The 72,089-nt window shown below is 33.9% G+C and overlaps 5 protein-coding genes across 5 annotated transcripts; 1 reads left to right on the top strand and 4 right to left on the bottom strand.

The window, feature by feature from the left end:
* The first annotated feature begins 18,182 nt into the window (after positions 1-18,182).
* On the top strand, positions 18,183-20,828 carry LOC107644038 (GDSL-like Lipase/Acylhydrolase superfamily protein). Its single transcript, XM_016347813.3, has 5 exons — positions 18,183-18,580; positions 19,159-19,359; positions 19,571-19,743; positions 19,922-20,192; positions 20,498-20,828. The coding sequence occupies exons 1-5, from the start codon at positions 18,313-18,315 to the stop codon at positions 20,731-20,733; spliced, it is 1,149 nt and encodes a 382-aa protein (XP_016203299.1). The 5' UTR covers positions 18,183-18,312; the 3' UTR covers positions 20,734-20,828.
* Positions 20,829-26,029: 5,201 nt separating this feature from the next.
* Positions 26,030-26,566, bottom strand: LOC148565870 (uncharacterized). The gene has a single exon (XM_088487279.1). The coding sequence runs from the start codon at positions 26,564-26,566 to the stop codon at positions 26,030-26,032; it is 537 nt and encodes a 178-aa protein (XP_088343405.1).
* Positions 26,567-32,036: 5,470 nt separating this feature from the next.
* On the bottom strand, positions 32,037-35,870 carry KLCR2 (Tetratricopeptide repeat (TPR)-like superfamily protein). Its single transcript, XM_016347812.3, has 3 exons — positions 35,469-35,870; positions 32,803-34,760; positions 32,037-32,676 (listed from the first exon to the last, which is right to left on the bottom strand). The coding sequence occupies exons 2-3, from the start codon at positions 34,725-34,727 to the stop codon at positions 32,463-32,465; spliced, it is 2,139 nt and encodes a 712-aa protein (XP_016203298.1). The 5' UTR covers positions 34,728-34,760; positions 35,469-35,870; the 3' UTR covers positions 32,037-32,462.
* Positions 35,871-44,891: 9,021 nt separating this feature from the next.
* LOC107641040 (uncharacterized) lies at positions 44,892-46,112 on the bottom strand. Its single transcript, XM_016344549.1, has 2 exons — positions 45,822-46,112; positions 44,892-45,401 (listed from the first exon to the last, which is right to left on the bottom strand). Exons 1-2 carry the CDS (start codon positions 46,110-46,112, stop codon positions 44,892-44,894), a joined length of 801 nt encoding a protein of 266 aa, XP_016200035.1.
* Positions 46,113-48,986: 2,874 nt separating this feature from the next.
* On the bottom strand, positions 48,987-49,424 carry LOC107641038 (uncharacterized). The gene has a single exon (XM_016344547.1). It carries the CDS (start codon positions 49,422-49,424, stop codon positions 48,987-48,989), a length of 438 nt encoding a protein of 145 aa, XP_016200033.1.
* Positions 49,425-72,089: the final 22,665 nt, after the last annotated feature.

Raw genomic sequence — 72,089 nt, 5'->3', positions numbered from 1 at the left:
TGATGAACATCAAGAACATATTTTTGAAAAAAAAAATTTTTTTTATGCAAAGAAAACATGCAAGACACCAAACTTGGAATTCTTTAATGCTTAGACACTAAGAATTCAAGAATGCATATGATAAACATGAAAAGACACAAAACAAAAAATCATCAAGATCAAACAAGAAGACTTACCAAGAACAACTTGAAGATCATGAAGAACACTATGAATGCATGATATTTTCGAAAAATGCTAGATGCATATGCAAGTGACACCAAACTTATAACATGACACAAGACTCAAACAAGAAACAGAAAAATATTTTTGATTTTTATGATTTTCTAATTTTTTTGGATTTTTTCGAAAATTATATGAAAAGGAAAATAAGGATTCCAAAATTTTTAATATGAATTCCAGGAATCTTGCCATATTAGTCTAAAGCTTCAGTCCAGGAATTAGACATGGCTCACTAGCTAGCCAAGCTTTCAAAGAAAGCTCCAGTCCAAAACACTAGACATGGCCAATGGCCAGCCAAGCTTCAGCAGATACCTCTCATGCATACAACAGCAAATTTTATTGGCAACAACTAGCTTGCTCTTGTGATGATGATTAGGAAGCCTCAGTCCAAAAGAATTTAGACATGGCTTTACAGCCAGCCAGGCTTCAATGTGCTTCATGAAACACTAGAATTCATTCTTAAAAATTCTGAAAAGAAAATATATTTTTGAAAGCATTTTTTTTTTCGAAAACAGATGAGAAATTTTTGAAAGATTTTTGAAAAATTTTTTGAAAATAAAATAAAAAGAAAATTACCTAATCTGAGCAACAAGATGAACCATCAGTTGTCCAAACTCAAACAATCCCCGGCAACGGCGCCAAAAACTTGGTGCACGAAATTGTGATCTCCAGGCTCGAACAAATCCTCGTAATGGCTCCAAAGCTTGGTGCTCTGATCTTAATTCATAATTGTCACAACTTCGATACAACTAACCAGCAAGTGCACTGGGTCGTCCAAGTAATACCTTACGTGAGTAAGGGTCGAATCCCACGGAGATTGTTGGTATGAAGCAAGCTATGGTCACCTTGTAAATCTCAGTCAAGCAGATATAAAGTGATAATGGTGTTTTCGAATTTAATATAATAAAATAGGGATAGAGATACTTATGTAAATCATTGGTAGGAATTTCAGATAAGCGAATGGAGATGCTTTTCATTCCTCTGAACCTCTGCTTTCCTACTATCTTCATCCAATCAGTCTTACTCCTTTCCATGGCTGGCTTTATGTGATACGTCACCACTGTCAATGGCTACTTTCGGTCATCTCTCGGGAAAATGATCCAATGCCCTGTCACGGCACAGCTAATCGTCTGGAGGCATCACCCTTGCCAATGGCTTCATCTTATCCTCTCAGTGAATAATATGCTCACGCACCCTGTCACGGCACGGCTATTCATCTGTCGGTTCTCGATCATGCTGGAATAGGATTTGCTATCCTTTTGCGTCTGTCACTAACGCCCTGCAATCGCGAGTTAGGAGCTCGTCACAGTCATTCAATCATTGAATCCTACTCGGAATACCACAGACAAGGTTTAGACTTTCCGGATTCTCTTGAATGCCGCCATCATTCTAGCTTATGCCACGAAGATTCTGGTTAGGAGATCTAAGAGATATTCATTCTAGCTTAATTCATGTAGAACAGAAGTGTTTGTCAGGCACGCGTTCATAAGGGAGAAGGATGATGAGCGTCACACATAATCATCACCTTCATCACATTCTTGGGTGCGAATGGATATCTTAGAAGCGAAATAAGAAGAATTGAATAGAAAACAGTAGTACTTTGCATTAATCTTTGAGGAACAGCAGAGCTCCACACCTTAATCTATGGAGTGTAGAAACTCTACCGTTGAAAATACATAAGTGAAGGTCCAGGCATGGCCAAGATGGCCAGCCCCCTTGATCTAAGAACAATGCGTTCAAAGATGATCCTAAGATCCTAAGATGATCAAAAGATGCCTAATACAATAGTAAAAGGTCCTATTTATAATAAACTAGCTACTAGGGTTTACATGAGTAAGTAATTGATGCATAAATCCACTTCCGGGGCCCACTTGGTGTGTGTTTGGGCTGAGCCTGAGTGTTGCACGTGCAGAGGCCATTTGTGGAGTTGAACGCCAGTTTCTGTGCCAGTTTGGGCGTTCAACTCTGGTTTTGGATCCTTTTCTGGCGCTGGACGCCAGATTTGGGCAGAAGGCTGGCGTTGAACGCCAGTTTACGTCGTCAATTCTTGGCCAAAGTATGGACTATTATATATTGCTGGAAAGCCCTGGATGTCTACTTTCCAACGCAATTGGAAGCGCGCCATTTCAAGTTCTGTAGCTCCAGAAAATCTACTTTGAGTGTAGGGAGGTCAGAATCCAACAGCATCAGCAGTCCTTCTTCAACCTCTGAATCTGATTTCTGCTCAAGTCCCTCAATTTCAGCCAGAAAATACCTGAAATCACAGAAAAACACACAAACTCATAGTAAAGTCCAGAAATGTGAATTTATCATAAAAACTAATGAAAACATCCCTAAAAGTAGCTAGATTCTACTAAAAACATACTAAAAGTAATGCCAAAAAGCGTATAAATTATCCGCTCATCATCAGTGAAGTGTGCAGGCGAGTAAAGATTGAGTGGTATGTGACGTACCTTGGGGGAAGGGTAGGCCCTTCCCCATTTATACCGTGTCAAAGGTGGGCCCTGCAAGGGCAGGCCCACCTTCTTCGAGACCTCCCTTGCATAGCTGTAGCGAAGCTGTCAGGGACGCGTGTCCGAGTTGGCAATCGGGCGCCCTACTCCTGACCGTCCGGGTCGGATGGGGCCCAGGTCGGGCCGGCCCACATTCAATTTGGGCCAGGCCGTAACAATTTATTATTCTTCTTACAATTTAAATTAAATATTTTCTATAAAACTAAGAAGAATGATAAATAAATGTATTGATGCATCTATGGTTGATTTTGTGTCTTTGGAGCTTGTACTTGTTCTCCAGATTATCGACTTTGTTCTTGTACTGCTGTCATATAAGACATTCCATTAATTATTTAACTTTGACTTCATGGTGTAGGACTAAATTAAAACTAAATGAAACTTTTTTAGATTTAAATAAGACACTTTAAATTTTAAAGACCAAAATTAAATTACGTCCAAATATAAAAAACTAATTTAATACTTTACCGTATATTTTTTACTTTTGGCGAAGAGAATTAGGAAAGAAGGTTTGTTGATTAGCTTAGAAAACAATAATGGTGCGGTAATTCATGGATTGTTATAGGAAAGTAGACACCAAAAAATGAAGCTGGTGCTATGGGTCTTTGCTTGGACAAAAAAAATAATCGAATAAGACAATATTAACAAGACAAAAAAAAAATCACTTATTTTTATTTTTTACCCAAAGATACAAATTAAGGAATAATAAAATACCCTGAACAAAAAAAAATAATAAAAAAATAATTTGTCACTGTAGAATAAAAAGGAATAATAGAGCAAAAACTATAAACAAAATGTGATTGAAAAACGAAATTTGGATTTAAAAATTATAAGCATATATATTACTTAATTCAAACTCACAGGACTCTTCAATTCTTTTATATTATATATATGCGCAGGTTTTGAAGCATTCTGTAGGCATTATTATTGATCTATTGATGACCTGTTTCCATAGCCAGAGCCAATCATGAAACTTATCCTTTAATCCTAAGTTGTCAAATTGCTCGTCTTACTATCGAAGAAATTACAAAGGAACGGTCTTAATCATATTAAGTGCGAATGATTGATCACATGTTTTTTTTTTTTTTTGGTTCTCTCGGGCGATCGAAAACTAAAAAAAAAGTTAATATTTAAAATAATTACGTATTTATAAAATATTATCTCAATTCATTCTATTTTATCATATTCGGAATGAAATATGGTTATTACTGTTTGTGAAGTATAAAAGACGATCAAATTTGAATTTCCAACTATGAATATTTTATAGTTCAAGATATATTTTACATTTTTATCTAAAAATTTTTTATTTTTATAAGATTTTGGTGACTGGTCTTAAACTTTAAGACCACATCAAAATAGTATTTTACTCCTAGATGTCCAGTCAACTGCTGCTGAGACCCGCTATGTCAAAAAACGAGAAAAATCTCATCCTTTTCTTTTTTTTTTGTCTTATATTTTTATTCTTTGTAATTTTTTAAGTCAAGTTTGTGCAGAATAGCAGAATAAGTAAAGTATTTGTAGCATAACAAAAAAAAATGCCTTCTTTATATTTATGGTATATAATTTGGTGGAATGTGAATAGTAGTTATGATCGATTCGATAAAAAAGCGAAAATAGTGTGTATTTTTTGTTAGAGATTTTACATGAGAAAATGATAATATTAAAAAGATAAAAAAAATTAAAACTTGTCTTATTTAATATTATTAATTATTATAATAATTAATAAATATTAAATAAAATAAATTTTAGTTAAATTTTTTTTGTTATTAAATATTTTTGACAAAAAAATTTATGCATGCTATTATAAAAGATATAATTAATTTATTAATGTGATGAAATTATTTATTTTAAAAAGTGAAATTGTTAAATTTATTTTAAACTTTCTAATTATAAAATTGTTTTAAAGATATAAATAATAATTTTATCCAAATTTAATATTGAATATTGTTACCTTTGACTAACTGATGAAGATGATAACATTAAAAATCACAATATTAGAAAGAGCAAATGTTAGGGTTTAAGGTTATTAAGATTGTAGAAAAAGGTTGCACGTGAAAAACCTCAAATGTGAAAAATATTTGAAATATAAATGAAATCTCAATTCTGTATTTTCATAGTTGATTGAAGTTTGTGACTTTTGAGGGACACTTTTTTTCCTACCATGTCAATAGGATGTGCATGCGTTCAATTGAGATAATTAAATTATCATTAATTACTTATTTACTTTTACAATTTAAACAACCCTAAACTTTACTTTTATATTAAGACGTATACTTTTCGATTTGGACAATTATTTTTAAATAAAGGGATCAAATTATGGGGAAGTGAGAACATCGTTTTCGAAAGGGTTCATACTATAGGGTTATAAAATTGCTATAATAAGATACAAAAATAAAACCGTTTTTAAAGTACAGTAATTAATAACCGTCTAATGCTTCTTTTCAAAACCAAAGATTTAATATTTAAAATCCGAAATCCTTTTTAAAAGGGAAAGCTGTTAATTTCTCAGAAATCCAAAAGTCTTTTTAAAAGTTTTTTCCTAGACAGCATGAATGACCAAACTGTTCCAAGCAAGTCTATGCTAAACCAGTTTAGTTTTTCATACTTTTCTAAACAAAAAACGCAAACTATTCACGGCCTTCGACCCATGCATCAAGTAATCAATCACGGCCATAAGCTCAAACAACTCAATCAACAATCAATCCACCACAAACCAACCAATTTTCAGTCACAAACACAAATAGGAATGTTCAGGCACAATCAAGCAGTTACATCAAGTAGAGCAATTAACAATTAAACATAATTATTCACATAGGCAAATCAAGTACAATATGAACATCCAAACAATGTCACATAGATGCATATGATGAATGCCTGTCCTATGGCTGATGAGTCTCATCTATCGGTTATCAAAACCAACCCGACAAGTTCGGTTTGCTAAACCCTTGGACTGTCCCTCGATGCGCATCCCCATGAGTCTATGCATATATATATATATATATATATATATATATATATATATATATATATATATATATATATATATATATATATATCAATTGCTCAATAGGGGTACCATTCCCGGAAATTTATACGTACCCGGTCACCCTTGCGACGTAGGGTCAACAGAGTATCGAGTCTCAACCTGGAACACATGGTGGCAAGTCACGGTACTTTACCCAGGGATACTTCGTATCTCAGATAAAAGAAGTGTAAAAGCCACATATTCATTTATTCATCATCATTTCCGCACTTCATTAACAATTCATATCAAATCAATCATCCTTCAAGCCATAAGTCACTTTTTTCTTTAAAACCAGAAAACAAACTCATCTTTGTTTCAAAATTCAGAATCCTCATATCTCAATTGTTCCAAGTTCATAATCCACTTTTCTTTAAAATCGATCCTCTAGGGAAGAATAGCCTATATCATTTCTTAAATTCTTTAGAAATCCCCAAAAATTATAGTTACTTAGTTTGAAGTCAATAGAGATAGAGACTTAAAACAAAAACCAAAGTATGTTTAAAATACTGAGTTCCAAATCAATTCCATTTCATTCTTAAATCAGTAACCTTCTCAAAGGCTCGGAATCGTTTAATCTTGCTAAATCAAAATTTAAAAAGTATTTTAAAAGTAAAATGAACTTAATTAATCAAAGTTCAATTTCTTTTAAAATCCACTAAAAACTCTTCCAAAAGTACTTCTTTAATCAAACTTCAAAACATAGGTTCTTTCATATTTAAATCAATCTTAACATAAACTTCCTGTAAACAGATTAAACTCGAAACATAGGTTCTTTCATATTTAAATCAAAGTTCAATTTCTTTTAAAATTCACTAAAAACTCTTCCAAAAGTACTTCTTTAATCAAACTTCAAAACATAGGTTCTTTCATATTTAAATCAATCCTGACATAAACTTCCCGTAAACAGATTAAACTCGAAATATCTATTTCTTAATAAATAAAAAACCAAGCAGTGAAATCTCTCAAATTCATTCTTTTTCTAAATCACATTTTAAAACAGAATCTAAATTTTCATGAAAATTCGGCAGCATCTGTAAACCCCGTTAAATTAGTGGATAATTAGTCAATAAATTAGTTTTTAATAAGGAAGATTACAAATGCGAATATTATATCAAATTAGGATAGAGCTCATCAAAATGAGAATTTTGACACTAATTTTGAAGAAAACGGTCCAAGAATGGATCGAACGGGCCGAACCGGTTAAACCGGGGCCAAACCAGGCCCGTGGGTCCAACCGGCCCAGCAATTAAAGAGAGCCCCAGGCTCTTCTTTCTCCCCACATTCACAATGAAGCAAGAAGCTTTCCAGGGGAGGAAAGGAGAGAAACCCCAATGTTGATGATAAATCCAATTTCCCGTAACTTCTCCGTTCGAGCTCCGATCGCCGCACCGTTTGCGGCCACGCGTCCATCGCGTCGAGCTCTACATTTCTACCAGAACAATTTCATTAGTAACTTATTTAATCACTCTCAGCCTCCTCTTCCCCCAAATTTTCGAGAATTGAGTAGGAATGTTGAATTTTTTTTATATCTGATGTTTTAGGATCCAATTAGCTTGAGAAAAACGTTCACTCTTGCTTATGTGAAGCTTGGGTAAGGTGAAAAAACCATAATTCTATTTTAATTTCATTGAATTTGAGATTTGAGTATTAAATTGGGTATATATGTGTTATAAATGTGTATTAGGTTGTGAATAAATAATTGGAGCTTGAAATTGTGAATACTGGAACTTGGAGGAAGCTGAGCCTAGTGTTTATTGAATTTTGAGTGGCTGTGTCTGTGTTGGGTAAATTTCTTTGGTTGCTACGTGGGAATCAGCCAAGGTATGGTTTAGGTTTCTTGCATTTAATATATAATGTTCTGTGAAAACTTAGGCTAGATGATCATAGGATAAGCTGGAATGCAGGTGTATATTTAATATTTAGTAATTTGATTGATGGATATGTTTGGTTTGATTTGGTTTGGTAATTTGATTATGTGGTGGAGATTGTTACTATATGGATGTTAGAAGGATACATGGTTGAATTATTGATTATATGATTACAGGTATATTGAAAGAAAGCTTGATGGATTTGTTGAAATATGAAATTGTGTAATATTATTGAATGGTGGTTGATGAAATGATGTAGAGTTTATTGAGTATTTTTGTTGGCATTTTGAGTTGATATTAATAGGTTGGAAATGTATGGAATGGAAATATTGAATGAAAAGAAGGTGTTGAGGAATTTGCAAAAACTTTGCTTTTGGACTGAACTTCGGCGGGCTATAACTCGACTTCCAGAACCCCAAATTAAATTCAACTTGTTTTAAATGAAAATTGGGTTCATAAAGTTTATACCGTTTCAAGAACGGAAGAAAAGCGATTTAAAATGACTGAGTTATGCCCGTCGGAAATTTTGATGCGGAATATGTAACTTATATGTATCAATGCAGGAAGTTTATTTTTATGATTCTGCAGCTCTGCTATTGAAATTTGGTTTTTTTAAGAGGACATATGTCCACGAGTACGCGTGGCAAGGGATTTTGGCAATGCGTATGCGACTGATGCCATGCGCACGCGTAAGGGGTTAGTAAGCATGTCCACACGTACGCATGACAAGGGACGCACGCGCAAGCTGCACTTTTACACTCCCACGCGTACGCGTGGCCCCTATTTCAGCAAATATGGTTTTCAACGTTTTAAACTGTAGTTCAAACCTCTAAACCTCTATTTTCATTCATTTATTCATGAATAGTAGTATTACACCTGATAATCAGATGAAGTTAGGAAATGAGGATGACTTGGAGGTGAAGTAAAGCTGAAAAGTAATGAATTGATTATGAAATGTTATGAATGATCATGTTTGAAACTTGGCTTGAATGATTAAATGATCTGAGAAACGAGATTTCCTGGATAAAGTGCCGTGACTTGCCACCACGTGTACCAGGTTGAAAACTCGATACTCTGTTGAACCTACGACGTAGGGTGACTGGGAACTTATAAATTCCCGGAAATGTTAACCCCCAATGACCAATATTGATTATTTGAGAAAAAGCTATGCATAGACTCTTGGAGATGCACGTCGAGGGACAGTCTAAGGTTTTCGGACTTGTCGGGCTGGCTGGATAACTGACAGATGAGCCTCATCAGCCATAGGATAGGCATGCATCATATGCATACTACTTGAATTACTTGCTTGTGAATTACTTGGGTGTGCCTAAGTGTACTTGCCATGTTAAATGTATATTTGTTACTTGTAGTATTTGTAACCTTCTTGTACTTGCCTCTACCTGTTTATCTGTCTGTGAAATGCTAACGGAGATGGAGGCATGTAAGTCTAGTTGGATGGTTGTGATTAAGTCTAAGTTAAGAATTCGCATCGAGTCTGATGGGATAGAGGGTCAGAAACCTACCAAATTAATGAGCCAACTCCTTCAAAAAATGGTGGTTAATACTGGTGATCTTATCACCCTTAGGTCGATTGTTATGGATGATGACATCATTGACCTTAGGGTAGATGTTGAGACACTATCACTAGAGGACGACGATATTCAAGAAGAAGAGGGGGTCGATAGAGACGAAGAAGAAGAAGACGAGTTCAATGATTTGGAAATTACCTCTGAAGAGGAGGATGAACCAGAAGAAGAAGATGATAAATCTGAATAAGATTAGCCTAGCTTGTTGTATGTTTAAACTTTATTTAGTAAGATCATATAATTACAATGCACGCTAGCATTAGTTCTATCTTATATATTTCTTTATCAAACTTTGATTAGATTATAATATAATTACATTGTTTTATATAGGGATGACGACATGTTGACGTGTCATGAGCAAGCCTTGTTTTGATTACAACAACGATGACTATCGGGCTCCATAATCATTAGATTTTATTTTGATTTGTTTAGCAGCATTTTATTCCTCCGTGTTTTTATTCTATATATTTAATATTTCACATTATCTATAAATCATTGTTTTCAGATAAATTACTAATTTATTCTTTACTAACTGAGAGTTGATTATCAATTATTAAATATCAGGGTCATTATAAGTACAAAAAAATCTAAAAAAATTAACAATACGGTCGAATTTACCGTTGGAATTACCCGACAGTAACGATCATCTAATTTAATAAAACATAAAAAACACTATCGTGGAATTTATCGTTGAATTTTTTCGATGGTAACGTGGTGCAAAGTCAGAGCACATGGCGCCAAATTTACCGTCGGATAATTTTCGACGGTAATTGACATATGATTTCCGTACTTAACATCATAATTCGACACTAATTCCACCACAAATTACCGTCGAAAAAAATAGGCAAGGCTTATACCGTTGGATTTATTCCGCCGCTAAATTCGATGGTAAACAGGTCAAGAAAATCCACCGGTATCCAGCAATTTTCTTGTAGTGGTCACCACCACCAACAACACCACCACCACCACCACCGTTATCGTTATCGTTGTCATCGTCGTCTTTTTCTTATACGTAAATAACATTGTTCATTCTCTTTTGAATTTTTATACTTGATTTAGTGAATTATGCTGCGTTATCTACCGATTTTTCACTTATTTTCTTTTCTACCAAAATTTGTAAATCATCAACTCAAGTCTTCACCAAATAAATTTTTAGTTCCATCACATCATTTAGTTAAACTTTTCGATTTTAGAGTGAAGACATTTCGGTGTTATTTTTTAGAAATTTATGTATGTTATATATCAGATACGTTATATTCTTCTTATATGTAAATGCCACTATTTATTCTCTTTCGAATTTTTGCACTTATTTTGCTTAATTTCGCTGTGTTATCTACATATTTTTCTACATATTCTCTTTTCTATTAAAATTTGTGAATTTACAACTCAAGTATTCATGAAATAAGTTCTTAGTTCTATCACATTATTTAGTTAAAATTTTCGGTGTTAAAATAAAGATATTTTGGTGGTATTTTTTAGATTTTATATATTGTTTTATATATGAGATAAGCGAATTGAATGTGTAACATTTTTGTGTCGTATTACTGAACTTCTGGTTTCAATTTTAAGTAATTTTGTGCTATCTTGTTTTATTTTATAGAGTCAATGTGATCATTTAGTATGTAATTTACTTTCTACACTCTATATTATTGTATTTGAATTTTGGTGTCAATTTAAATAAATTTCGATACTATTATTGTTTCTAGTAAGAAATTTAATCTAATAAGTGTGAATATACATTTATTCAACTAAATAAGATTAAAATATAGTATATACATATTCATTCAAATCTAATACGAGAAACAATACTCCTAAAAAAATAAAAATAATAAAAAAATAAAAAACAAAAAATTACAATATTAAATAAGATATTTTTATATTTTTTAACAAAATTTTAATATTAAAATTAAAAAATATCTATATGGCAGTTAAAATTTTTTGTGTTATATATAAAATTCTCCTTCCTCCTCTTCTTAATCTTTCATCAGGCCATGCTTCTCTTAAATGGTGGTGTCATATTTTATCTAATTTTGAATTTTTATTTTGTTCATATTTATTAAAATTCAAGACATTTCCAACTTAAAATAATTTTATTAGTCTTTTAATTTTAAAACGCTTAAATTTTAAATTTATAATATAGCTATGATAAATATAATGTGTAAGTTAATACAAATATAAAATGGTTTAAAATTTCAAAGTGTTACTAGTAAACTTATATAGCAGAGATAATATAATCTCGGAATAAAAGTAGAGAAAAATCAATATCATATCCTATAATTTTTTCAATTAATATATTATATTAGATATTTTATTTATTATAATTACTCGTGTGCACCGCTAAAATACTTTAGTATATATATAGACACTTCTAGGAAACAAAAGTGCAACTTATAATTCACGAATATATCTCAAACTTAATGTTATTAAGTAACTCATTATTACAGCCAGGGGCGAAGCTTAATATACATGAAAGGGGGCAATAAATTTTTTCAAATGAATAAATTTTACTTATAAAATCTTTTAATTTTATGATTTAGCTCTTTTTTAATTTTTATTGTTTAATTTTTTATGTTAGCCCCTTTTTGAAAGGGGTTCGAGCTTCGCTACAATATGCATTCTGTGCAATAAAATGATTAATTATTTGTCATTATAACATTCCTTAGCTTACAATGAAACAGAAATTTGGCTATGGTGGGAAACTTAAAATTTAGACCTTTAAAGACGAGGCCAAAGATGCTATATTAATAGTTAAGAATGAAATTGTATTCTAAAATTTTTTATTAAATACAAGATTTCTTCACAAGTGTTTAGAATTGCAAGCGAGTTGTGGTTAGGAATTTATTTAAGGATATATTTATTATTTATTTAATTATTTTCAATATATAACTATACTATTTTTTTAAAATAAATAAGTGTTACTAATCATATAAATATATTTATTTATGAACTATAATTTAAATGACATAATTTTTTTATATTAACAATTTAATTATTATTTACTCCTATGCAACTATGTATTTATATACTGAAAGTGAATTTTGTTTACTATTATATTGGCTGTGGCATTTTATTCTACACATTTTTTTTTCGTAAAGTTAATCCCATATTAATAAATAGGATTAACTATCAAAATTTATTTGGTATCGAAAAATTCAACCCGCTGCTAAAAGAAGCCTTTAAAAAATATTATCAACAAAATAATCTCTAAAAAATTTTAAAAAATAACAAAAATAATTTATAAATATTATATTTTTGTGAGTGACGACAAAAAATTTTTTGTATTTAACAAATTAAAATTTAGAATGTACACAAAAAAATTTAAAGTAAAATTTAATCTTTATATTTTTCTTTTTATTTTTTGAAAAATGTGTTCATTCACAATTAAACAAATTTTTTAAAAAAATTACGTGATATAAAATTATCAAATTTTAAAGATGAAAAGATTTTATTTTTCTAATAATAATTGTAAAAATTTGTATCAAAAATTAATTTCAAAATCTATTTTTAAAATATATATTTAATATTTAGTTCTTTTTATTGCATTTTTAAATTTTTTGAAAACTTGTTTGTCGTTAGTATCTTTTGGAATTTTTTTATCGGCAATTTAATTAAATTTTTAGGTACTATTTTAATAATTTACTCTAATAAATATGAATAAAAAATACTATAAAATTAGCTATCCGTATATAATATATATTAAAATATAAAATATATATTAAAATAAATTAAACAATATATAATAATAAATTTAATTGCTGATTTTTTTTGTGTACATAATATTTTTATTAATAAATTATATTAAGTAATAATATATTTACTCTATTTATTTGTTTATTCGTTCTTATTTACGTTGATATTTTGTGTGCGCGCGTGTATATATATATCATTTTTAATGTAATTTCTCGTATAAATGAATTCATTTATTCGTTCTTATTTACGTTGATATTTTGTGCGCACACGTATATCTATATATATATGTAATTTCTCGTATAAATGAATTCATTTACTTTTAGGTTATATTTAAATTTATGGTACAGTGATAAAATTATTAGATAAAATATAAGTATGAATATTATTAAAGTTTTGATAATAAAAAATAATATTTAATTTTTTAATTTTATTTTTTATGAATCATGATAATATGTATTTTCAATAATATTATTACAATTAAATAATATTAAAAAATATAAATTGTTGAAAGAAAAAGTGATATATAGATGACAAAGACACTATATAACTTATAAATATAATTACACAAAGAAATAAAAAAATTAATAAATACAATTATATAATCACCTAATATATACGTTTAGCAAATTTAAAAAAAAAAACTATGATCATCAAATAAATTTTAGTTATACAAAAAATTAGTAAAAATAGAGAAGAAGAAAGAAAAAGAGGTATGAAATTATGTGAGAGGAGATAAAGAAAATATGTGAAGTGGATGTTGATTTATATAGTAAATAATTAAATATAAGAATGAGTGATGAGTATGAAGAAGAGAAAGAATTAGATTTTAATTAAATTTATACCTATTAAAAAGAATTAACATTAATATTGAAAGCAATAATGTAATGTACATGTTTCATTGTGGGGCAAGTGCCCCCACTATAATTTAAAATTTTTTTGAATAGTATATAATAATAATATTTATTTGCCCCACTAAATTATTGAATTTGACCCCATAATAATATTTTATTTAATTTTTGGTACTTTATAGCCAATTTAAAAATGTCATATTAGATATCATTAAAATGATAAATTCACAATTTAAATAAAATTTGTTTTTTTTCTTAGAAACCGACTCGAAAGAGTATTATTTATCTTTTTTTATATTAGTTTTAATTTTTTTTTCCATAACAACTACATAACATGAATGTGTATCATTATTCTATATAAAAAGAGAGATATTTCGATTGTATTGTTAAAAAAAAGTTACTTAATTTTTTTAAAATATCAAACCTAAATAATAAAATTTTAAATTATATGTTATTATTTAAATTACAATTTAAGATATTTTAAAAACTAATCATGTTATATGTACATAGAAAATAACCACATGTATATATATTGAAATAAAAAATGCATATTAAAAATAAATTAAACAAAATACATATATATATATATATATATAATGATTAATGAATAATTTAATAATTGATTTTTATCTACACATATTATTATTATTATTATTATTATTATTATTATTATTATTATTATTATATTGTCCCCACTATTAAAATTTTTTAGATCCGTTACTGAATGTAACTTACATAAAAAAAAGTAAAAAAAAAAAGTTAAGATTAAGAACAAATCCTATAATATATAGAAAGATATGTTATTATGATGAGATAAAAGTACCATGAAAATTTTATGGCATAATACAAGATAGAAGATTATGCCATCTAGAGAAAAAAATCTTATGTGGTAACATAGAGTGAAATCAAATGTTTAAAAATTATTGTGAAACTTCCGAATGCTCTCTTTTAATATATTATAATAAGTAATAAAAAAATTCAATTGAAGTTTATTTATCCGATTTTATATAATTATTTTTTATTTTTATTTTTTAAATAGTTAATTTTGTTTATTTTTTAGTTTATATTTAAATATTATAGTATAATGATAAATTTATTAGATAAAATACAAGTATAAATATTATTAATATTTTAATAATTAAAAATGATATCTAATTTTTTTATTTTATTTTTCATGAAACATGACAACATGTATTTTTAATTATATTATTACAACTAAATGATATTTAAAAAATATAAATTGTTGAAAGGAAAAAGAATTGATATACAGGCGACAAGGACAATATATAACTCATGAATACAATTACATAAAAAAAATAGAAAAACTAACGAATACAATCACACAATCACCTAATATATACGTTTAGCAAATTAAAAAAAATAAAAATAAAAATTATGGTTATCAACCAAATTCTAGTTGTGCAAAAAATTAGCAAGAACCAAGAGGGAGAAGGAGAAAGAGAAAGATGTATGAGATTACGTGAGAGGAGATAAAAAAATGTGTGAAGTGAATGTTGATTTATATAATAAATATAAGAATGAGTGATGAGTATGTATGAAAGGAGAAGAGAAGAAGTTAGTTTTTAGTTAAATTTATATCTATTAAAAAGAATTAACATTAACATTGAAAATAATAGTGTAACCTATATAAAAATAAAGGGTAAAAGAATATAAAAAATTAAGGTTAAAAATGAATCTTATAATATTATATATTATATTTTATATAAAAATAGGTTATTATGAATAGATAAAAATACAATGAGAATTCTATAGCATAATGCAAAGATAGAAGTTATTATTTACGACTGTTAAAGTAATTATTATAGTTACCGTTGTAATATCTGATTACATATAAAAATTAAAATATATATTTAAATGTACATTTATTTATATTATTCTTTGTTATTTGTGATCGTTAAAGTGACTGTTGTAATTACCGTTGTAATATCTGATTATATAATATATAATTATATTATTTTTAATTATATTTAAAAACTTATTTAGTTACATTTTAAAACTAATATTACAATTGATTACATTTAAAATAGATTGATTATCCTAACTTTAATGAAAACTTAAAAGAATTTAGACGTTTATTTTTTTTTTCTTGTAACATTTGATCATTTAGTGGAATCTTAAAAACAAATTAATTTTTTTTTGTACATTGAATTTTATTAGGTATAACGTTTCATAATTTTAATGGGAATTTAAGGTAAAATTTACATTAATTTTAGTGGGACCTTTATTAGGTGTAACATTTCATAATTTTAATGGGATCTTAAGGTGGAATTGACATTGATTTTATTCCTTATAACGTTTGATAAATTTAATGGGACGTTAAGGTGTAAAAAATAAATAATGAGACATATGAAAAAAGACGAGTAAAAAATTATCAATAAATCTAGAGTCACTTAAACTGACGTGGTATCATGTTAAAAATTTATAGGGCTAAGAATAAATGTTAAAGTTATCTTTAATTCTTTTTTAATATATTACTAATAGATAATATATACTAAATTTTTTTTAAAAATACATGTTAAGAATAAGATTGGACATGCTGACATGTGGTAATATTTAGATATATCTAAGTGTGTCTAAAAAAATTTTTTTTTTTTATTAAGACATGGTTGGACACAACAAACATGTGTGTTAAACGAATATCAATAAATATCATATTCAAAATGTATCTAACACACAGATACGACAATCAGCAAAGTGTCCGTGGTGAAAGATTTTTCCAAAAAGCTTATATTCACAAAACATTCTCTCATTCTTTCAAATTGTTAAAGCATCCATGTATTAAGGTAGTGTTTTTTTATAGAGACTAAAATTAAAAATAGAATATTAAAATTTAGTATTGTGTTTAGTAGTAAGAGATCAAAATTAAAATTTTAGTCCAAGCTACAAAATTTTCGCCCCTTCATTATTTTTAAAAAATAAGAAAATAAGTGACTAAAATTTTTCTGTCATAGTGATTAAAATTTTAACAATATTTTTTTTATAATTAATAAATATTCTTTTTTATCTTTATATTAATCTTAAACCAAACAAAATACTAAGATATAATTCTATTGTATACATTTTACACAAGATATAATACAAAAATTTAATTTAATCTTAATTTGCTATCTATTCATCTTAATTTCTCTTCAAAAAATTTACTAAAAGTTCCAAATATACTTTTTCCCATACTAGAAAGCAGACCCTAAAAGTTGTTTGTGCCTTTCCCGTTACTAGATTCTGCGGTCCGGTGTACAAAAAAGAAGATTCCATTTAACCTTTTTGCTCAAAATATTAACCAGCAAAGCATGAAACAAACTAGAAAATTATAATTAATAATGGCCCCTACAATTTTCACATAAGATAAAAAGTGAGGATTCTTATTAGTGTTAGGTTTTTAACATTCGGAATTCGGATGATAAGCAACATATATGTGAAGGTTATGAAAAATCCAATATAAGAAATTTTTACACCTAGTGAAAAATACTGAAAATAATTTTTGTTGTAGACTACATCTTTGTTTTGTTTTGTTTTTTTGCTTTTTATATAATGAGTTTGAATGTTACCTCTACCTTTTTGGTGTCAATAATAAAAAATTAAGACAACCATATAAGCTGAAAAATTTCATGCAAGAAAATCCATTATGGTACAGAATAATTCCAGTTCCAACTGGTCAAAAACTGGTCTTCCATAAACATTTTATTGCTCCATATTCAAGCTTACATGTCAATATATATGTGTATGTTTTGGAAAATTAAAACAAACATCATGATTAATTTGTTTCTTCAAAAGCGTAAAGTTGCAGCAACTGTCGTCTAAACTAACAAAATCAAATTGCCTTCCTAGAAAATCTTGAGTTTGGACGTTCATTGGAAAGTCATATTCATCATCATTATAATAAAGTAATTGAAATGTTGAATTTTTTTTGTTCAATGTGAAGAAAAAAAGAGTAATGCAATTTTCCCATAACATGTCCACCTCGTGGATCAAGTTGCCATTGTGGAAATTATGAATTATTGTTTTTGTGAATAAAAGTGAAAGAGAGCTAGATAGTGACGTGTGATTTCCAAGTAAAAACAATACACAAGATAACTAGATATAGTTATGCAAATTTTTATTTTTGACGTGACATTACTTTTCCTTTTTTTTTTTCATCCCTTGGTACAAAATAAGCATAGACAAGATCGAATCCAGTTATTCTTACAAACTATTTTCACCGTGACATTATATTTATTTATGGAAAAGTCTAGGGCCAGCAACTTTGTTAAATTCTGTCCAGCATATAACCAACAAAGAAAAGTGAAATCTCACACCAATCTCACACCATTAAAACCATCATTGATGGCTATTTAATGGTTACAAATCACAAAAGTTGCTGTCCCCTAACATTCCTCTTTATTTATATAAAAAATAAGGTCATGTCGGTGATATAACATGTTATTTGCAATTATCGCAAGAGTTTCACTGCCTCCTTGGAATTTGAGGAAGCACACTTACATATTAGTGGCAGCCGAGCAAAACACAGAGGACAGAGTACACCTTCCATAAGATAAAAAGCCTTGAACCATGGATTGTAGGAGAACCAAACATGTAACAAGGCATTTGTGTTTGATTCTCTGTGTGTTATCATCATGGTCATTGGTTCAAGAAGCCTTAGGTGGTGGAAACAATAATAAGTGTTGGTTCCCTGCAATATACAACTTTGGGGACTCAAACTCAGACACTGGAGCCGTATCTGCAGCATTCACTAGTGTTCAACCTCCCAATGGTGAAACCTTCTTTGGCACTCTCTCAGGAAGAGCCTCCGATGGCCGTCTCATCATTGATTTCATAAGTAAGCCCATACCACTTCTCATCCCTTCTCAGATTTCATCTTGATAAGTCTTGGGTCAGCTTTACTTTTCTATATGCCTCTATCAAATGTGTGTTTCCTTTTTTAAGTCATTAATCCTTAATTTGTGGGTTGCTAGTTTTATTTAATCAACATAAATCGTAAGAGACTCGATAGATTTAACATCTCAATCCATAATCCATGCAATTAATGTTCGATCTCTCCCTAACCGCTTTAGCCTCAAAGTAGTCTCTAAGATTGGCTGCTTGTACTAAAATAGTTTTTGAAATCTCAATTGCCTCAATTGTGTTCTAAAATTAGCAGAAGTACACTATATTAGAATCTCAATTCTTTTTCAGTAAATAACTCATCACACCATTAAAAACTAATATGGTACATTTTTGCTAGTCTCAAGAGACATAATTGCTGCAATTAGGATCTTGAGAACTATTTTGGTGCACGCGAGACCGAGAGGCTTAACTCCTACTCCTGTTTACTCCGTGATTGGACTTTATAGATGTTGGAAATGTTAAGCATTCCTTTTTGTCATAAATATTTATTTTGGGTATGAATATATGCAGCTGAAGAATTGAAGCTTCCATACGTAAGTGCATATTTGAACTCGGTTGGGTCAAATTATAGGCATGGGGCAAACTTTGCAACAGGAGGTTCTTCAATTCTTCCGGGTGGTTATAGTCCTTTCCATCTTGGCCTTCAAGTTTCTCAGTTCATACAGTTCAAGTCACATACCAACATTCTCTTCAATCAGCTCTCTGACAACGGTTTCATTTTCTCATCCCTATGCCATTTTTCGTTTCATGTTTTATGTCACAATGCCAGTGCCCCTATAAGCATATAACAACAACAAAACCTTCGATAATTATGTCTAAAGGAAATGAAATAAAAACTTTCTTTTTTTTTAAAATGGCAGTAGTAGAATGGTGCTTCGCTATTATGCTAGTGACACTTGTTTATTTATGTTCAATATTCCAGGGACAGATCCACCTTTGAAAAGTGGTCTTCCAAGGCCTGAGGAATTCTCCAAGGCAATATACACCATTGATATTGGACAAAATGACCTTGCCTTTGGAATCCAACATGGTTCAATGGAACAAGTTAGAAGGTCTATTCCTGATATCTTGAGCCAATACTCCCAATCAGCTCAAGTAAGGGAACCATAAATTTAAATATAATTTTATATCAACAAATTATATTAAATCTATTATTATTAGATTATCTTCGTGTAAAGAACACTAACTTCAACTTAATGCATTCAAGTCATTCCCGTTATAGCGATTTGGTTTTTGAGGACTTGAAATTTTGCATTGATTATTATGTTTGTAGCAACTATACAATGAAGGGGCAAGAGTGTTCTGGATTCATAACACAGGTCCAATTGGATGCTTACCATACAGTTACATTTACTATGAGCCTAAGAAGGGTAACATTGATGCAAATGGATGTGTGAAACCACACAATGAGCTTGCTTTGGAATTTAACAGGCAACTCAAGAACCAAGTATTTCAGCTAAGGAAAAAGCTCCCTCTAGCTAAATTCACATATGTTGATGTGTTCAAAGCAAAATACCAACTAATCAGCACTGCAAAGAGCCAAGGTTGTGAAAGAACACTTAATTTAGTAGTATATAGTGTTTCGATTATCTTCAAATTACTAACAAACCACCAAATTTGGCCTTGCAAGATTGACATGTCGACAATATGGTACCCGAAAGATATATTTTGTTTAATCAATTCCCCTAAGCCGATTCGGCCCAATTGTCAATGAAGTATATCTTTTGGGTATCATGGGTTAATATTCTTCTTTTAAGAACTGAACTTTCAGCATTTCAATTTTTTAAGGGCTAAATAGACAGTTCACTCTATGTTTAAAGTTTAACTTTTGTTCTTGCTTTTGTGGCAGGTTTTGTTCCTCCATTAGAGTTCTGTTGTGGTAGCTTCTATGGTTACCATATAAATTGTGGGAAGAAAGCTGTAGTAAATGGCACAGTTTATGGGAATCCATGCAAAAATCCTTCTCAACATGTTAGTTGGGATGGCATACATTACTCTCAAGCAGCAAATCAATGGGTTGCTAAACGCATTCTCTATGGCTCCTTCTCTGATCCACCAATTCCAATTGGGCAGGCTTGTTTCTGAGTTATACCCGATTTAATCTGGTTAATATTATTTGAGTCCTACGTATTATGTGGATTTTCAAGTTGGTAGGCTAATAAAGAAGTTTCTAAGGTTTACGAGGAGTGGCAAACGGTCCTAAATTTGTCGGGTTGACCTGCGTAACTTGCTAAAAAAGACGGGTTAGGTTGAAATCTGAAACCGCTATACTTAACCGCACTACTTAAACCGTGGATTTTGGCGTGGCGGGACGGGACGGAACGAGTTTTTCTGGTGGGTCTAGTATTTTTTTGGTCTGGGACGTTTTTGCAAAAAATTTAGTTTATGATTATATTTATTATATATTTATAATTATAAAAATTTTAATACGTGTGAATTTAAAAATTATAAATTTATCAAAATAATTATAAAATTATATATATTATTTAACATTTAATAATAAAAAAAGAAAAATTTGGCAGACTTACCGTTTTAGGACTGCCTCCTTAGACAGTGTGTCAGCCCATCAGAAGACAGATTTTAGTAGAGTGGGGGAAACTTTTCCATTTACGTTCCAATTACGATTAGTTAAACTATTAAGGAGTTGTTCATACCAAAAAAAAAAAAAAAACTATTGAGGAGTTGTGCAAATGAGTAAAAGCATATATCATAATTTACGTAAGAAATAAGAAAAAGCAAATGTAACTTTAATATTTGGAAATGTCAATTATTGTTAAGTCATTGTAATGGTTTAATTTGTTCAGTCAAATTTTTGAACAGTTGCATTCATTTTTTATGGCGAAAGCTAGCGCACTCCAAGTAAAGTAGAGAGTGCAGCACTCTTTAAAAGTTAACCTACTGTCAAAAGTTATTTTGTTATGGATTGAACAAACAAATTGACAACAAAAAATTAATTCCCTCAATCAATAGAACGACCTTTACACCACAAAAGTACTCAGAAAAAATTGATCGAATTCTTCTATTACTTTATTATTGTATATCTTCAAGCATCTTCACTGTTTTATTTGCTAGCGATGCTTCCTCCTATCTGTGACTGTTGCTGGTTGGCTAACTCCAAACGCAAAATTCGATTCTGTAAAAGAATTTCGGTCTCTATGAAGGCGCCATGATTCTCAGATGACGACGCAGTCAAAGCACAAAATACATGGCAGATACAACAAAGTCCATTATCTTTTATTTCAAATTATTCTAAACATGTATGTAATAGGATGAAAAATTAAAATACAATTATATTTAAACAATTATTTATATTATCTTTTTATTAATTTATTCAAAAAATAATTAAACTTTGAAGTTAATTAGTATAAAAATTACAGATATAAAACTAAAAAAATTCTTATTTGTATAAGAATAAGCCTTATAAATAATTATTCTATTTAATATATAATTAAAAGTATTTTTTTATTAAAATTTTTTTGTTGTCATAGTATTTAAAGCAAAGAAAAGAAAATATTATTTTAAAAAAACTAATAATATATTTTTAATAATATTCTTAATACAAAATAATATATTTTAAATATAGTAAAGTAACATATTTCAATAAAAAAATTGTTAATAAAAAAATTATATAAATATTTTTTTATATGAATTTTTTTATTAAACTTCTTTTTCTTTTGCAAAAACAATTATAATATCATCCAAATTTGATAAAAATAAACTTAAATATTTGACTTTATTTTCTATTTGGTTCGAATTTGGTCAGTAATAAAATATAACATATATAAATTAGGATCATACAATATAGATTATTTAACATAACCTACCTTATCATATATATGAGTGTACAAGATGTCTCTGGTACAGGTTGAGAGATGGATCGAGAACTTGCGGGTTGAGGCAGATGCCGGATCACTTGCCTGGAGCAATGGGGGATGGTACCTGCAAAGACACTCCGACGCTCAAGTCAGAATGGATCTAAGAGGTAGAAGGTGTGAGGAATGAATGAATACCTGGAGGGACCTGGGTCCTCTATTTATAGGTGATGATGAATATCTTATCTTATCTTATTTGACTAAGATAAGGGAGACGTTTGAATTATCTTATCTTATCTTACTTGACTAAGATAAGGGAGACGTTTGAATTCGAAAGTTGGTTAGGAGCTCTAGTGGGTCGGTTCCGGGCCTTCTAGAAGGACGAAGTGGGTCAGACCCGGTAACTGGGTTCGGGACCGTTCTGGGTATAGGATCCGTGGGCCAGATCCGTAACAGTTGCCCCCGGAGCGAGAGAGTGAGGGTGCTCGGTCTCATCGCTGGAGGAACCTTTTCCTTGCCGTTGTGGTTTGGCAAGGAGATCGTTGTTTGGTTTTTCCGGTCGAGGTCGACGATTTGGGGAGTTTCTGGCCGTTTCATGGTCAGGCGAGGAGTGCGTTGTTTGGGCGTTTCATCACATGCCGGGTTTGATGACCGTAACAGTTGTCCCCGGAGCATGAGAGTATACTTTCTTGGTCTCAGTGCTAAGTTGTTGGAGAGTCCGATCCTCTGTAGTTTGGGAGACTGTGAGGGGCCTGAAAAAGGCGTGACGTCATTCTGCACCAATTGGTAGGATGATGTTGGTCAGTCTGGCTTTCTGCAAGTCGGAAGACCGTCCTCATGCTTGTTTTATGTGGCCTTTTTTTTTGCCGTTATTGTGAACTTATTTTAGACCTCTTAGTGGGCGATTTCAAGACTTTGTTTATTTAGCTTATTTGGATTTCCGTTTTGTTGGCTTTGCGAGTGATCGATTCATGAGTCACTATTTTTGTTATTTGGATATCCGTTTTGTTATTTGGATATCCGTTATGTTGGCCTCAGGGTGATCGATCCATGGGTAGCTGTTTACTTATTTGGATATCCGTTCTGTTATTTGGATATCAGTTATGTTGGCCTCGGGGTGATCGATTCTAGGCCGCCATTTTTTGTTATTTGGATACCCGTTTTGTTATTTGGATATCCGTTCTGTTGGCATTGGGGTAATTGATCCCTGAGTAGCCGTTTACTTATTTGGATATCCGTTTTGTTGTTTGGATATCCGTTTTATTGGCCTCGGGGTGATCGATTCCCGAGTAGCCGTTTACTTTTTTGGATATCCGTTTTGTTGTTTGGATATCCGTTTTATTGGCCTCGGTTTGATCGATTCCCGAGTAGCCGTTTACTTATTTGGATATCCGTTTTGTTGTTTGGATATCCGTTTTATTGGCCTCGGGGTAATCGATTCCCGTGTAGCCGTTTACTTATTTGGATATCCGTTTTGTTATTTGGATATCCGTTTTGTGGACTCAGGGTGATCGATTTCCGGGTAGCCGTTCACTTATTTGGATATCCGTTTTATTATTTTGATATCCGTTTTGTTGGCCTCGGGGTAATCAATTCCCATGTAGCCGTTTACTTATTTAGATATCCGTTTTGTTATTTGGATATCCGTTTTATTGGCTTCGAGGTAATCGATTCCCGGATAGCCGCGTCTGGTTCGTGCCGTTGGACGGGGCAATGCTTTTGAAAAAATGAATTCTATTTATGGTTTGGGCCTCGTTAAAACCTCCCAATGTGGGTAGGAAAGAGTGCCCAGTAAGAAAATATACGAATTCTGCACCAATTGGTAGGATGATGTTGGTCAGTCTGGCTTTCTGCAAGTTGGAAGACCGTCCTCATGCTTGTTTTATGTGGCCTTTTTTTTTGCCGTTATTGTGAACTTATTTTAGACCTCTTAGTGGGCGATTTCAAGACTTTGTTTATTTAGCTTATTTGGATTTCCGTTTTGTTGGCTTTGCATGACTTAAGCAATAAATGCAAGTAAAAAAGGCAAAATATAAAGGGTAAAGAGATAGTCTTAAACGACCTCGATCTTGTTGCTTTGGAAGGATGTTTCTACATATAGTAGCACCGTAAGTTGGTGGAATTTTAGGATCTTGGAAGCTTGGTCCCGTCTAGTCTTTCGAGCATGTAGGCTCTTTTTTCGATTACCGTCTTGATTTGGTAGGGACCCTCCAAGTTGGGTGTGAGCATCCCTTCTCCGCGAGTGGGTGGACCGATATTATTTTGTCGTAAGACGAGGTCTCCTGGTCCAAAGTCTCATCGTATGCTGCCATTGTACCTTAGACTTATTCTTTGTTTTAGGGCTAGCTCCCGTAGGTGTGCTATGCTCCTGACCTTGTCTGCAAGGTCCCACTCTGCTTCTTTGTCGTTTTCTCGTACGGTTCTGCGTGGACTTTGGTCTTGGCGTGCATCGAGGTCGACGAGGAAGATGCCTGACGTATCTCGGGATCTCTTGCGGAGGGTCGAACCGGTGTTCTCACACTCTACCACGACTTCCCGGTCTTCGTGTATTGTGCCGATAGTGCCGTCATCGGCTTGGAACTTCATGAGTAAGAATTTGGTGAAGATGACCACCGAGAGGTTGTTAATGGTCTTTCTCCCTAGGATGATGTTTGTAGGTGGTGGAATTCTTGAGGATGACAAATTCGGAGAGGATGGTCTTTCTTTGGTTCCCGGCTCCGATGGTGATGGGAAGTGTGATGGTGCCGTTCGTTTGAAGGAAGTTATCCTCGAGCCCGGTTACCCCATTATGGTGGGTTTGTTTCGGAGCCCGAGTTTGTCGAAGGCTCCCCTGAAGAGGATGTTGGAATCTGCTCCTGTGTCGAGCAGTATTCTTCTGACCAGCTCGGTTCCTATCTTTGCGGAGATAACGAAGGGGGCATCTTTCGTCGAGGTGTCGTATTGGCAGTCCTCGGGAGAGAATGTTATCGCATTATTGGTGATGATTGTCGGGGTTTAGTTTCTGATTGCCAGGACCTTGAGGTCCTTTTTTAGTGCCGATTTCGACTTTTCCGGCTTATCCTTGCTTGTTATGACGTTGACGACTATGGTCGGGTCTGTTTCCAGACTTTTCCGGGGGGCTTGTCTTTGTGTCCTTGGGTTGTGTCCTTCCCTCTCTGGGGATCTGTCTCTTTCTGTGCGCTTCGGTACCCTGATGATTTTGGAAAACTCGGGGAGTTTGCCGTCTCGTATGGCTTGCTCGAGGGCGTCTTTTAGGTCGAAACAATCTTGTGTCCTGTGTCCGCATCCTCGGTGGTAGTCGCAGTACAGGGTCTTGTTGCCGCCCGTTTTTTCTTTGAGTTGTCGGGCCCTCGAGAGAATACCTTGATCGGCTATTTGGTGGTATATCTCGGTGATCGGGGCCGTCAGAGGTGTGTAGTTAGGGAATTTTCTGATTCTGGGGGGTTGGTTTACATTTGCTGGTTTGGGATGTTCTTTATGATTTTCTCTTGGTGGGGGGTTATTTCGAGGTGCCGTGCTGTCGTGTCGTGTGTTGCCGTGCTGCCGTTTATTGGCGGCTACGACTTGGCTTACTTCCTTGTCGTTTTGTACTCCTTTGCGACGCTCTGGATCTCGTGCATGGTCCACATTGGTCTGGTAGTTAGGTGTTTCCGGAAGTCTTCATTCATGAGCCCGTTAGTTAGGCAAAGGCTTGCGACTGAGTCTGTCAGTCCGTCGACCGTTAAACATTCATCGTTGAAGCGATCGAGGTATTTTCTCGTGGACTCGTCTCGTCTCTGGGTGACTCCCAATAATCTGATAGGGTGTTTAGCTTTGGTGATTCTGGTGGTGAATTGGGCCATGAACTTCCGTGATATATCGTGGAAGCCAGTTATGAATCCGTTGGGGAGGGCGTTGAACCATTTAATCGCTGGCCCGGCTAGGGTTACCGGGAAGGCCCTACCTCGGACCGCGTCAGCGGCCCCTTCCAGGTTCATCCTGACCTTGAAGGCCGTTAGGTGCTCCTGGGAGTCCTTGGTTCTGTCGTACTTCATATCTGTAGGTTTGTCGAAGCCTTTAGGAAGTTTTTCTTTCAAGATTCTTTCAGTGAAGGGAGTGGCTCCCATTATCACGTGGTCACTTCTTGTGCATTTGGCCTCTCGATGTCATCGGTCGTCGTCCGTGTCACGTTGATGAGCCGGGTTGCGTGAGACGCTGTGATAATACCTTTTGCCGTGTCGTCGTTCAGGCATCTTGTCGTGTCCGTGGTCACGGGAGATGCTACGATTGTATCTCTTGGCATGTCGCCGTTCTGGCGATCCGCCGTGCCTGGTTTCATGGCGAGATCTTGATCTGGAGGTTGCGTGACTTCCGTTTTTGACATTGTGCTTTTCTTTGGGTGTAAGTCGGCCTTTGAGGTCTTGCACCCTGAGGCACAGCTCTTGGATTATCTAGACCGCCTTCTCTCCTAGGCCGTTGGGTGGCCGGGCTTCAGTGGGAGGATGGTTGTCCTCTCTTGGTTGTTGCTGGGTTGAGGTTAGTTGGTGATGTGCCGTGCTTATTATCCTCCCGTGGGTTAGGAGTGTTATCTTGGAGTTCGGGAGTTGGGTGTGTGGAGGATTGCTCCTCGAGGTTCTCCGTCATGCCGCCACAATTTGGCTGTCCCCCGCATCTGTGGAAGAACCTTGAGAACTTTCTTGATCTCTTGGCTCCTGAGAGGTCTGAGCTTGGCCACGGTGGTAGCGTTTAAGGAGGTCGTTCATGATGAGCTTCCTTATGAATTTTCAGTAAGGTCTGAAGGGAGATCATGGCGACAGAGTTGTCATAGGTGAGGCGGCGGATGGCAGAGGTTTGGAACCTGGTGTTGAAGGAGGTGACCTCGTAGGTTTGGAGGAAAAGCTTGAAAAGTTCAAAAGAAGAAGCAACCACGGTGGGCATGGAGCCAAAATAGAGGGAGAAGATGGGGCGATGGCACTTGGAGAGACGGATGAGGGAGTGGTGAATGAGAGGGTCTAAGAGGTGGAGGTGTCCCACTAAAGGGAGGTGAGACTTTGGGCTCAGAGGATTTGGAATTTCACCATTGGAGTAGGGCGAGGGTGCATAAAGAGTGTTATCACTAAGAAGGTAATTGCAAGTAACATTGTTCCTTTGGGATTTCGCCGTTGGAATAGGGCGAAGGTATGTTATCGCTACAAAGGTGATGTAAGTTAAGGAAACATTATTCCTTTGGGATTTCGCCGCTTTGGGATTTCGCTGTTGGAGTAGGGCAAAGGTGTGTTATCCCTGTAAAGGTGATGCAAGTTAAGGAAACATTATTCCTTTGGGATTTCGCTGTTGGAGTAGGGCGAAAGGGTGCATAAACATGCAAAGGTAATGCAAGTTAAGGAAACATTATTCCTTTGGAATTTCGCCGTTGGAGTAGGGCGAAGGTATGTTATCCCTGCAAAGGTGATGCAAGTTAAGGAAACATTATTCCTTTGGGATTTCGCCATTGGAGTAAGGCGAAAGGGTGCATAAACCTGCAAAGGTGATGCAAGTTAAGGAAACATTATTTCTTTTTGCTCTCAGTTACACGCAAGAAATCTGAGTTTGATGATTGCTCTTCTGGGTTATCCGCCATGCCACCACAACATTGCAAAGTCCCCACAGACGGCGCCAATGTACAAGATGTCTCTGGTACGGGTTGAGAGATGGATCGAGAACTTGCGGGTTGAGGCAGATGCCGGATCACTTGCTTGGAGCAATGGGGGATGGTACCTGCAAAGACACTCCGATGCTCAAGTCAGAATGGATCTAAGAGGTAGAAGGTGTGAGGAATGAATGAATACCTGGAGGGACCTGGGTCCTCTATTTATAGGTGATGATGAATATCTTATCTTATCTTATTTGGCTAAGATAAGGGAGACGTTTGAGTTATCTTATCTTATCTTATCTTACTTGACTAAGATAAGGGAGACGTTTGAATTCGAAAGTTGGTTAGGAGCTCTAGTGGGTCGGTTCCGGGCCTTCTAGAAGGACGAAGTGGGTCAGACCCGGTAACCGGGTTCGGAACCGTTCTGAGTATAGGATCCGTGGGCCGGATCCGTAACAATGAGTATATGAATTTATTACATAAAATATTTAAAATATAGATCTTGTGAAAAACGATTTTGACAAACAAATGTATTGTGTGAAAAAAAACCAATACTAATTCTCATATTTTTGTTTGCTTTTTACGTTGTATATATGCTTTTTAAATTAAATTTATATAATATAAACTCTTTTATCATTCTATTCATATTTAAAATTTTGTTTCACACAAAATAAAATTATATATATATATATATATATATATATTAATTAAATTTATATAACAAAATTTTTTATCATTGTGTTTATATTTAATATTATATACATAATATGTATTTAATATTTTTTTTTTGAGATTCTAATATATCTTTTTTTTTCTAGATTTAGTACTTGGATTTTTAACTTATTTTTCATGTATTGTTTATTTTAATTCTAAAGCCCAGTAACTTTTTTTTTGTACACATGTTATTTTTAATATTTATATACTATTTTTTATTATGGACTTCAGCCAGTATCTAAAACTTACAAAAAAGTCTAAAACTTATAAGAAAAAATAGTTAACTTGATTAACATGTTATCTTTTTAAATCCAGACCATTCAAATAAAATATAATAAATGAAGAGTTTAGATTTAACGAATTAATAAGGTGTGCAGCACTCTATTCTTAGCAAGGAGTGTTTAAAGATGAGCCATTTTTTATGTGTAGTTAATATTATTAAATTTATGTTAAAGAATACTTTAAGAATATTAGTTAAAGAAATTTTTAAAAATTTAAAAATATTTAGGGTAATTGATACCACTAGATCAATTGTTCTCTAATATTATGCTAATTGTCCTAAAAAATAAAAGTGCTACATAGATGTTCGAATTTACATTAAAATTATGTAAAATCGAAGCTATTAAATTCAATTTACATGGAATAAATGTAATTTCGATTTACCAAGATCAAAATGTAATGGCAAGTAAATCAAGTTTATTTACTTGAATATATATATGGGAATAAATCGAATTTAGTAAGTTGATTTATGCATCACTTATATAAATACGGAAAACAACAAACTCTCATCAAAGTGAGACTCACAATAGCTAATAAAAATAGTTTTCTAGTTATTGGGCACTACAAATAGTTTTCTAGTTATTGTGCACTACAGAAGGAATGGTAGAATGATTTAAAAATAAAACAATCTAATAAATATTGAAAGCCAATTAATTTAAAAACGTGATTTAAAAAATAAATTCTTCTCATAATGATATAATTTATGATATGAAAAATACTTTTTAGAAAAATTATTTTAATACTTGACTTCTAAATACCGAATTATTCATTTAAATAGTTAAATTTTCATCTAACTTAATATAATAAAGGAATAATGCTACACATATAAGTCTTTTTATTAACAACAATACTAGGGAACCAAGAGGGTACCAGCCAAAAATCAGCCAAATGTCCTCTGCGTGGATGGTGTTTATGCTAGGCATTAGGATGTTTCTTCTACTAAGTATCAGAATATTTCTTTTTCATACTAAATGGATGTTCTTTTATATATTTTATAAATTTTTTTATATACTAAGAATTGGGATTGTTGGAAGTTCCGTGATCCCCGCCCCTATTTCTCCAACGTATCATTCAGAATTTTAATTTGGGGTGAGAAGCAATTAATATCAAATATTATAAATTAAAAACAAATAAAATTAATTAAATATAATTATAAATTAGTTAAGTTGTTTGCTTTTTGGCTGATCAACTCTTGGTTCCATATACTTTTCCTTTTACTAATCAAGTTCAATCAATAAAAATTAGTTATGGATAGCATTATTCTAAATCTTATTATTTAACTTGGTTAAACTTAATTTATAAAAGGACTTAAATAACTTTATAATAAAGTAGGTTTAAACTTTATTATTATAATTATTACTACTATTATTATTATAATATTATATATTCTCTTATTGTAAATAATTATTTATTTTGTAACGAGTACAACTAAAATTTTAATAACAATATTAAATTAAATATTTTTATAAAGTTTAAATTTTTTTTATTGTAAGCATGTTTTGTAATTATTGTAAATAATTTCATAAAATTTAAAAATTACTTAAAAGATGTTTTGAGTATTATAAAAATTTGTAATATACTCGATATCTTTGTAGTGCACAAGAACTAAAAAATTATTTTCACTAGCTCTTGTGAGCCTCACTTTGACAAGAATTTAACGTTTTGTTCGTATTTGTATTTATATTATTATATAAGTGATGTACATAGATAATCTATTACGTTATCCCAATATATATATAAATCCAATAATCCCAATATATATATAAGAGTAAAGTATCGTTTTTGTCCCTAACGTTTGGGGTAAATTCTATTTGTGTCTCTAACGTTTAAATCGTCCTATTTGTATTCTTAACGTTTATAAAAGTGATTCAATGTTATCATACTATCAATTATACTAACAAATCAGATTATATTTTTCAATTATTCTCACTTGAATGTATTCATTCTCAATTAGAACTCACTTGGATGTGTTCAATTTTAATATTATACCCATTATTTGTGTTTAGATTCAATTATGTCCCTAAAAAAGTGAATTATGTAAATGTTGTAGGAATTAGTTTCAACATTTGATGAGCTATTTTTCGGAGTAGATCATCGATTCTATCCCAGACATTTGTATTCTAATTTCAAGAAGATATTTTTAAAACTCAAACTAAAGCACTCATAATGTGTAATTGATGGCAGGATAACATTGAATCACTTTTTCAAACGTTAGGAATACAAATAGGACAATTTAAACGTTAGATAGACAAATAAGATTTACCTCAAATGTTGAGGACAAAAACTATACTTTACTCTATATATAAATCCAATAATGTAGCTTCGATTTACGTTAATGTATTCAAGTAAATCAACCCTAATAACTTTTATTTTCGTGCCACTATGCTCCTTTCTAGGTAAATCGAAGCTAATTCATTTGATTTACACATACTCCTTGTAAATCGAATCCAATAATTTCGATTTACATAATTTCTATATAAATTCGGACATGCATATAACACTTTTGTTTTTAGTATAATTACAGAATATTAGAAAGCATTTGATTTAGTGGTGTCAATTACCCAAATATTTAAAACCTTGATAAATGTTCTTGGAGAACTGGCTAATAAAACTCATTGAATAAATGTCAAAATCCCAACTACCGGTCAAGACATGAGGAGCAGTTATAGTTTATACCCTAAGTAAATTCCATGATTCACTTGAAAAAATTACATCAAGTGTTTGATATATTATTATATTTGTTTTTGTTTGACCTATGATGTCACTTAGGAGTTAAGACTTAAAGACAATCACTTTCCAGTTAGAAGTATCATGTCATTTTCATGTATGTCATATTCATAAGATAATGACTATGACATGAAAACAAATAAAAATATTATATGGTAGCATCTCCAAACGCAGTAAGAAGCGACTGAATTTTCTAATACAGCATTAGGTATACCAGCATATAGAAAATTAAGTTCCACCTTACATTTCTTTGCATAGAAAAATTGAACTTTCAACCATTTTATAAAGTCAGTTATACAAATAAGAATATATGAATACAGATAAATTTCCTGTGCACTATAGAAAATACAAATACAAAAGCAACTTCTGTGAAAATGCTTGAGCAATGAACAAATTTGGAAAGTGGAGCATATTTCCACTTTGTTATTGTTCGGTTTCTTTGTTGATCGTATATGCGAGAGAAATGTTATGTGTACTCGTGTCTTTTGTTTCGTATACTAAGCCGACACACATATTTCCACACTTCATCTGAGGATGAAAGAATGTGTGTAAACTCAGTATATGAAATAAAAAAGGTACAAATAACACATTTTTATCCGAGAACAGTGATAAAAATAAAGCAAACCACTAATTTCAATACGTTATATAATATATACAGCTTCATGCATGATTTATACCTTGATGAAATTTTCTTTTATGAGGTGTGAGTTTGCATCAAGAAGAGTTTCCAGTGACCTCCTTGTTTTCCTGTTCCGAGCCCTTCCTGCTTCTTTTAATAACTCTGCCAACCTACGCTTCTCATCATCCACATCAGGATTTGCTGTTCCAAGCTTCTCTTCTCTCATTCCAACTACATATTCCAAAATCTCAATGGCATCATCCACTCTGCAAAATCATCAGATAAACAAGTATTAATACTTAATAATTAAGGCCTGAAAATTATGTCCACATTCTTAAAACTATAATGTATTTGCATAAGGTTAAGAAATTGAGAAAATCATGAATATGTACCTGCCCATTGCATCATAGGTTCCTGCAAGATTGCTATAGACACCTAAGGTGTCTGGATGATATGGACCATACTCTTTTTCCAATATTGTCCTAGCCTCTTCAAACAAATCCGCGGCTTCATTTATAGCATAACGCTGCACGCAAGCAAGCCCCATTTGGTTCAAAGCAATCCCAAACAAAGCTGATTTCTTCTCTCCGCTTGCGCGAAACTTGGCAATGGAACTCTTAAAGATGTTATAGGAATCAGCATAGTTCCCTAGCATGTAATACATTACCCCCATCTGTGCCTCAATCCCTGCAACAGTGCTTTGTTGTCCAGGTGCATTACCATATATCTTCAAAGCCTTCTTCAAAAGCTTCAACCCTTTCTCCAAATCATTCATTGATTGGTATATCGCGGCAACATCAATCAAACCACTAGCAATGTCTTCTGAGGGGATCCCTGGTTTGATCTTCCCATAGATTCTCAGCGCATTTTCGCAGTAAGATTTTGATTCCTTGAACTTTCCTATCTTGTTATACAGGTCGGCTAACCGGACATAAACTGAACCAACCGTCGGATGGTTCTCTCCTTTGGTTGATTTGAACACAGTAAGTGCCTTTTGATAAGAGAATACCGCCTCATCATAGCGCGCCAAAGAGAGATACGCGTCACCAATGCTGCAATCAATGGTGGCAACATCTACTTCATGGCCATTTGCTGACATAGCCATGCTTGCAAGAACATAGTGCTCGAGTGCAGCCTCATAGTCACCCTTTGAATCACAAATAAGCCCCATTAGTCTTCTATCGGCCGCTTCCTCAAGTGAATCTGGTGAACTGTTTCCCTTGTGAATTTCAAGAGCTGTCTGACAAATCTTCTCAGCCTCATCAAACTGCAATGCCTGAACATGCGCCTCGGCTACATACCGGCATGTCTCACCATATCTTGGATCCGTTTCCCCCAGGATTTGCCCTTGAATTTCTAGGCCTGCTGTGTAAAACAGCAGAGAATTCTCAATCTGACCCATTATTGCATAAGTATCACCCAATTGCATGCAACCTGCAAATTTTGCTAGTGCATGATCCTGGCCATCCTCCAAAACCGGAATTTCAATCGAACGCTCAAGAATTGGAATGGCCTCATTGTACTGTCCCATATTACAGTATATTGATGCCAAGACATGGAGGCACATAACCATTTCCAAACTTGGTTTTCCATCAATAGCACAAGTCTCAAATGATTTCAAGGCTCTAAGAGCCAAATCAAGAGCCTTCCTTGGATTCTCACCCGAAGCAATCAAATCCCTTGTTTGCTTAAGCAAGAAAGGTCCCAATTCTGGATTATCTAAACCAGAAGCAAGAGGATCCTCAATCCCCTTCATTAAACCAAGACTCTTGTACCTCCTCATATGGTAAAGACCATTTGATTTTCTAGCACCCCTCTCCTTCCTGGACGGCCTCTCGCGCAATTTCTTGCTTCCTCGAGTCGATTTTTCTGATTCTTCAATGACCTTTGAGTTTGGTGAGAGGTTATTTTCCTTCTTTGTGGATTCATTACCACTAACATTGCCATTGCCATTGGAATCCTCATTGTTCTCTCTGACAACCTTCTTTGTGATGTCCAAACCTGCAATGTCACCAACAAGATGGCAAAGCTCTGAATCAATCCTTGACTCTTCTCCATACGAGAAGAAACTAGCTCTGGATGGTGAGTGATCGGAGCTTCGCATCTCGCAGACATTGTGATACAATTGCTCAATGGAGGTGTCCACCACACCATCGATGGCCAAATCAATTGAGTCACTTTGAATGCTCCTTGGACTCAGCGTGCTCCTTGGAGATGCTTGTTGATTGTTGAAATTTTCCTTGTGGGGTGTGTAACTCCCACTATGTTCTTCTTTTGCACTATTTACATGTAACTCATCCATTGCTAACCCAGGCATTTGAAGAACAATTCAATCAGCACTCAACTTAATCTGCCATGAACAAAAATCAATGAATAACAATGTTTTGATTTATATTCACTATCAGTTATATGTCATCACAGTAGCAAAAGTAATTATATTTTACAACAACACTTTGATTGGATGACAGAGTATGCAATTTTATATTGTCCCTACATTAAAATTAAACTCAAATATATAGATAAAAAAATTCTTCAAATTTTAGAATAGGAAAACAAGAAACAAAAATCTGAAGAAGAAATCAGAATAAGCTTTGCGACATTATTACATTTACTTACATACATTGATTTTTTGAGAACTGAATAAAAAAAAAAAAAAATCAAGAGCCAAGTACTCACTTCACAGATAGAGAGACAGGAAGAGAGAAAGGCTTCAAAATCAACCATTGATTACTTGTTATGGAATTTAGAACAAAATTAAAAAAATTGTGTAAGAAGAAAGGACAAAAAAACAGAAAAGGGAAAAAGATAAATGAATCAAACTTTAGAATCAATCACAACACAGAAAAGGAAAAAAAAGAAGCCAACAGCAATTAAAATAAATTTAATTGATTGCGTGACATTGTTTCTTCTGAGATTCTCCACTAACATTACAACACAAGAACAAAAGCGCTTCTGAAATTCCATTCTCAGCATTGATAAACAAAACCCAATACACAAAAGCAACGATAAATAGAAAACATATTGTAATGATCAATGAACATAGGGGTTTTAGTGTTACCTTTATTACTCTCTGAAGAAAAAAGAGGCAAAACCTTATTTACAAGATGAAGAGAAATGAGGTCAATGTGGAATATACATAGCTGGTATGATTTGTAATGGTAAGCATTTATATATACACATGTGGGGGTATTGAAGAAGACGAAGAAGAGAGTATGTGGCAGTTACTGGGAGTTTTGGGAAGATTGGGAGGGTATAATTGGAATTGAAAGTGACATTATTGAGATTTTCTAGATAACATCATGTGTTGTGCTTGCAGAGCATGGAGTTGGAATGCTGAAGCAACACCAGGAAGTTGACCACTCTCCCACTCTTTCTTTCCCTCTTCAACGTCAACTGTTTCATTATTATTATTATTATCTTTTTCCTTTTTTCAAATTTGCTTTTTCCCAAGGTAAATTTCTTTAGAAACTTTCCATTATTCATTATATGAATTTTAGTGCCGGTACATTTAGTTAAGATAGTATATAAATAATAAAGATGCCTTTGGTATGCATTTTATATATATATATATATATATATATATCGTAGTTTTTTAGTTTAAAGATACATAAGTTTTTAATTAATTAAAAAAAATTTATATATTATGTATATTAAAAGTACATGTTAAAATTACAAAATAAAAATTTTTTTATTGAAAATATAAAAAGAATAATATTATATATCTAAGTCTTTTATGTTAAGTAAGTCTAATCAAGTTGGTCTAATATTAACAAAAATTAATTATGAATAACACTACTCCAAATTTTATTGTTTAACTTGATTAAACTCAACTCATAAAAAAATTTAGTTGTGTAGTATTATTCATATAAAAATTTTAAATTTTCAATACATTTATTTTGTATTCATTAAATAAAAACATTTAAAATTTTTTGCTAGTGGTAAGCTTATTATGTGCCCTTACAGTACATGTTTGCTAAACCCAATTAAAAATACAAAAATGTCTCTTATTTTTTAAAATGTAAAATATTTAAATTTCTTTGTCTAAAATATATTAGGATAAATAAATTTTTTAGAAAGACTTAGATGTCTGACTTTTTAAAAAGTGAGGGACGTCTTTAAATTATTAGTTAGTCAAGAATTTATTTGTCTTTAAGATAAAAAGTCAATGACTTATTTGTCGTTTTTTCATTTTATTTTTGTTATTTTTTATTTTTAAAATTTTGTAAAAAATAAAAAAGATGAAAATAAAATTGTTTTCTCTTTTTTTTTTATAAAATTCAAAAAATAAAAATACTAAAAATAAAGATAAAAAATAAAAAACACAAACAAAATTCACCCTTTAAGTAACTAACAATTTTTGCTTGTATTTATTTGGGTTAATTCTGGTTAATTTTTTTTTTCCTATGTTGGCCTTCTAATATTTGTCTAAAAGATGTCTTAGTTTTTTATATAGACATCCAAATCTTGTATCAACAAACAATTAGTAAAAGTAATTAATTTTTAAATTTATTATGTAAAAATTTATCTAAAAATATTAATTATGTGATCGTATAAAGTTTTTATTAGTTTATTAAAATTAAATGTATATCGTAAATAATTTAGTTCAAGAAAAAGATAGTACATTGAAAAATAAAATTCTTTTTCAATAATTATTGTTGACTGTATATTTTGCGAATTCCAAATAATACTTACTTGTAGTGATTAATTATTGGTAAGTACTTAATAATTAGCTGATTATGTTAGTTGAGAAGTGAGAACACAAATTTGATGACCCACATTCTTGCACCCCAAAACAAATATGATGATGAGTGGCATTACTTTGGGTAACATCTCCGTTAAAAGCTTTGTTATCTTGAAATTTAAAATAAATAAATAAATAATGTACAAAGAAAAGATACAAGCTCATAAATTTGTTTAAAAAGATCATAATTCTTGTGTCAGATTTGCTTTTGGGGAATTTTTTAACATTTACTTATCGGTTCTTAGATGGTCCTTTTCCCCCCTTAATTTATAACTTCAAAGTTGTACTAGAAACTACTAAGCCTCCTTGATATTTTAACGCAATAATGTTTATAAAATTACACGGAAAAAATTAAGAGTAATATAAAATAGAATTTAATTAATTTGTGTCATAAAAGTATATTTTAAAAATATAATAATAAAATTTTTTTTAATGTTTTTGATATATTTAATGCATTAAAATTTAAAAATATTAATTTTTATAATAATTTTTATAAAATATTTTTTTATGATATATTTAGAACACAAGTTAACAAATTTTTATAAAATATAAATAGTTTTGACAATATTTTAATTTAATTTAAGTTGGAAAACTTGTTGCAGTTGAAACGTAGGAGGATGGCGGGTTTAACGGCTTTTCGACGCGAAAAGATCAGTTGGCATGCCATGCCGGTGACTTTGGATTTCGTAAATGCCCACACGGAAACCCCCACGTGGCAAAAGTTGAAGGATACACTGGATGCAATGATTGGTAAATGGTGAGGATTTTGTATGAATGCGGTATCCACATGGACCACATCCAGCTGCATTGAGGCTGGTAACTTGTTAGCACCATTGATGGACCCCTCATACCAAGCCGTGGCTGCGGGCCGGGGACCGGGCCCACCTCACAACCCCAAAAGTTGTTTATATTCCCATATTGATCATGATTTAACATGTATGGATTTTCTAGGGAATATATTTTTGCTTCTTTCATACGTGCATTTAGAAAAGGTTTTAGATAATATTGCTCATAATATATAGAGTATATGATAAATTTATTATTAATAAAAAATTTTAAATTTTTTTAATAAATATAAAATAAATATATTAAAAAGATTTTTATTTATAATTTTAATATGTGGTCTTATAATAAAAGATAAATAAATTCTTTAAATAAAAAAAAAAAAGAGAAAATTATTGGGAAGAGTCTCGTGGAAAAGATCAAGACAAGTCAAATAGAATTTCGGATTGAGTGATAGATAGGTAAAGGAGGTTCGTTATGGTTATTTGTGGGGATACTTTCAAGGTGATATATGATGTACATTATTGTTTTTGATGAAATGGTGGGATTAAGACTCACAAAATATAAATAAGTGTTTATCTTAATTTGGATTTAAGAATTAGTCAACGCTTCATCAAATAATTAAAAAAAAAATTGCGAGAGTTTATTATAGTGAATTTATACATATCTTCTTGTTGCCCATAAATATGATGTCTTTTCGAATTGTAGGAGTTATTGCTTTTTTTGTAATAATTTTGAGAGAAAAAACATTTAAGATTTATTAGAATTTAAACTTGTGTTTTAGTTAAATCGGGTGAAAACTCAGGTGCAGTCGACTTCACGTGAAGTTAATAACTGAGAGTGATTAAATGATTTGACTGATTTGACTAAATTTTCATCTAATGACTCTCAGTTATTAACTTCACGTAAAGTTGACTGCATCTAAATTTCCACCGTTAAATTTTATCTTTACAAATGATTATTCTTTTATCTCTAAATATCAAGCAGAGTTAGCTGAATTCCTGAAGATAGGATCCGGTGAATTGATAGATATTATACAAAATAAATAAATAAATAAATAAAAGATTACTCTCATATAATCACATAAAAAGTATATTAATTCAGAAATAATATATATAGTCATATCAATTTTGATTAAATTTTTTTTTTGTCTTTGTTTATGATCAAATTATATAAATTAATAACTTTTGTAGTTTGTATTGTTTTTAGTTTTTAGCATGAATTCAAATTTAATCACATTAATCCCATATATAGTGGACGCAGTTACATATTTATTAGAAAAAATTTCACTTTTTTTTTTTTGAAAGATATTAAGATGATATTTTTTTTCTTTATTTATAAAATATATATTTTTCTCTCTTATAATTTTTAAAAACTTTATCTTTAATCTATTTAATTTTTTTATGTTAACCAACATTAGTTCTACCCATTTTTCAAGAAAAAAATAAATTATTTTTGACAAAAATACCTTTAACAAACTTTTTTTTTGTGATTAAATTTTGTTTATTAAAATATTCTTTAACAAATTATTTTTTTATTGATTAAATTGTATTTTTTTCAAAATATTTTTAAAAAAATTTAATGATTAAATTATTTTTTCCTTAGATACTCTTCAATAATTTTTTTAAATTATTAAGGAACTTGCTTTGTAAAGATGTAAAGGAATAAAATGTCAATTTTTAAAAGTTGGGATTTATTTATCTTGACTTATTTTTAAATTTTGTTAAAGTTGTTAATAATATTTAATAGTTCTATGAAATAAATTATTTATTAATATTAATTGTTATACATATTAATAGTGGTAAAAATTTTTAATTGAATATTAAAATAATATACATTGATATAAAAAAATTAATAGTAAAATACAAAAATAATTATTAACAAAAATTTTGGTGAAATTATAATTTAGTAATTAAAAAATTATTGAAAGATATCTTAAAAAAAATAATTAATCGTTAAAAATTTTTTTAAAAATATTTTGATAAAAATATAATTTAACCAGTAAAAAAATAATTTGTTAATGGGTATTTTGGTAAACAAAATTTAATCACAAAAAATAAAAAATTTTGCTAAAAGATATTTTTGTAAAAATTAACTTATTTTTCTTAAAAAAGGATAAAGTTAACATTAGTTAACACAAAAAATTTTTAAATGGATTAACGAAAAAGTTTTTTAAAAATTATAAAAGAGGTGAGTGTATATTTTACAAATAGAAAAAAGAAAAATATCATTTTAACATCTCTTAAAAAAAGTAAAATTTTCTCTATTTATTAATATCATATACTAATACAAACTTATGTAATAGTTATTAGGATAGGCACTTGTCTCCACCGTCCACGCTCATTGTCACCAAATCTAACCCAACACAACTAATTTTAAAATTAAACATATACATATTTAATGAATTAATTATGAATATTCTTCTCAAATTTAAATAGTAGAAATGTTCACAGTCAAATAATTTTTAAATTAAGTCTGACTTAGTTATATTTATATTTATACACACTCTTCTTCTTCGTAAAGAAAATTTTATATGTATCATTATTTTTTTTCTTCATTTGCATTGCATCTTCTTTTTTTCCTTCTCTCTGCTTCTTCTTCTCTTTCTTCTTTCTCTTTTTCTATCTCTTCTTTTTCTTTTTTTTGTTTTTTTATTTTTATTTTCTGTTTATTTCTCTCTCTACAAAGAATAATAGTAAGAAGTAAAGAAAAAGATTTTAATGATTCAATAATATTCAAATTTTTATTATAGACAAAGTATCTACTATCAATACAAAAATTTAATGGAATAAAAGATAGATATGTTAACTAAGAAAAGAAAATATATTTATACATATATATAAATTTTGTCATAGATACTATGTCATGGTTAAAAATTTTCGGTGCTATTTTTATTTTTGATAGTTTTTAATTGATTAAAAAATTTTTTGTGTCACAGTTAAAAAATTTTAGTACTATTTTTGTTTCTAATGTTTTCTAATTAATTAATTAAGAAATTTTTGTGTTATGGTTAATAAATTTTTATGTTACAATTAAAAATTTTAAGTGCTATTTTTATTTTTTCTAACTTCCAGTTGATTAAAAATTTTTTTCTTTCATTGTTAAGAAATTTCTGTTTCACAATTAAAAAATTTTAGTATTATTTTTTATTTTATATTTTTTTTATCTTTCTCCTTCTCTTTATCTTTATCTTTTTTTTCTTATTTTGTTATTTTATAATTTTTTTTGTTTTATCTTACAAAAAAATAAAAAAATAAAAAATACTGTAATAATATTAAGAAAAAAATAAAAAATACTAAAGAAAAAAAAAATAGTAGTAATAGAAATCGAAAGAGAAAGAGAAAATAAGTAAAAAAAATATATATAATTTATCATTTTATGTGTATAATTTTTTTTTAATTTAAAATAATTTAATTAGACTTGATTATTTAAAATGTTTGAATATATAACAGTACTAAATTTAAATATGTCAATGTTTATTGTAACGATAAGTATTTGATTATATAGATAATTGTTTTTATTTTTTTATAGCCTCAATGGATATGACCTATATATATATAAGATGAAAGAAAAAAAATCACACAATATATGTTCGGTAACTTGGGGTTCCGGACGGGTCGGGGCTGATCCCTGGATGTTGATGGGGATAGGCCTGGATCTGGGTCTGATGTGAGTGATGCGCGAGCGAACGACCTCCTGAGCTCTTCGTGAAATATGGGGGAAGCCACCTGCAATAACATCCGACGCCCAAGTCAGGAAGTATGCAGGTAGCAGTGAGTAAAGATGTAGTGACGTACCTCGGGGGGAGGGGTAGGACCCTCCCCATATATACCCTTTCAGAGGTGGGCCCCTCAAGAACAGACACACATTTCTCGAAGTTTTTCCTCTCCAGCTGTCACCAGGTGAGCTGGCAAAAAGGAGGAAAGATACCCTGGCCAGGGTCCGGGCGTGTGGCGCCCCGCAGACCAGCTGTCCGGGTCCGATGAACTCGTATGCCGAGGCCAGCTGGGCTGGGCCGTAACAGTGCTCCCAACGCGCCAGCCATGGCCGTGAGCACCGTGGTGGGCGCGTTTAGCTCTTCTTCGTATGCGTTGTCGCTTAACCGACCGCTCGTGGTCGGGACGCGTCTCTTGGGCCCGTGAGGGGTGCGCCGCTTCTCGCCTTGTTTTTTGCGCTGAGCATTTAATGCTCATAATGCGTTATTCAAAACCCTGCGTGAAATGACTATTCTACCCCTGTCTTTCGCGCTTCTTCATGTGTCAGTTTCCTTTTCAGTTTTCAACTTCCACTATCATCACACTTCTCTCGTATTCTCCTTCTTCATTCCAAATTCCTTGCTGCAACTTGTTGCTTTGCTCAGGCCTCCCTCATCCTTTCGGCTTCTTCAGATCCGTACTACTATCTTGGTACGCTCTATTTCTCATGCTTCAACTTGTACAGCTTCATTTTGCTTTTCATGCCGTTTCTGTATGCGTGTTTCTCTTCTGGGTTGGATTGCATGTTAAATGACGTTAGCATTAGGTAGATGTATTAGAGGGGTTACCAATCCAAAATGTTGGTTTTTTAGGCTTCGTTTTTTACTATATTTAAGCTTAGCTTGACCGCAAGTCTCTAGTAGACATACTGTAATTTTCTGGTATTAGTGCTGATGTCCCGGCTTCTTAGACTAACTGAGTGATGCCCCTACTGTAGGTATGGCCCAGCGTCCTATGGCCCAACGTCCTGTCGCGCGGGCTCCCGTTCCGAGAGCACCTTATGACCGGTACGCCTGGGTAACTTCGGACGTGAAGGATTCCCCTAACCAGATGGATATAGCGGAGCTCACCGAGTTTCGACAAGCCGAATATTTGTGTGGCGGGGGTGATGAGGAGGCTAATTATGAGGTCTTCGTGCCTGCCCCTCGCGAGCGGATACACCAACTAAACATGCATGCCCCCCGGGTCACCGATTGGATCTGGTTTTTTAAGGTAATGTTCACTCAACTGGGAGTTCGTATTCCCTTTTCCCCTTTTCAAATGGCACTGCTCAACCGGTGTGACGTAGCGCCGTCTCAACTGCATCCGAACAGCTGGGCTTCGATCTGTTGTTTCGAGATGGTCTATGAATACTTGGAGCTGCCGGACTCTGTCGAGGCATTTTTATTTCTTTTTACCCTTACAAACCCTTCCAATGAGGGGAAAGCCAAGAAAGGCTTTATGTCCTTCCGCTCGGCTCAAGGTCAGAGGATTTTTGCCCTTTTCGAAGATTTCTATCATGGTTTCAAGGACAAATACTTCAAGGTTCGTCCAGCCAAAGGTCGGCATCCCTTTTGGTTAACGTTGGAAGGAGAACGCCGCATCCTGACCTACTAGAGCTTCGGGATGGGTGCGAATGCCTTTACCAAGGTGACATATAAAGGGTTATCTGCCGAGAACAAGAAGGTTGCCGACGTCCTGTTGGCCGTCTTTGGTAGGAACCATGTAAACCACCATCTTCTTATGGGGGATCAGGACATGGCTAGAGGCTATATTGGTGGGTGGTTGTTTACCCTTGGTTTGTCTGTTCTTTTTGTCGTTTTATTATCCGTTTTACCGGCTAACGAGTTTTATTTGCTCTTGTAGTGTCAATGGCTGCCGACCAGGTTGGTCTTGATGCTTTGTTCAATACATTTCTTGTGGGTGATGACAGCGATGATGAACCGGCTACCGATAACCAGCAGGTGCCTCCCCATAACGCCCTCGAGGCCGGAGCTCAATCCCAACCCACCCAGGGTGAGGTGATCGGGACTAGCAGTGGCCCGAATCCTCAGCCAGAGATCGAGATGGAGAACCCAGATGTGATGATAGTTGACAACCCCAGAAAGAGGAAGCCGTCTTCTAGCCCCGAGGGAGTTCTTACCGTGATGGAGAAGAACTTTGATGCTGGAAACTTTATTGATTCTCAACTGCTCCCGGGCATGGAGGACTTCTTCCATGGTGGGGATCTCCCTTTGCAGGCTAGGTGGATGTACCGTACCCTGCTCCGGGGAGTCGCCATAGCGAGGAAGGTGGATTTCGTACTGGCGGGGACGCATTCATTGGAGAACAAGCTCGAGTCCTCTGTTCAAGCTAATAACAAATACAACGCTGAGGTCCAGTCACTTCGGGAGTAGCTAGCTAGCGCAGAGGAGAAAGTTAAGACTTCCGATGCTGCCGTGGCATGGCTTACCGAGCGGGAGATGACTCTGGAGGGTCAGCTCAACGCCGCTCAGGGCCGGGTGAAAGAAGTTGAAAAAGAGCACGATGAGGCCCTTGCATCGGCAACTGCGGCCAAAAACGAGGCAGCTGAATTGAAAAGGAAGTATAAAGAGACCGTGAAGCAAGGGAAGAGTGCTATCTTGATGACTGAGGAGGCCCTCAAGGCTCAAGTGAAGCTGATAGCTCCCGACTTCGATACCTCGGCTGTTGGCATCTTCAAGACTATTAAGGATGGTAAAATTGTTGACATGCCGAAGAAGTGACGTGGTCTTGCCTTTGTACTTTGCTTTTTGTAATATGTGTATTTCTGAATACTTTATTTTGGTAAAATTGGCTGCCGTTTTGGCGTACATGTAACAAATTGCTCGTTTACCGTTTTGTGAGTACATGCTTTGGTCGCTATTTCTTACCGTTTTACTAGTAGTTAGTTGTTTTGCTTGTACTTGTTTACCTTTTTCGTTGGCAATTATCGGAGCCGAATTATGGCTTTTAACAGTTTGATAGCCGTTTATTGCGTCCTTCGTTATCTTAGTGGTTCCCGGGGTACCGTCTTGTTTCGTCGCTGATTACTCTGGTAAAGTAATTTGGTCGGGTAATTTTTTGAACGCGAAAAGTAGGGATGACGAGTTTCAAATAAAATTAATTGGGCATAAAATAGCAATGTCAAGTAATACGAGCGTAAGGTAATGGCAAATAAATAACAAAGGGCAAACAATCCCACATATAGCAGTACAGGTCTTACTCAATCGATTGAACCAGTAGAACGCTTGCTCACGTTCCAAGTCCTCGGCACTTCTTTGCCATCAAGCCGTTCCAGTTTGTAGGCGCCGTTGCCGAGCACCTCCTTCACCCTGTATGGGCCTTCCCAATTCGCCGCCAGCTTTCCTTCCCCAGGTGTCGGTAGTCCAACATCGTTACGTTGCAAGACCAGGTCGCTCTGCTCAAACTCTCTCCTGAGTACTTTGGCGTTGTAACGAAGGGCTATCCTCTGCTTCAACGCCGTCTCCGATAAGTGGGCTATCTCCCTAGCCTCGTCTATCAAGTCCTTTTCTACGGCTTCTTCGACTCCTCCCAAGAGTAGCCGTGGGCTCGATTCACCGATCTCCACGGGTATTATGGCATCTACCCCATATGTGAGTCGAAAGGGGGTCTCCTCGGTAGACGATTGCTGAGTTGTGCGATAGGAACAGATGACCGAGGCCAACTCGTCTGTCCATGCTCCCTTTTTCTGGTCAAGTCGCTTTTTGAGGCCCTGCAAGATGACCTTATTCGCAGCTTCGACTTAGCCATTGGTTTGGGGATGTTCAAATGACGAGAATTTCTGCCTTATGCCCAAGCCGGCAAGAAACTCTCCGAATTTCTTATCGGCGAACTGCGTCCCATTATCTGAGATGACGACTTCTGGGACTCCAGACCTGGCTATTACTTGCCTCCACATAAACTTCCGACAATTTGCCGAGGATATGCTAGCCAATGACTCGGCCTCTATCCACTTGGTATAATAATCAATAGTCACTATTAGGTTCTTGACCTGCCTTGGCCTGACCGGGAAGGGTCCTAACAGATCGATTTCCCATTGCGAGAAAGGTCGGGACGCCGTTAGTAGGCTCAGTTCGGCCGCTGGCGCTTTGTGAAAATTGGCATTCTCCTAGCATCTTCTGCACCTTTTCACGAATTCCTTAGAATCCGACATCATAGAGGGCCAGTAATAATCGGCTCTAACGAGCTTTCTGGCTAAGGCCTTTCCCTCGATGTGGTGACCACAACATCCTTCGTGGACTTCTCTAAGCACGTAGTCCATTTGGTCGGGACGCAGGCACTTTAACAGGGGTTGGCTAAGCCCTTTCTTAAACAACTGACCTTGTATGATCGCATACTTGGCCGCCTCTCGCTTTATCGTGTTTGCCAACTTCTCGTCACTGGGGAGTTTGCTGCTTTCCAAGAAATTGGTGATTGGGTCCATCCAGGAAGGATCTGCCTGGGTTAAATGTATGGTCACTGTTGGTTCTTTTACCGAACCCTAAATGAGAGATCGGTTTCCCGTCCCTGGCTTTGTGCTCGCTAGTTTTGACAGGAAGTCTGCCCGTGTGTTCCTCTCTCTCAGGACGTGCTGCACCGTGACTTCCTCAAATTGCTTGCTCAACTGTTTGACTTTTTCCAGATATTTATGCAATAGCGAATCTCTGGCTTGGTATGTCCCATTGATCTGTGAGGTCACGACCTGTGAGTCGCTACATATTTTTAATCTGGTGGCTCCAACCTCTCTTGCTAGAACTAGGCCGCCCAGCAGGGCCTCGTACTCCACTTGATTGTTTGATACCGGAAATTCAAACTTGACTGACTACTCATATACAACTCTGGTTGGATTTTTCAGGATGATTCCTGCTCCTCCGAATGTTTGGTTGGATGCTCCGTCCACATGGAGCTTCTACCGTGTGCTCGGTGTTCCGGTAGGGTCTCTTGTGACTTCTACTAGGAAGTCAACCATGGCTTGAACCTTGATCGCGTGCCTGGGATCATATTGCAAGTCGTACTGGGACAGTTCAACAGCCCAAGTCATCAACCTGCCCGCCAGATCGGGTTTCTGGAGTACCTGGCGGATTGCCTGATCCGTCTTGACAATTACCTGGTGTCCTTGGAAGTATTGCCGCAGCCTGCGGGACGAGGTCAGGAGTGCGTATGCTAACTTCTTCACACGCCGGGGTCCACTCGACCACTATCCCCTTTTTCATCAAGTTGAAGAATGGCAGAGCTTTAGCCGCCGAGGCACCGAGGAAGCGAGATAGCGCGGTAAGTCTTCCCGCCAACCTTTGGATATCTTTCACACATCCCGGGCTCTTCATTTGTTTGATTTCTTTGCACTTTTCCGAGTTGGCCTCCACTCCTCTTTGGGTTATCATAAACCCCAAGAATTTTCCAGCTTCCATGGTGAAAGTGCATTTGAGCGGATTAAGCCTCATGCCGTGTCACCGAAGGGAGGCGAACACGTTCTCCAGGTCACCGATGAGGTCCTCAGCTTTGGTGGTCTTGACCAGGATATCGTCTACGTACACTTCCACTGTCTTGCCGATAAGATCTTTGAATATCTTGTTCATCAACCTTTGGTACGTAGCCCCTGCGTTCTTCAGTCCAAATGGCATCACCTTGTAGCAGTACGTTCCTCCTCGCATTATAAACGCCGTTTTCTCTTCGTCTGGCCGGTGCATCGGTATCTGATTGTACCCAGAATAGGCGTCCATGAAACTCAGATACCGGTACCCCACCACCGCGTCAACAAGAGCATCAATGTTGGGGAGGGGGGAGGAATCTTTGGGGCATGCTTTGTTAAGATCAGAATAATCCACGCACATTCTCCATTTCCCGCTGGACTTTTTAACTAAGACTACATTTGACAGCCAAGTCGAGTAGTCGAGTTCCCGAATGAAGCCCACTTCTAGCAGACTGGCCGTTTGCCTGGCCACCTCTTCCGCCCTTTCTTGGGACATTTTCCTTCTTCTTTGAGCCACCGGTTTGGCCTCTGCCCTCACGGCCAGATGGTGTGACATGAACTAGGGGTCTATCCCCGGCATGTCGGCCAGCGTCCAAGCGAATAGGTCGCCATTAGCTCTGATCATTTCCACCGAATGTTCTTTCAAGTCATGGGACAGGTTTCTGTTCACGAAGGTGAACTTTTCCTCTGAATTGCCGACCCTGAACTTATCGAGGTCCCCCTCGGGTTCTGGCCTGGGTTTGTCGTCCACCCTGACGTCCAGGTCGGCGAGGAAGACTCAGGATGCCTCTTTGGATTTCTTCCTCAGGGAGAGGCTGGCGTTGTCGCACGCGACTGCCGTTTCCAAATCTCCCCTGATGAATCCAACTGACCCATCATCTGTAACAAACTTCATCATCAATAGCTTTGTGCAAATCACTGCTCCGAACTCGTTGATAGTCTTTCTTCCCAAAATGAGGTTGTAGGCCGTGGAGTCCCTCAAGACCACGAACTCCGCCATCACCGACCTCTTCCCTCTTCCTCCTCCTATGGACACTGGTAGAGAGACTATTCCATCTGATTTAATAAAGTTATCCCCCAAGCCGACTACGCTGTGTCGGTGAGACTTTAGGTCGGCGTTTCGCAGGCCCAAAGCATCAAACACATTGCGAAACATGATGTTCGAGTCGGCTCCAGTATCAACCAGGATTCGCTTTACTAAGCCAGTTCCAACTCTAGCTGTGATCACCATCGGAGGGTTCTCTGATAAGTCATCAAACCATTGGTCTTCGGGTCTAAATGATATTGACGGTATCCTCCTGGAGGGAGGGGCAAAACCGGATGATGACACGGCCAAGACTTTAGCGTCCTTCCTGTTTGCCGATTTCGACCTAGGAGCCACGTCTCTTCCGACCACGACGTTCACGATGGTGAGGCTGCGCTCATTGTCCTCTGGTTCTTGTCTCTGTTCACGGTGCGGCTTCTGTCATTGCCGGACCGATCGCGATCCCGTCTCCGGGGTTTACTTATAAGGTGAGAAAACTCGGCCAGCTTTCCTTCCCGGATCGCCTGCTCTAAGGCATCTTTTAGGTCGAAACAATCTTGAGTCTTGTGGTCGTACCCCTTGTGGTAATCGCAATAGAGGCTTTTATTTTCCCCCGTTCTGTCTTTCAGTTGTCGGGGCTTTGACAGGATGCCTTTGTCGGCGATATGTTGATAAACTTCGACAATTGGGGCTGTTTGGGGGGTATAGTTGGTAAACTTTCCTACCCGGGGGAACTGCTTGAAAGTTTTAGCCGGGGCCCCGTCCTTGGAGTGTTCCCTGGGCCTTTCCTCGCTACCGGCCTGACGGGTATGGTTGTAGGCGGGCTACCGTTTGTTGGCTGCCACAACCTGGCTAACCTCTTCATCATTGATATATTCCCTGGCCATGTTCTGGATTTCTTGCATCGTCCACACGGGCTTGGTGGTGAGATGTTTTCTGAAATCCTCGTTCAACAACCCGTTCGTCAAGCACAAGCTGGCCACCGAGTCGGTTAGGCCATCGATCTCCAAGCACTCGTCATTGAACCTATCAAGGTACTTCCTGGTCAGCTCGCTGTTTCTCTGTGTCACCCCGAGCAGGTTGATCGGGTGCTTCGTTTTAGCGATGCGTGTGGTGAACTGAGCTAGAAAGGCGCAACTGATGTCAGCAAAGGTGGTTATAGAACCCTGGGGGAGAGCATTGAACCATCGAATTGTCGGTCCAGCTAAGGTCACGGGGAAGGTGCGACATCTTACTTCATCATCCACCCCTTCCAGGTTCATCCTGGCCTCAAAGGCCGTTAAGTGTTCTTAGGGGTCTTGGGTCCCATTGTACCTCATGTCTGTTGGCTTATCGAAGTACTTCGGTAGCTGGACCTCGAGGATCGAATGATGAAAAGGGGTTGCCCCCATGATCACGGGTGGTCGCCTTCTCCTTGGTCTTTCTCTGCTGTCTTCTCGGTTCTCCTTCGCAGTATTTCTTGTCGGGGGTCGGGTGTAAATCACGGAATCTCGCCGTCTCCTTGGCGCTTCCCTGCTTTTTCCTTGACTTTCTGCCTCCGATTGGGGGCTCAGGGTACGTCTGGAGTGACTCCTTTGGGGACTTCTCCCTCTTCTTTGAGGAGACCAGGAGCACTCTTGCCTTGGAGTTGGTCGGTGGTGCTCTCTGTTGGCCACCTCCCACTCTAGATTTTGCACTCTGTGGCGCAGCTCTTGTATTATTCTGGCGCTATCACTACCTGTTCCGCCGAATGGTCGCCTACCGTAGGAGCGCGAAGGGAGCTCAGGTTGTCGCAGGGGGGATCTGGTGCATTCGCGAGAGGAAGCCACTGAGGCTACCATATCGCTTCTCGGGACCATTTCCTCCCTGCGTGGTTCACCTCTACGGGACTTAACAGAAAGTCCATCCTTGCCAGGCTTGTCCCCACAGACGGCACCAATGTTCGGTAACTCGGGGTTCCGAAAGGGTGGGGCTGATCCCTGGATGTTGATGGGGGTAGGCCTGAATCTGGGTCTGGTGTGAGTGATGCGCGAGCGAACGACCTCCCGAGCTCTTCGTGAAATATGGGGGGAGCCACCTGCAATGACACTTCGACGCCCAAGTCAGGAAGTATGCAAGTAGCAGTGAGTAAAGGTGTAGTGACGTAACTCGGGGGGAGGGATAGGACCCTCCTCATATATACCTTGTCAGAGGTGGGCCCCTCAAGGACAGACCCACCTTCCTCGAAATTTTCCCTCTCTAGCTGTCGCTAGGGGTGTTCGCGGTGCGGTTTGGTTCGGTTATTTGAGAAAAAGTCATCCGATCCGATCTTTTATCAAAACTGCGGTTCGGTTTGGTTTGGTTTATTTTTCAAGATCTCCGAACCAAACCAAACCAATTAAAATCGGTTTGGTTTGGTTTGGTTCGGTTTGGTTCGGTTTATTTAATTAATTCAAATAAATACCATTATACCATTTCACAGTCACTCACAAATAACAATAGTCAACCTAACTCAGAGATCACTAACAAATGAGCAGAAACACAACAAACTAAAATAATTAACAATTTTACAAAAAAAGCAGAAGCACAATGATCAATCTGACTCAAATTTCTAACAAATTAGCAGAAGCACAACGAATTAAAATCATTAACAAATGCGGCAAAAACAGCAGAAACAAATGGAACAATAATCAACCTGAACTGAATCAAGAAAATCAAGATACACAACCAAACTAATTCCAAAAAATTTGCAAAAATGGTGCATCAATTCCAAACTGAATCAAAATATAAAACCAAACTGAATCAGAAATACAACCAAACTAATTCCACAATTTTCATGTGGTGCACTAATTCCACAAATTCTTCCTCTTTCACCTTTCCCTTTCCTGCATTAACATTGAATAAACAAAAATTCAGAACCAACCCTAAACTAGAATTACCCTAAATCAAAATAGAACAAAAAATTCAGAATAAAAAAAAATCTGAATCCATAAGACTAAACCAGAATTAAAAAAAATAAGTAGAATCAAAACAAAAAAAATAACCTGAGATGGAAGGACAACACTGCTTCAATGACGGAGAAGAAGAGACTGGACAGTGACACGGCTTCAACGACGGAGAGATGGGCGACGAACGGCAGCAGCTTCGACTGCGTCTGGTGCGTGCTGCTGCGGTTCGTTGAGGACGACGATGGCTGTTGGTTCGTGGAGGAGACGGCTGTTGGAGCGGTGGTGTGTGGAGCCGTCGAGGATGAGGGACAGAGAGGAACGCTACGAGCCTACGAGGAAGGGAGAAGGATAGGAAAGGACCGCACTACCGCGATGGTGCTGTCCGGCGACGTCGATGGCGGAGAAGAAGGAGGAGGTCCGGCGCTGAGACACAACGCTAGAGAGACTGAGAGAGAGCTTGAGGAGTTAGGGTTCCTGGTAGGTGAGGGGTGGCTGCGGCTAGATTAGGAGGAATTGTGGAGGAAGGCCACTTTTATATTAGGGTTTTTAATAATACCGGTTCGGTTCGAGTTCGGTTAGGGTTTTCTCTAACAAAACCGAAAACCGAACCGAACCGCAAAAAAACTGCAAAAATTATTTTTTTCGATTTTTTCGGTTTTCGGTTTGTTCGGTTATCGATTTTTTTGTTCGGTTGGTCGGTTTTGTTCGGATTGGATCGGTTTTGAACACCCCTAGCTGTTGCCAGGTGAGCTAGCAAAAAGGAGGAAAAATACCCTGGCCAGGATCCGGGCGTGTGGCGCCCCGTAGACGGGCCGCCCGGGTCCGATGAACTCGTATGCTGGGCCGGGTTGGCCACGAGGCCAGCTGGGCTGGGCGTAACAATATACAATTAAAATAAATGAGGGGGGTAAAAAACATTCTAAAACCTAGTCTTCCCAAACCATCAATATCCCTTCCATTAACACGTAGTAAGTGACACATTGCAAATCTATTCATTTGTTGGATGACTGGATGGTGAACAGAATAAACAAAATCCGGAAGTCCAACCAATAACATCACAACTTTTTTTGCCCATTGTAAACTTTATACTTTATATTAAAGATAGTAGTCACATTGTAAATAGAGAATGCCTTCTTAAATAAGTATGATATATAGCTTTTGGTATTAATTAGCTATGCTCTATTATTATTAATAATTATTTAACATATATGTTTTCTGTTATATGCTGCTTAATAGGCTTTATGGTCTTCATAAATATGAAATTGATTAGGAATATCAAGTTCTAAACTGAGCTTAACTACATGTTAAGCAATCATGCTTTCCATCCTAATCAGTGTGGTTTCATGTGAGAACTATACTAATATACTGTATATACTACTTAGAGCTCTCCAATGCCAAAATCAAATCAAATAAAGATGCTTCTCAACAATGATCAATTTGAATACAAAAAGTTATATTGACCAATAATATGCATTTGATTAATGTTATGCGTCCAAGGCATCAAATAAATAAAGGTTATTTCATTTCCAAATCTAAGAATGCAAAGCAATTTACTACTTGTACATTGTTCTCCATTATAGAAAGTAAGAGAATAATTTCTTGTTTCAGTTAGCTTAATTACTTAAGGAAATTAAAAGAGGAGAAAAAGAAAAAGATTCTATACAGATTACAGAGAGTCAAAGAAATCAAATGAAGACAAAATCAAATCATTAGTGCTGTTGGGTAAACAAGAACTATTGTGATATGGACTTGATTACTTCATTATGGACAGTATTTTATTTTATTTTATTTTTTATTTATAAATTTCGTAGCTATACTTACGAAATTGGTGCAGCCTGTATCATTAGCTATACTTTCGATGGATTAATAACTAATCATTTAATTTTTATTACAGATTTGAGTTCTGTTTATAAAAGTACATGTTAATCATTGATTAATAGATTATTACATGTATAAAATAGGATTTAAATTCTAATATTTGTTTATTAAGACAAACAAGTGAATTAACCACTTGAACATTTCAAACTAACAGGAGAAAATGATTAATTAGGACATAAAAGATATATATAAAACCATGTCAATTAATTAAGAATGTGGAACTTTAATTTAATTATGTGGCCCCGTTGGGTTTATGGCACTAATTATAAGAATAATGTTAGTAACTGAAGTTAATTAGAGAAACTATAAACGCACAACACCATATATAGGCATATAGACATGAAAGGAATCTTGGGTTTATTTTTTAAATTTAATGTCTTCTTTTGCGCAGTTGTGATCTTAAAGAAAATTAAGAAGCAGACACAATCTTTAATCCGGTGATGCATAAGTTTGATAGCTAGGGAAGTAGACAATCCACCAATTCCATGATAGGGAATCTTAAAAATGATATACCAACAGACAACTTCATTTTTAATGGATATTTACCTAAAACTTATCTTGAATTTAATGGGATGTCTCATCCATAACCACTATCAATTGAACATTAATTCTCTAAATACAATTATACATTCTTGTTCCCTGCTCTTATTATTTATTTAATTTTTTTTTTTTGGTTTAAACAGAAATCAATTGGTAAAATAATCCTAGTAAGTATAAATATTTAAAAAAAAAATCAAAGAGTGAGACGTTTTTCTTTTGTCAAAATTGTCTTTGGATAAGCTTTAAGATTCATCAAGAATATTTTCACTCTTTTCACTTAATCACTGTATTTTAATCTTAAGGAATTCTATTAGCTAGTAATTCTGATGATAAATAACTTTTAGCTTCATACTATTAATATCCTTTTTTTTATAATTATTTATTATTATTTTTGTTGAAAGTCCAAAATATGAACACACACTAAATGTGGAGAAAAAAAAAAAAAGAAACAGTAGAACACAATCACACACAATAAAATCATTATTCATTATTTTCAAGGCTATATATACCTACACCAACACGACGATGCACGAATGAAGTTATTATTTATTTATGAACTGTATTATTCAATTTGAAAACACTGCTACTCACATGAAAAGGATGTTTTTTCCGAAAACATAATAGTTATGATATGAATATTTATTCTGTTAAGTAATTTAATCATATATATTAAATTATTTAATAATTATTTAATTTTATAATGTATCATTCTTATATAAAAAGAGATATTATTTATTATATGAATAATAACTCTTAAAGAATCATATTTATGAGAATTTTTAAAACTTGGAAAAAGACAAAAAAAAAAAAAAAAGAAGCGAAAATGTTACCGCGTATAATAGGACTGAATAACTTATAATTATATGTTAATCTAATACAATTATTATGTTTTGTATTATAGAGACCGTGAAACCGTTTGCTTCGTCCTTTCCAGATGTATTATACTATTATTTCCTAATATATGAAAGCTGGCTTTCAAATATCATATACATTTTTGCACTAAAAATCAAATATCTCAAAACCTTTTTAGGGTCGCACTACCAGACAAATCAAGAGTTATAATATATATATATATATATATATAATCTTATTTCGTTGTATATGTATTAGACGTTCTTTGGCTGGTTTGGCTATTCTTCGTCTAACTCTTTGAGTTAGCATCTATTTAGCTTGGTTCGGATATAAGTAATAATAGGAAGACAAAAAATACAGTCAAAACTTATCTTATTTAGTATTTATTAATTATCAACAAGTTATGGTTGTTTTTGACTAATTTTCTTTGGTTATCAAATATTTCCGTTCGGATATAAGTATAACAAGTGGCCCTTAAATTCCGGTTATGAATTTTGAATTTTATTAAGAAAGAGAGAAAAAAAATATAAAGTTGGTTAGACACAGAAAACAATAATCATGTAAAGGAAGTGTATTGAACTAAGAAAAAAAAAAATAAAAGAGCATGTTGAAAATAATTAATTTTCTTCACTTTTTAGAATTATTTAATTACAAATACAAGTTGAAATTGTAAACATTTTTTTTCTCTTATATAAGATTTAAATGAAAATAGAAAAGGATTAGTTGAAAAATTAATACAAGAAACAGGTACTATGAAAATACCACATACATCAAACATATTTCAAAAAGAAAAAGTTTAGGGGCAGCATATTTTGTGGTTTTTAGCCATTAATTAGTCATTAATGATGTTTTTAATGGTGTGAGATTGTATCTAATAATGTAAAATCATTCAATTTTCTTTTGATAATTAAGTGCTAACTAGAATTTAACAAAAGTACTGCCGCCCCTAGCACTCCTCTTTCAAAAATATATCTATAAAAATTTTAAATTTTAATTTTTAAAAAAATTAAAATACTTTTATAATTAATTTTTAAAAGAATAAAACAATTTTTGAAGATTAATTTTAAAAAAACTAAAATATTTTTCAGTTTATTCTTAAAGGACTAAGATATCCTTTTAAGCATTAATTTAAAAAATACTAAATTATCCTTATATGATTAATTGAGATTGATCGATTGTATTAGCAATTATGAATTTAAATTTAATATTAAAAATATTAAAATAACTTTTTCTTTAATTCTAAAAGAATTAAAATAATATTTTAAGATTAATCTTACAAACATTAAAATTAACCTTTTAAAATTAAGGTTATTTAATTATTTTAGAAATTATAAAATTCAACTTTTAACAATACTAAAATAGAGATAGAGTTTGTTTTAGGAGACTAAAACGTCATTTAGCATGAATTTAAATAATTTTAGTTTAATACTGTCACTGTAAAATAGTTTTACACGTGCATTCAATTATATAGCGACGACATGTCAAAATAAAAACTACGTTTTATATTAATAGTATGAATGGTCATTAAAAAAAAATATAATTGAACGATTATATAAAATATTTTATACTATCAGTGTATTAAAATTAAATTTTAATTTAAAAAGACAAAAATATCATAATTTTTGATTGAATTATAAATTGGAAATTTGAATTGAAGTTTTAAAACACTAAAATACCATACCGATTATTTTAGTCAAAAGAATTATAAATCAAAATATTTTTAAAATAACTAAAAAATTCTCTTATCAAATTAGAAGAGATTTTACAAACTAAAGAATAAAATATTAGAACTAAAATGATAAATATTTAATTAGAATATTTTTTGAACAACACACTTTTATGATTCTTTTAAATTCTTTTGTTTACTAAACAAATTTTTTAGAAATTCTTACATTTGATATTTGTAAGACTCTAAATTTTTAAAAATTAAATAATAAATTATTTACAATTTATTATATTTAATTAAGATTATATTTTCAAAAATTTTATATATAAATCGGGTAATTTCTCGATTATAATTTGAAGTTCTAGTAATTGAAAAAAATATGAGAATTTTATGTACTATATTTTGAATATTTAGATGTTGAACTTTGTTTATAAATAAAAAAAATTAATTTAATTATTTCTAATTTTAATTTAATTAGTAGTACTTTCTTTGAAGATAATTTTATTGGATTAAAATTAGTTTTTAATACTATTTTATACCCTAATTATATTAATAATTGTCTCCAAAATAAAACCCTAACTTTTTCCAATCCTTTTACCGCCACACCGCTTCTCCTTTCTTCCAAAACGCTAACACACAACAGCAGCATAAATCAAAAGAAAAAAAAAAAAGAGAGAAGAGGGTGCGAATCAGAGAAGAGAGGAGAAGGAGGAGATCGCACCGGCGGGAGTCGCTGCCACTCGCTGCGCCGTGCGTCGTCATCGCTAATGATGGAGGACCGAGGAGAGAGTGTCGCAGAGAAGGGGGGAGCACGCGCAAGTAAGGAGCGCCGCCATCGCCGTCACTTCTTGTGGCGCCAGCTTCGTTGTGCTGGTCCTTGACGCCGTCGGTAGGGGTGGCAAACGGGTTTAAACCCGCCGGACCGACCTGCGTAATCCGCCAAAAAAAGCGGGGCGGGCTGAAAAATTGGGACCGAATAGCAAAAGCTTGTCTAACCCGCACCGCTTAAACCGCGGGCTTTGGCGGGGCGGAACGGGCTTTCCCGCCGGGCTTAGTGTTTTTTTTGGTAAGGGGGTATTTTTGTAATTTTTTGCTAAAACTCAACTTCCCCCAACCCAACTTGCAAGAGAATGAAAATGAAAATTGAATGTTTTGGATTATGTTTATTTTGCTTTGGAGACAATGTTTATAAATATATTTTGGATTACGTTTATTTTGTTTTGGAGACCATATTTATAATTATGTTTTGGATGAAAATTTGGTTTATAATTGTTTATTAGATATTTATAATTACAAAGACTTTAATATTTGTGAATATAAAAATTATCATTTTTTTATGCTTTTAGAAATTATAAACTTATTAAAATAATTGTAAAATTATATATATTATTTAATAGTTAATAATAAAAAGAAAAAGAGGAGATTTGGTGGGTTTAGCCCGCTAGTCCACAGTTAGGTGGGGTGGCTTCTCCGTTTGTCACCCCTGGCCATCGTGGGAGAGAGGAGATGCGTGAGCTGAAGGGTGCTGGAGGACGGCCGCCGATGTTTGCATGTTGCCGTCGCCACTGCTGCGTCCTCCATCGGTGCTGTTGCACGCGAGAAGGAGGTGGTGCTCATCCTCGCCATATCTGCACTGCTGTTGAGCTGTGATGCACCGTAGAATCTTTTCAGAGCTGCGTCCCCTACCACCGCTATCATGGGCCGCGTGGTTGTTCCCTTGATGTAAGGTCCGTATTTCTAAAAAAATTAAATAATATATTTATTTATAATTTATTATATTTAATTAAAATTAAATTTTTACGAGATTTTATATATGTTGGAGATAAGTGTGTATGTCTAATAAAATACTATCATATTATTATTATTATTCCTTTTTATAAAAATAAACTTTTATAATTTATGACAGTGTCCTTAATTAAAATTAGAAACAAATAATTACAATAGGGATCGTAATAATGAGATTTACGTTTTTTGAGTACTTTTAATTTAAATTGTTCTTAATCGTAGAATCACTAAAGTTGGGACTTGTTATTCGGGTGGATATATATATAGATATAACAATTGAACTGACTTACTCTAAAAATTTCTAATGGTTATAGTTACCGTACATTTATCAATAGGATATTCTTATGATGAGCATAATATTAGAATTTTTCTTTGACTTGAGAGTATCATAATAATTGACAATGTATTTATTGTACTTTGATTCCGAACACCTAATATCTTACGGTGTTAGTTGAATGGATATTGGGTATGATTTAAATACTTGTAAAATTAATGATTAGTTAATATGGAATCCATCAACTATGGTAATGAGTTTGAGCTCTACGATTATAATGAATGAAATAAACAATGCCTTGGCCAAGGGATTTGAATGAATTAAGAAATGAGTTTCTTAAGGCATTCATAATTCATTATAATAATGGTAACAAGTTAGAGTTTGACAATCAAACCGTACTCTAAAAGTTAGCCAAGAGCTGAAAAGATGGAATGAGTTATATATTTTTTCATCTTAGGTTCTTAGTAAAAATATTATTACTTCATACTATCGGGTCGTCAAGGAGTGTTGCTAGATACCAACCTTAATTAGTAAAGTTAGTACGACTAATTTACTACCCGCTTAGTATTGAACCTATGGGTCACACACTAACGAGTGTTCTAATCCTTGGTAAATAATTATTTAATTATTATTTTGATTTGATCAAATAAATAATTATATTAATTCAAATAGAATATTATTATATTCTTTGCTAGCACCATGAATATAATAATATGATAATTGAGAATATGAAATAATTAATTATTTATTTTATGATGAGTTTTAAATATGGATAAGATCCTAACTGATTCTGTTTCAATCTAAGTTGTAATTTAATTCATAAATCAGTCATCAATCTCATATTATATATATATAGGTAAAAGAAAATATGACAACCTTTTTCTTCTACCTCCACATACACATATGTTTTCATTCTTAGTGAAGAATTGGTAGTGCAAGGAGTTGTTGAAAGTTTTTTAGTTAATTCTATTGGTCAAAGAGTTGACAACAATGATCAATTTCGGTGTGCATACACATAATACCTTCGTACTATCGAAGGAGAAAGTTTTATTCACTGAGGTACTTAGGTATTGGCATCTAACCCATCTTATTGAAATAAAATTTTAGGCATAAAATAGATTAATAGGATTATTTTATTACTTCCATTGTGTTGTGAACACATGTAATTCAACAATATATAAATTAAGTAATTCCTTATTTATGATTTAAAGTTTTAGTAATTGAATAATAATAAAGATTTTATATACCTTAAGTTGAATAATTATATTTTTAATTTTATTTTATGATTATAAAGGAAATTGGTTTCTTATTATTTTTAATAATTGAATTAGAGTATTTATTTGAAAATAAATTTTAAGTTGATAATTAAATAGTAATTTTATAAATATTATTATTAGATTAGATTTGGTTTTTAATTAATACTCTACCTAAACCCTAATTCCCAAATCAAAACTCTAAATTTCCAAAATACAACCTTGACCCTAATTTCCCTAAACCTAGCCGCCTCTCAACCCCCAAAACCCTCACACAACGAAGAAACAAAGAAAAAGAAAGAAGAAAAGGGAGAGCAGAGAGAAAGAGAGATATGAGGGAGAAGAGGAGAAGAGGGAGGCTGCGCCGGCGCCACGGGTCCTGCCACCACCGTCTCGTCGACGTCGTTCGTGCGAGTTGCAACCGCGACCGTGCGCCATCACTGAGTGCAGCGCCGCCGTTCAGCCTCGTTTCACCGCGTCTCCATGGTTGCCGTTGTTGAAGCCACGCGAGAAGGGAGCTGCTACTGTGGTGAAGAACGTTGCACCATCGCCGCCGAGCTTGCTCCCTGGTCGCCTTCGAGCTTGCTCCCTGGTTGTCGCTGAGCTTGCTATCGCGGAGGAAAGAGATGCGCACGAGGAGAAGGTCACGGAGGAAGATGAACCGTTGCTCCGAGATGCTGCCGCCACCGCTGTTTTGCCTCTGCCCACTGAACGGCGCTGGAAAATCGCTGCTGCAGCTGCTAGAGCACGCCCCCTGCAGATGCTTCCTCTATGTTTCTCCTTTGTTATAGTAAGTATATCTTTTCTGAAACCTTCACTGCTAGTGTATATGTGCTCTGTTATGAGTTTGATAAGGATTCTGAGATGTTGGTAACATAGGATCGCGTTTCGGTCAGTGCATATTTTGATTAAAGCCGCTGTTGTTGCTGTGAAAGTAGGACAGAACTGTGGTTACGGCTATCGCTGCTATGGACCAGTAGAAGAAGAGTTTTTGACACGTTTGGTTTTGTGAGTTTCGACGAGTTGAGGTTGGGCGTTTTCTTAAATTCATTTTCTTTCAAGAGTTGTTATAAATCGATAATAGTATGAAAAATATATTTTTATAACTACGTGAGTCTTATGAATTAATTGAACTTTTTGGATGGATGTGATTATTTCTTTGATTGATTTATTGAATTATTGAGGAAGCTAGTTATTCTGATTTGCTATTTTGGTTTGTTAAGTTTTTTCATTGTTGAATTGATTTTTCTTGAATTACTGGGAAAGGTTTAATGTTGGAATTTAGTTTTATTTTGGAAATGTTTGATTTTAGAAAAGATTCAAAACTGGAATTTGGTTTGATTTTGGAAAGGATTTGGTATTTGAAGCTAATTGGGAACGGGTTGGAAAATGTAGTTTTGATGGGACCCGTAAGGGTGGCATAGTCTGAATTTTAGAGGAGATGTTGTCCAAATTTTTTTTAAAAATTGGAGACTTCATTTAAAATGGTTATTTAGAAAGATTTAGAATTTTAAAGATTTTATAATTTGATTTTTTGCAGTTATTAAGAAAAGGGTTACGTTTTGAAGTTTGATTTATTTAGAAATGAATGAATTTATGTTTTGAATCTAAATTATTGAAGAAAGTAATAAGAGGTATTATGAGAATGAGTGTGAGAATGAAGATTGATATTTGAGTATGATTTTTGAATAATTGAATGATAATGAGAATGAATGTGAAAGTGAAAGTGAATTTGATTAAGATACCTGGGCAGTAGCAAGGATTGTGGTTCGTCCCACTTGTTCTAGGTCAATGCTTGAGATTTGATAATGATGATAATTGTTTTAGACTGAATGAATGTATGTTTGAGATACCTGGGTAGTAGCAAGGATTGTGGTTCGTCCTGCTTGCTCCAGGTTAGTGATTGTGACGCCTGGGTAGTAGCAGCAGTAGTGGATTATTCCACTTGCTCCGGGTTGAGCTTTTAAACACCCGCCTGGGTAGTAGCCGCAGTAGTGGTTATTCCATTGGCTCTGGGTTAAGCGGGTAGTAGCATGGAGGTTATAGCTCAAACTCACTTGCTCCACAATGGGTGTTTCTGTCCATGGTTAGCTATCAGGACATGTCGGGTTGGCTATATAACCGACAGATGATATCATTATCCGTAGGACAGGCATGCATCATATGCATTTAAATGTTTTGTTTGAGTTTGAATTTGTTTTGGTTTGCCTAATTGCTTATCTGTTATTAATTGGTAATTGTAATATACTTGCTGTAACTGCTCCTTAAATATGTTTGTCTTGTATTATTTGTGTTTATGTTTGATTCTGTTTTGAGACTGAGTATTTGTAAATAAATTGATGCCTTTGTTGATAGTGTGGTTGATTATGTTTGGGCCGGAGACCGAGGTTGATTATGATTGGACCGGAGGCCGATGTTGATTATGTTTGGGCCGGGGGCCGAGGTTTGATTATATTATGTTGGGTAGAAGGCCGTGACTTGATTCTGTTCTAGGTCGGGGGCTGCACTAGATTATATTATGGTGTATTATTGAATTTTGGAAATTTTTTATAATTTAAAGAAAAGAACTTTGAATTTGGATAAGTAAACATCGGGTTTTTTTTTTAAATATTCACAAGATAATGATAATCACTGAGTTTGAAAACGGTTTTCTTATTAAATATATTCTTATAACAAATTCTAAAAATCTGTGGTAAGACCATGTGGTTAGGTTCTCACCCCTTACAGAATTCTCTTTTCAGGACAGACGAGAAAGCTGATGAGGTTTGTATAATAAGTCCTTAGCTGTACTGTTTCTGTTCGTACATATATTCGTCATAGTTTTTCCTCGCCTTTGTCATTATAATTTATAAGAGGGATAGGAGCTGTATGATTTGTATGTATCTAACATTTGTGAGTTACTTGTATAAGGAGTTTTGTATATATGTATATGCATATTTGTTTTCAAATAAAAAGAACTTTCGATTTCTCAAAGAAATAGCAATCCGGTATTCGAGTTAAAGGCTCATATTTTATTATTATTAAGTATAGAAGTCATCGTAATAACCTAGCTATTAGAGTGGTGCAGTCGGAAGCATGACATTCTGATAGTGAGAGTGTTACACACTACAAGAAAAATACCCATTCAACCACACTTTTTTTAAGCTACATTTGAAAAGCGTAGCCTATTCTATGAATAGGCTACGCTTTTCTCCGTGTTGCCTTTTTATAAGAGAAAAGGATACATAATTGTGGCATCATTTAAAAAGTATAGCCTTAGGTATTATAGAAATCACTTATAAAGCGTAGCCGTAGGTTGATATCTATAGGTTACTTTTCGCATCAAAGAGGACGCTTTTAGAGGGTAGCCTATTTGTTAAGTTTTTGGTGGGTTTTAAAAATGATGCCTAATGTATCTAGAGCCAAAAACTTGACACTTGGTGAATTTTTTCCCTCTTAACTTTTTTCCGTAAGCACGCACACTCAGCTCACACACTTAGTGAAAATTTGACCCATTCCCTCCAAAGCTCGTCATCTCTCTGCTCCTTCCCTATCGTCGCACCCCAGTCATCACTCACCCCTAGTCACCACTCACCGCCACACACCACTCACCACTCACCACTGAACGTCGCTCCTCTTCGCTCTCCTGCACTGATCGTCGCTGCGTCGCCCATACCATCGTCGATCTCTGCACTTCTCGTCATCCTCTTTGTGCTCATGTGGTCGATTAGGTATGTATTAATTTCTATTTGATTCTAAAATTTGAGGGGTTTGGGGTTCTGATTTTAGAAACCGGTTTAGGGTTTAGAAATCGATTTTAGATATCTCCAAGAGAAGGCTCGTTTGGCTGCTGTTCAGGTATCTACTCACAATCTGGTTTTCACTAATTCCATCATGTATGTGATTTTAGGGTGGATTTTCTTTTTTCCCCTCAATTTTTTTAACCTTTCTGATGCTTTGGTTTTTTAATTTATGTAAAGGTTAATGGACCTGTGTTGGTTGAAGACGCTTGTCTTTATCTGTTTATTTGTCTGTAAAATGCTGACGGAGAGGGAAGTATGGGAGAATGGTAGTATGGAACTTGGATTTAAGGTTAAGTTAAGTTAAGTTTAGATACTCTTAGAAAACCACTTTTTATGGCTTTTGTTTAATACTTTAAGTTCTATAATATGAGTATCGGCGTTCTAGGATTACCTCTGGCATTCCCATGACCTTATATATTATGTGTGTGGCACCTTTACCATACTGAGAACTTTCGCTTCTCATTTCATACTATGTTGTTATTTTTCAGATGCAGGTCGAGAGGCATCTCGTTAGGCGTCTGGTCACCTGAAGCAAAGTGGTTACTGGGTTATTTTGTTGTACAGTGATGTATACATATACTTAGCTTCCTCTCCGCATAACTTATTCTTTTGATCCTCTTAGAGGTTTATGGAGAGACAGGATTTTGTTTATGTATATTTAGATTTTTGATATGTATGTATATATGTGTAAATATTTTTCGGCCAGTCTTGGCTTCGCGGGCTGAGTTAGGAGCTTGTTATTTTGTATTTTTGGCGCTCTACTCCTACTTTTGTTATCTTATGTTCGATAGTTATGGTTTTCCTGACGCGCAGGTTAACTCGTTTTTTGAGCGTTGCGCTTTTATTTCGCGATTTTTATTTCCTCTATCCTTCAAGGCTCCTAGTGTATTATAATCTTTCTACTATTACATGTACATATTTTATTTTAGAGGTCATAATACCACAGCACCTCTGTTTTAACGACTTAAGCGTAAAGCTCAGTGTAGTAGGGTGTTATAATGAAGATAAAAAACCAAATTTTTTGTTAAATTCTGAGATAAAACAAATGTTTTTTTTCTCTCAAAAATAATCTTCAAAATAATTATTTAAGTTATATCAAAGCAAAAAATTTTAATATAATAAATAGCATGGCAATTGTGAAAAGCGAATGTTAAATTATTAATATACACTTGATTTTTGGTACAATAAATTTAGTGCTTGTTTGGGTGTCATTAAATCGATAAAAAAAATTCTTTTTCTATAAAAAAAATCTTTTTTATTTTTTAATGTATTTGATAAATTTCTAATAGTAAAAATAAAAAACACTAGAAAAATAAAAAAACATCTTTTTTGAGAACTACAATTTACATTTTTTTAAAAGATCTTTTTTTTAAAAAAATATTTTTCACATAATAAATGAACAAAAAGGTACATTTATCTTTTTTAACTCAAACATTATTGATAAATAAAAAAATTTTTTTACATGAGATATCCAAACATAAAATTACTTATATTTTTATAATAAACTTTTAAAAAAAATCATTAAAAAATGATTTTTTCTAAAAATAGTGTTCAATCAAGTTCTTAATATTTTTCATTGGCTCTCAAATATTATTTAATGTTATTTAACTACTATATATGATCCTACCCCTCCCACGGAAAGAGAAAAAAAATTGATTATTACTATGTGTACAAGTCTACGAGCTAGCAATGATAATTAGCTCCTATGAAACTTTAAGCTATTTAAAATCCATTTGGAAAGTTTTAAAAATAATTTTTTGAGCTTTTAACTTATGAAAAGTAGTAGTATTAATGTTTAGTGTAATTTTTAAAATTAAATTATACCTTTTCAAAAAGTTATTTAAGAACTTACAGAGAAGTTAAAAAAATAACTTCTCTCATAATATTACTATTTTTTATCACATTTCTATAAAATAAATACTTTTAAAATTAAAAATTCAAATACAAAATAACTTATTTATAAACTATTTTTAATATAATTATTTATTATTTAAACTATTTTTTCAAAAATAACTTAATTAAATTATTTATCTAAATTAAAACTTAATACTTTATAAAATTATTTTTCATTGTCCTAGAAAAAATTACGTGTCATTATATTTATGATTAAAATAGAATATCTATATATTGATATCTGTATACCCTTTTTCCAAGAAGTTAATATGATTATAGTGGTAGATAGATGTTTTTTTTTTTTTTTTTTTTTTTTGTGGAATGCAAACTTTTACAAAATACAAAATTACTTTAATAAAGCATGCAATAATGTTGTCTGTTTGTGTTTTCTCATATTATACGAGTAATAATAAACTTAATAACGTAATTTCTTTTATTAGTAATAATCAAATTATTATATTAAATTATTTTCATAATCTAATAAACAAAATAAATACCTTATGTTATTATAATAAAAAATAATTTTAAAATACTAATCATAAAACAGAATTTATGATGACTTAAATAAATTGTTATGCATTTTTTTTACTGATTGTTATTCACTTTAAATTTTATACTTTTGAATTTATATTTTAACCGATATTTTTTGTAAAAAATATTTGAATTTTTCAATTTAAAATATTGATTCATTTTTTCAACTACCTAAATTTTTCAAAATAGAAAACATGAAATAAATAATAAACAATTATATTGTATAACAAATTTGCTTGTGAATTTTTGCATTATCTTTATTGTACTTTCTTAAAATGTAAAAAATAAATTAATTAGAGTTAACTTATTTTTACAATTATAAACAAAGAAACACAAGTATTAAAAAGACATTATTAATGTGTTATTCAACTTAAGCAACGGAGAATATAAAGAAAGAGTTTAATAATTTCACTATTATTATTATTATTATTTGAAGCAATTTTTTTGACGAATAATACCAATTTTGCCTTTACTGTCTAAAAATTTATTTTTTAACTACTTTTTTTTTTTAAATTAATTATAGCTTACACGCCTTTAATTCTAATGAGCATGAAAAGTACCAGGGCCTCAGAGGAGAAGTTCAAAGAGAAGAGTAGAAAGAGAAGAAGAGATTGTGTTATTGAATTCAAGCAAGCAACTGAACTTACAGCAAAAGGATTTTACAATTTATATGTATAGCTGGCTAACTAACACATGCCTTAAGTCATGAACTAAGCTAACAGACTATAACAAATACTAGAAGAGTCTAGAAGCTACTGTTGAGTCAGCTGGACCCTACACTAACCAACTTATAACAGAAAACAGTATTAACAGAACTAACTGTTTTAGAAGGAAGGCTATTGAGTTGAGAGACTGAGCCAAGGTACTGCTGCACATATGTATAACTCCTATCATCATCTCTAGTTTTTCTTTTCTGGAATGTTTGCAACTGCTTGTTGATCACAGATGCTTAGCCTGGTTCGAAAGTGTAGAAAAGCCTCAGAAGGTATTGCTTTGGTGAAAATATCTGCCACCTGTGTTGCCCCTGGAATGTGACTCACTTGAATTTCTTTATTGGTGACATGATCTCTGACGAAGTGAAGATCAATTTCGAAATGCTTGGATTTGGAATGCAAGATTGGGTTTGCTGCCAACAGTACAGCACTCAGATTGTCACAATACACTATAGGTGCCTCAGAGATAGCTAATTTTAACCCAGCCATTAGATTCCTTATCCATACTAGCTCCGCTACTGTCTCTGCCATGCTTCTATACTCTGCCTTAGTACTAGACCTGGCTACAGCCGTATGTTTCTTCGAAGCCCAGGATACCAGATTGGAGCCAAGGAACACACAGTATCCAGTGGTTGACTTTCTGTCATCATGGTCACCAGTCCAGTCAGAATCACTATAAGCAGTGATCTTCATAGCAGTGTTCATTTCAGAGTCCTTAAGATGCAAGCCATAAGATGCTGTGCCATTCAAATACCTCAGCACACGTTTTACCATTTTCCAATGTGAATCCAGGGGAGATTGAACAAACTGAGCAAGTTTGTTGACACAGAAGCTGATTTCAGGCCTGGTAATGGTTAGATATTGCAAGCTTCCAATAACAGAACGAACAAACTTGGATCATGGAAATTTGAACCTCCAAGAGCAGAAATTTTTGTTGTAGAAGGGAGAGGAGTGTGGCAAGCTGTGCATCCCACCATGCTAGCATTCTTCATTACCTCTTCAATGTATTTCTGCTGAGTAAATACTAATCCTCCACTCTTAGTCTTTGAGGCTTGTATGCCAAGAAAATAGTGCAAATCACCTAGATCTTTTAAAGCAAACTTGCTGTTCAGCTGATTGATTACTTCCTTGATAGAGTTGTCACATTCACCTGTAACGATGATATCATCTACATATACCAAGACATAGGTATTTAAGTGATGAGCAACACGAGTGAACACTGCTATGTCAGACTTTGTGGCTGCAAATCCTAGTTCTTTTAACCCATTTGCAAGCTTGTGGTACCATTCCTTGGGCGCCTGTTTCAAACCGTACAAGGCCTTGTTAAGTTTGCACACAAATGAAGGATCTCCTTGCTCATATCCTTGGGACTGCCTCATGTACACTTTCTCACCTAAATCACCATGCAGGAAGGCATTGTTTACATCTAATTGCCTAATTGTCCAAGACCTTGATAGTGCTACTGAAAGCAGCAATCTGATGGAGGTGGGCTTAACAGCTGGACTATAGGTTTCTGTAAAGTCAAAGCGTGGTTTCTGAGCAAAGCCTTGAGCGACCAACCTGGCTTTGTGCTTCTGAAGTGAACCATCTGTGTTATATTTGATTCTGAACACCCATTTGCTTCCAATTGCCTCTCTATCAGGTGGGAGCTTAACCAACTTCCAAGTGTTGTTTCTGAGTAGGGCTTCATACTCCATATCCATGGCTGTCTTTCATTCAGGACATTGAAGTGCCTGTTTAACATTTCTTGACTCTACACTTGCTAGGAACAGCTTTGGCTTGACAATGCCTGCTTTGCCTCTAGTAATCATTGGATGAGTGTTAAGGATGACCTCAGTATTTTTAGGCTCAGGGTCAGTGAAAGGGAGAACAATTTCAATATCACCAATAGGGATGGGAGTTGGGGCTGAGGAGCTTGCTACTGGGACTGTGACGTCTTGCAGGCTATTAGAAGGACTTAGTGAGTGTGAGGGAGTAGAGTTGATAAGTGGTGAGGGCTGTTGCTGGTTGTTTAAGTGATGAGAAGAGACTTGTGCTGAGGTGTTTGGGGAACTATCATGAGGGGGTGGGGGCTGGGTGAGGGTGTTTGAGGATTGGAGTTGGTGATCAGTAGGAGGAGCTTGAATAGATGCTGAGAGCCTTGGAATTGTTGGAATTGAGTGTGGAGGAGCTAAGGCTGTTGTTTTCTTAAGACTTTGAATAGCTTGCTGAAATGGAAATTGATCTTCAAAGAACACCACATTTGGTGTGATGATGACTTTTCCTTGTTGAGTAAGGCATTTATAACCTTTTTGATCAGTTCCATACCCAAGGAATGTGCAAAGAGAAGACCTAAAGTCCAGTTTGTGCTTGTTATAAGGTCTCTGATGTGGGAAGCACAGGCAACCAAATACTTTGAGTTGTGCATAGGATGGCTGCTTGCCAAGTAATTTCTCAGTTGGAGACACACCATTTAGAACAGGTGTTGGAAGCATGTTGATTAACTTTGCTGCTGTGCAGAATGCTTCTCCCCAGAATCTTGTAGGCATAGAGGCTCCTGCCAATAAGGTTAATCCCATCTCCACCACATGCCTATGTTTTCTTTCAGCAGAGTCATTTTGTTGGTGAATATGGGGACAAGCAAACCTGTGCTGAACTCCTTTAACCTGCAGAATTTTTGAGAGACTTCTATATTTGGCTGCATTATCACTTTGCAACATTTTAAGTTTAGTGTTCAACTGCAATTCAACCTTTCGTTGGAAATTTTCAAAGACTATTTTTAATTGAGCTCTGGACTTAATTAGATAAAGCCAAGTGTATTTTGAAAAGGCATCAACAAAATTAACATAATACTAGTTTTCATTGCTATCTGGCACTGGGGCAGGGCCCCAAATGTCTGAATATACAAGATCTAAGGGGTGAGTGCACTCAGTTTGTGAGGAAGGGAAAGGGAGCTGGTGTGACTTGCCAATATAGCAGGCTGAGCAGTTTATTTTTACTGGTATAGAAGAAAGCTTACAGACTTTTAGTACTTTGGACAATATAGCATGGTTAGGGTGTCCTAGCCTAGCATGCCAAACAAAGGAATCATTTTTATTGCTATTACTTACTGCAGTAGCATATGCAGTAGCAAAGCTAGCTGGTGCTTGCAGCTTGTTAATACTAGGAAATTTATAGAGGCCTCTCTTTCCACAATTCCTTGAAGCACAATCTTCTCAGTATCTTTACTCTTTACATAACATCTATCATCATGGAATTCAAAGAAGATTCGATTATCACAGCACAGTTTATACACACTTATTAGATTCTTTGTCACCAACTCCAATAAATTCCTAAAAATAATTGAATTTTAAAATATTATTATAAAATAATTAGTCACCTTTAAAATAAAGGAGTGACCAATCTAGCTTATAAAAATATTTTTTAAAAAGTTTTTGAAAATAAAAATTTATTAAAAGATAAAATATTTGATATAAAATTTTTCGAGACTAATTTGAATGTTATTCTTAAAATTAGTTTTATTATTTTTTTTAACCACTCTCAACAATCTAAAACGACATTTGACATACGTGTAAATTGAGTTAAGTTTTAAAATGATCCATAAGATTGATTATGTGCACTAAGACCCTTTCCGAAATCTCAATTTTATAAATTATGTTTCTAAATTGATAAAAAGCACCATGTTAATCTCTATCAACACCGAATAAAAAAAGACCAAAGAACTAACGTATTGTATTTTTACTAATTTTAAAAAATAACTGATTTAATTCGGATCTTAGACATTATTTGAGTATACACAGTTAATTTCACAAACTAGTTTGGAATTTAACTCGATTTCACACGGTAGGATTTGATACAAAGGCCGCAAGGCCACTCAAGCTTTTATTATCATTTAATTAAATTGGTACCTCTGCTTCAAGATTACAAATTGTAATTCAATTTCTTAAATGTACATGTGATCATGTCTTAATCTTTTAGTCCTTTCTTTGTTTGTAGTTGCATCACCCATTTCATCAAACGTTTCATATAAGTAAAAGAACAATTTTACTTCGCATAAAAGTGACTTGAAAATCAAAGCACGAAACGTCATTTCATTTTGAAAACAATGTCTCGATTATGCATACTATAAACAAGTACCATTTGAAAACAACTCTTCAACTCACATTAAATCGGTTTAAGTACATAAAATCCAGAGAGAAAAATGAAGACATTAATGATTTGAAATTATATGATAAAATACGCATGGTTAGCTTCTTATACCTTTACATATATCAAAAGTCGGTTTCTACAAATCTAAATTTATAGTACCTTATATATAAATTTTAATTTAACGTAACCATCTACTAATGGCATACTAATACCAAGGTTGCAAGAATTAAATTGGCCAATAAATTGATGGAATAATTGGCTTAATAGTTCAGTAATTTAATTGGGGTTCAACCAGAATCTAATTAGATTAATTAAATATAAAATAAAATTGTTAAAAATTTAAAATTTTATACCATAAATTATTTATAATTCATATTAAAAAGTTTATAAATAATTTTAAATATCAAAATTTATAACTAAAAAAAATCAAAACACACATAAATAATAAATACATAATATTCTACCATCAAAAAAATAATATTAATAAACAAATTTTTAACTAAACAAAAACATTAATCATTACAAATCATACAGTAATACAAATTACATATAACAAATAAAATCTTAGCCATAAAAAAATACACATTCAAATTCTTTAGAAGTTCTTATGAAACAAATTATCAAAAGAAAAACTTGATGTGGTTCTTGGCATCGATGTGTAATTTAATTTTTTAAAATTAATAAAATTATTTTAAAAAATTTAACAAAGTACCATCACCCTTCAATAAAATTATTCTAAAATTAATACAACAAAAAAAATCAACAACCAGATTTTATTCTGTTCAACAACTGAAATCCAGAATAAAAAATACCACAATTCAAAATTATTATAATTAACAAAATAAAAAAATTAAATTGAACTACTGAAAACCTTAAGAAAGAGAGAGAATTAACATAATCAAACCGTGTAATTTTCTACGACGACAGAAAAAAACGGCGAAAATTCTACAATGGCAGAAGAGCCATGAGTTCTGGGCGGCCGACAATGACGAGGATAGAGGCAGGCTTTATGACGAGCAGATCTTCTGGTGACACGAGGTGAAGGGATCTAAGAGAAGAGGACTGAGCATACCTTTGAGATGTAAGGACGTCAACTGTTGTTGTCACCGCCAGTGGCGATAGTTGTGGGAGTTGATGAAATGTGTTTTGGATTGTTAGAGAATCATTAGCATCAATTTAGATCAATTAGTATCGTCTAATTTTTATAGTATATCTGTATATTAATTATAGGATTCTATGCCTTTATTACTCTGATTCATTTAGCACCTATAAATACCTCTTGTATATTGTACCTTTGACGACAACTCAATAATACACTTTTCATATTATTCTCTCAGTCTCTTGTTTCTAACATGGTATCAAGAGCTTAGGTCTTTTTTTTTTCAATGAATATTAGTTCATAGCCCCATTGTTTTTCCTTTCCGGCAGTGTTCTTTGGCCTCTTTTTTCGTTCTCTTTTCGACGCTTTGGTTCGTCAACCCCATAACCACCTTGTTCGTCTTGTTTCCGTGATTCCAACGCAACCAGAACCGCCGCCATCCGCCTCCAGACGCGCCTCCATGTGCCGCCGAAAGACGCTGCCACGACCAGGTTGCTCTTCCTTCCAGCTTCCACCCGTGCCTCTTTGCTCGCCTTTTTCGACCTGTTTCGGATGCTTTGGTTCGTCACCTCCGGCACCGTTGTGATCCTCTTGTCGTCAGCTTTCCAACGCAGACAAGATCACTGC

This window comes from Arachis ipaensis, chromosome B5 (genome assembly GCF_059453495.1).
Source record: "Arachis ipaensis isolate K30076 ecotype BB chromosome B5, ASM5945349v1, whole genome shotgun sequence".
Classification (NCBI taxonomy): Eukaryota; Viridiplantae; Streptophyta; class Magnoliopsida; order Fabales; family Fabaceae; genus Arachis; species Arachis ipaensis.
This window is presented reverse-complemented; position numbering and strand designations above follow the sequence as displayed.

Excerpts from the sequence above, each read along its gene's own strand:
- LOC107644038 (XM_016347813.3), top strand. The coding sequence starts at position 18,313 with ATGGATTGTAGGAGAACCAAACATGTAACAAGGCATTTGTGTTTGATT. Across the intron at positions 19,744-19,921 it reads AATACTCCCAATCAGCTCAA|CAACTATACAATGAAGGGGC; the intron begins GTAAGGGAACCA and ends TTATGTTTGTAG. Across the intron at positions 20,193-20,497 it reads CAGCACTGCAAAGAGCCAAG|GTTTTGTTCCTCCATTAGAG; the intron begins GTTGTGAAAGAA and ends CTTTTGTGGCAG.
- LOC148565870 (XM_088487279.1), bottom strand. The coding sequence starts at position 26,566 with ATGGGAGCCACTCCCTTCACTGAAAGAATCTTGAAAGAAAAACTTCCT.
- KLCR2 (XM_016347812.3), bottom strand. The coding sequence starts at position 34,727 with ATGCCTGGGTTAGCAATGGATGAGTTACATGTAAATAGTGCAAAAGAA. Across the intron at positions 32,677-32,802 it reads ACCTATGATGCAATGGGCAG|AGTGGATGATGCCATTGAGA; the intron begins GTACATATTCAT and ends ATGATTTTGCAG.
- LOC107641040 (XM_016344549.1), bottom strand. The coding sequence starts at position 46,112 with ATGGACCCAATCACCAATTTCTTGGAAAGCAGCAAACTCCCCAGTGAC. Across the intron at positions 45,402-45,821 it reads TGTCGGATTCTAAGGAATTC|GGCCTCAAAAAGCGACTTGA; the intron begins GTGAAAAGGTGC and ends GTCATCTTGCAG.
- LOC107641038 (XM_016344547.1), bottom strand. The coding sequence starts at position 49,424 with ATGAACCTGGAAGGGGTGGATGATGAAGTAAGATGTCGCACCTTCCCC.